General features: G+C 39.6%; 3 protein-coding genes and 2 long non-coding RNA genes across 8 annotated transcripts; 2 read left to right on the top strand and 3 right to left on the bottom strand.

Annotated features, from left to right (window-relative positions):
• Positions 1-33,038: 33,038 nt before the first annotated feature.
• LOC118495942 lies at positions 33,039-52,866 on the bottom strand. Its single transcript, XR_004898399.1, has 4 exons — positions 52,856-52,866; positions 50,605-50,608; positions 46,728-46,739; positions 33,039-33,109 (listed from the first exon to the last, which is right to left on the bottom strand). It is a non-coding gene; the product is annotated as an uncharacterized LOC118495942 (long non-coding RNA).
• Positions 44,630-60,578, top strand: LOC116045973. Its single transcript, XR_004104034.1, has 4 exons — positions 44,630-44,640; positions 49,177-49,183; positions 51,435-51,438; positions 60,445-60,578. It is a non-coding gene; the product is annotated as an uncharacterized LOC116045973 (long non-coding RNA).
• A 182-nt stretch (positions 60,579-60,760) lies between these two features.
• snap47 (synaptosome associated protein 47) lies at positions 60,761-66,255 on the bottom strand. Of its 4 annotated transcripts, none has more exons than XM_036005257.1 (5): positions 65,690-65,814; positions 64,834-65,355; positions 64,126-64,634; positions 63,695-63,823; positions 60,761-61,230 (listed from the first exon to the last, which is right to left on the bottom strand). In XM_036005257.1, exons 2-4 carry the CDS (start codon positions 65,328-65,330, stop codon positions 63,714-63,716), a joined length of 1,116 nt encoding a protein of 371 aa, XP_035861150.1. In that variant the 5' UTR covers positions 65,331-65,355; positions 65,690-65,814; the 3' UTR covers positions 60,761-61,230; positions 63,695-63,713. The 4 variants fall into 4 exon arrangements, with proteins under 4 accessions (XP_035861150.1, XP_031149890.2, XP_035861149.1 ...); XM_031294030.2 differs by lacking the exon at positions 65,690-65,814 and adding an exon at positions 66,142-66,255 and having other exon boundaries at positions 60,762-61,230; positions 63,695-63,819; XM_036005256.1 differs by lacking the exon at positions 65,690-65,814 and adding an exon at positions 65,444-65,661 and having other exon boundaries at positions 60,762-61,230; positions 63,695-63,819.
• jmjd4 (jumonji domain containing 4) lies at positions 66,191-68,198 on the top strand. The gene is made up of 6 exons (XM_031294029.2): positions 66,191-66,484; positions 66,595-66,760; positions 66,859-66,984; positions 67,139-67,406; positions 67,541-67,687; positions 67,793-68,198. Exons 1-6 carry the CDS (start codon positions 66,232-66,234, stop codon positions 68,120-68,122), a joined length of 1,290 nt encoding a protein of 429 aa, XP_031149889.2. The 5' UTR covers positions 66,191-66,231; the 3' UTR covers positions 68,123-68,198.
• Positions 68,199-68,336: 138 nt separating this feature from the next.
• Positions 68,337-71,260, bottom strand: iba57 (iron-sulfur cluster assembly factor IBA57). The gene is made up of 3 exons (XM_031294031.2): positions 70,781-71,260; positions 69,112-69,461; positions 68,337-69,031 (listed from the first exon to the last, which is right to left on the bottom strand). Exons 1-3 carry the CDS (start codon positions 71,119-71,121, stop codon positions 68,640-68,642), a joined length of 1,083 nt encoding a protein of 360 aa, XP_031149891.1. The 5' UTR covers positions 71,122-71,260; the 3' UTR covers positions 68,337-68,639.
• Positions 71,261-72,089: the final 829 nt, after the last annotated feature.

Here is a 72,089-nt window from a genome sequence, read left to right as displayed (position 1 = left end):
GTCCACTTAATCATAAAAACCTGGTGGGTTTGGCTTCCTGTGTTGACATAAAACAGTCTGAGCCAAGAAATGCAATCAAATGTTCTTGAAAAAGTCAGTCGTGGTGGGCAACACAGACAGGATAATATCACCTGATATTCAGTGATATTGGGAAAATGGTGTGAAGTTACTGTCTCATACTAATGGTGGCTGTAGTGTTGTTGTAGCCTGGATAGGGTGGGAATAATTTCTTCTAATTTACTAAGGGTTGATTACTAAAAAAACAACAATTTGCAATGACAAATTATATATCTCTTTGATTTTGTCCCACTGCTATTGATTCACATATTTGCTGCTTTTTATAGACCTAAACAACAATTTATTTATTTTTTTATTGTATCCAAAAGTTAATTATATGATGTGTATACTTAGTGTACAGTAAGAGGTATTTATGAATAACTGCAAGAAAAACACATTACTGAAATCTGTTTTACAAAAAAGGAAAATTAAATGTGCAATTTGCATGCATTGCAACTGGTCAGTAGATCAATAAGTGAGCAATATCTGGCCTGATCTGTTAGATTTCACTGTTGCTGTAACTGTGATGCCTGTTTTATTCCCTGACCTGTATGGCTGCTCCTGGCTTGAGGCCCTCGCTGGCTATCAGTCTCCAGGGCTAAGAGGATAATGTGTTAGCTGATATCTTAGCTCAGTGTGGTGCTGAAATGGGAAAAGGGGGAGTTTGGAGGCGGTAATGATGGACCACTTTGGTTTCTCCTGAAAAATAGGAATTCAGGCCCAACTTCAGTGGGTCCTGACTAGATTAAGACCTGCATGTACACAGAAGCAAACGCAATGGTTTCCAGCACACTGACATTGTGTATATTACATCTCTGCGAGTTTGCTGCTCAGACGCAACGGAACATTTATATTTTATTTGTGCCATCATATCAAGAGATACAAAATGCGGTAACATTATGTTCTTTGAAATCAGATGCATTGTGTTGTTTTAGGCTTCATGTAAAAAATATGAGAAGGAAGAGATGGTCGTGTTTTTATGGCTGAGATAAGACTTCAGCACACTGCCTGTTTTGTTTTTAATTTTATAATTAGTATTAGTATTTTTATTTTACCTTTATTTTACCAGGAATATTCCCATTGAGATTCAGAATCTCTTTTACAAGGGAGTCCTGGCCAAGACAGCAGCATAAAAAGTTTCAACATAAAAGAACAAACAACAGACTTGAAACAAACCGCAAATTATATCAAAAAATCAATGATCCGAGTTCAGTAACAGGACATGTGCATTCAGTGGCCAGAAAGTCCTAAATCCTGTTTTTAAAATCTTCCATGCTAATAAAATGATCTATTTTAAAGTGACTCTGTAGCTCACACCAAGATGAGGGAGCAAAAACTTTAAAAGCACTTTCACCAAACACAGTACGGGTTTGAGGAATAACGTTCATCATTTGTCTGATTGCAGCTACCAATAGTTTTAGGCGTCAGTAGAGAACATAAATAAGGAGGCAGTTTGTGCAATATGGCCTTATAAAGAAAAACATACCAGTGCTCCATTCTACAGTTCTATAAAAAAGACAAACCAACTTTCTCAGACAAATTGCAATGATATGTGCAGAAACCCGAATCAAGTGGAGTGAAATAAGTGTGGATGCGGTGCCAGGCGAGGGTCCTCTTTCTCTCCTCACACTGAGCCTCTCCAGTCATGGATCACAGAGCTGGAGAAGCAGCTAATAGCTCTTTCTAGCTGGGCCTGTGCTAAATACTCCCTCTACTAAAATTATTCCTCGGGGAATCAATGGGCCCATTCTTTTGTAAGCTGTAGTTTGCTTGATGGACCCAACCTCAATGTGAAACATTAGACAGCAATGGGGAAAACATAAAACATAATACTTGTGTGACCAGCTTGTCATTGGCTCTTCGGTGGCTGTGTTAAGAATTTTGCCCAAGATAGTAGATTCAGTGAGGGAGAGGCTAGTGAGGGCAAAAGGCTCTCCACAGATCGAATTGCAGCGCTGATGCACAGAAAAGGAGGGGCTTTCGATGAAAATCACTGTAAATATTTTGGGTGCCTTTTTAGCAGAAATATAAACACGCAATATTTATTCCAAAGTAATGTTTTAGAGGCGTGGCTCTAGGCATGGCAATGTTGGTCGGCCCACCACTTTGGTTCAGACTGAAATATCTCAACAGCAATTGGATGAATTGACATGGAATTTGGTACGCACATTCATGGCCCTCTGAGGATGAATCCTGATGACTTTGGTGATGACTCTGACTTTTCTTCTAGCACCACCAGCAGGTTTAAAGTTTGCATTTTATCCTGTGAAATATCCCAACATTTACTTGATGGAATAGTTTTCCTCCTGCGCCATCATGAAGTAGACATTTTTGGTTTTGAGTCAAACCAATTGGATGGATTGCCATGCAATTTGGTACACCCATTCTTTCCCCCATTAGGATGAACTGTAACAACTTTTGTGATCCTGTTTCTTTGTATGTAGTGCCATCATCACCATACTTTGGTTTATGACCAAATAACATGCAAAACAAATACATTCCCATCAGCCTTACCTGTACTTTGTGTTTAGTGCTAATTACCAAATGCTAAACTAAGATGGTGAATATGGCAAACATTAAACTTGCTTAACACAAAATGTTTACATTGTTGTGAGCATGTTATCATGCTGACATTAGCATTTAGCTCCAAGCACTGCTGTACCTAAGTACACCCTCAATGTGCCACTAACATGGAATCTTCGTCTTGTTGAAATATTTCAATTAGGTTATTTTCTCATAGATTATCCAGTGCTTGCTATAAAACACATCCATTGAGGTTAATTTGTATAACAGAATCATATTCCCTTTTTTGCAGTGTGGTCAGAGCCAGCACCTTGAGACCAGGGATCAAAGATTAACCACAGTCTTTTTGTCTGTGTCCTGTTTTCTGATTGAGCTCCACAAAAATGTCTAACATCTAAATGGAGTGAAAAATTTGGAGGAAAAACAAATATCTCCATTTCAGCACTTTATAATGCCCATTGTATTTCGTCTAGAAGTCCTTTTTAATCTTCCAGTAATTGTTTCTTTCAGTCAAACCGCAGGGATCACTATCCTTCACCCAGAGAGTTTAGCCTAGCCCTTGACCACAACATCTCTGCTGTCTTGCCACAATGACCTGGTATTGGTTACTTACTCACCCATAACTCTCAGCTGCCAGGATTTCTGGGGTCTTTGGCTTCCCAAATCAATTATCACAGATCTGCTCAGACTTTCCCAGCTAATGAGGAGAGCCGTCTTTGTAGTCAGAGCCTCCAAAAAACCCAGATCAAATCTTAAGAAACTGTCAGCAGCGAGCTTCATAGCATTTTAAAAAAATCACATAATAAATATAACGAAATGCATAGTGACGTAAAGGCAAAATCAGGTATTTATATGATCTCAAAAGAATGCAAAACTCGCGCGGAGTGGCACAGTACAAATTAAGCAGATTTAGACTCAAGTGTTCACAGCAGACCAGCAGAGTAAAGTACCCAAATCAGCTTAATGTGGCTAAGCCTAAATATTTATAAAATCAGTTGTAATGGGCTACTCCCCTGGCAGTACCATCCTGTCCAGTCTCACTGTGGATATAAGCTGGACAATTGTGATTTTTGATGTTAAATGTGAACTTGTATTGATCAGATTTTATCCATAAGATAAGACAAAAAGTTTATTTTTTAATGAAAATGATCAAACTGCTGCTGCTAATAGATTACTTGTCCACAAATACTGACCATGAACACCCATTTATTACTGTTATGTATTGGCTTTGGTCATAATAAGTGTCTAAATGTAGTCTGGATCTGCCTCATGTTCATAATGTTCCCCTGACTCTGCCAGTCCTCTGCTCAGCTTGTCTATTTGGTTACTATTACTGAGCCTTTGTTTGTACTTCAATGGAAGCTGATATGAGTTGTAAGAGGAACCTGTTGCTACAAGAGTCTCTGCAAAGGTCAAACATGGTGGTTTGTTTTTTTCTAGGATTCCTTTGGGATGCAGAGTGAATAACTTTAAGGCTTTTTACCTGTAGGCAATAAGGAGAAACAGCACCCCTGCCAGTTGGTCAATTAGAGACAAACACGTCTTTATGGACCTGCCAGATTGGGAAGTGTAAACATTTCATAACAATAGCTAAAATGGAGGAGGAGGAGAGAAAGGAGATTAAGTAGAAATGGCTGGATCTTTCTCACATACTTTTCACAGTCATGTTCCAACAACAAACAGGTAATGGTACTGTTTTGCTCTAAAGTTAAACTGAAACTAATTATTTGCTAAGCAATTAGTAGCCTATAATATATTGTTAGTGTTTGTTTTGACTTTTGATGTTATCAGGTCAAAATTTTTACACAATTTCTTGTTGCTGTGTCATTTATTCATTCAAATAGCTCCTTTTCAAGACCATTTGGGCAACATGATTCTTTTTATTAGATTTTATAAGAGGTATTGATAGTAAAATTGGACCAAATGAACAAAGATGTATGTTGAACATTTGCCTCAGAACAAGGAGGGGATTCCTCATACCATAGAACTGAACCGGTGTCAATTGATCCATTCTATTCTGAAGGTGTGGCTGTATGTGTGCTGCCCAAGTCAAGCGTACACTCACCCCACCAAGTCGGCCTCATACGTCGAGCAACATCATCAAATGGAGACCTTATCTCAGCGGTTTACTGTAGGATGGCAACAAGCCAAGAATGCATGCCTTTTCCTTACTTTCCTCTGTGTTTAAATAAGTGTGTGTTGCATGGGACATAACTTATTTGTAAGACGTGTCAGGCCTGAAAGTGACGAGAAGTACATGTGGAATGTTAAGTGCAGTGTATCAGAAAACATCAAAGAAGGCAGCGAGCCCTGGGGAGCCTGTAAAATTAATGATCCAGATTGACTTCAGCACAAAACAAAGAGAGGATAGAATAGACTGCTGTATGAAGAAGGTCACAGTTTAAGTTCCTGTGTGTTTTACAATCTGCTAAACCATAATGTTTACCTATTTTAAAATGGGCAGGTTTTACATCTTGTATGCCATCAGCTTAGGAAAGATCTGGGCACCTGCCAAGAAAATCAAATCTGACAGATGTTAATTTAAAACTCTTGCTCTACTTTATGTCACAGTATTGTTGAACTGATTCTACCAATCTGTTTAACAGAACCAGTTTAGAAAATTACCTGATCGATAAGCTTGTTTTAGACTCATTTATGATCCCACTGACTTGTTTTCAGTGACATTAAGGATCAATGAAGTCAGTCTCTGTTGTTTTATACTGCAGTGTATTCCACATTCCAGTGTAGTTCCTTCTCATGGCAATGTAAGTGTATACCTGGTGAACACACGTCCATTTCTCTGAGACAGAGAAATTGTTTTTGTTACTGAATAACTTTGTTGAGTTGCTGAGGAACAGTGTTGGGGAGTAACGGAATACATGTATGCATTACTTATTCAGAATACAAATTATGAGTAACTGTATTCCATTACAGCTACAATTTAAATAGTTGGTATTTAGAATACAGTTGCATTGTTGAAATCAATGGATTACATGACGATACTTCTCTGTTTCACGAGTTAATTCACTCTCTGAATAATTTAAGGCAACTCCACGCATTTTCCAGAAGCCCCAATATGAAAACGAAAACATTTGCTATTTGCGTGATCAGTCATAATGGAGTCGGAACCGGCACAACAGAGCCAGGGCAGGAATGTTTTTCTATCTTGGAAATTCAAACAGCATTTCACCTTAAAAAAAGAACAGGGAGAACAAAATATAACTGTGCAGTGCAACCTCTGCTTGCCAGCAACCAACCTCCTTTCAGCGTCCAAATTATTCCACCTCCAACCTGAAGAAGCATCTTAAAGTAAGTTGTTTGTTTTAATTAGCCAAGGGTAGTCGTCTGCTGTAGTTTCACTGGTCACCTTGCTATTTTATAGTTGACGTGTGACTTCTCCAGAGCCGTTGAAAGACTGACTAGCCCCGTTTGACATGCTAGCTAACATTAGCTAAAATTAGCTCGTGGTAGCTTAGACTGCGGTTAGATTTTTGTAGTATGCAGTTCGGGACTACAAATACAACAATATATCTGCTTGTTTAGGTACACATTCAGCCAGTTGGAATAGAAGAACACACCAGAATAGGCCTGTTTAGTAAGCATATAGTATATATATATATATATATATATATATATATATATAGTAACGGAATATGTTACAAATTACATTTGTGGGCATGTATTCTGTATTCTGTAAAGGAATAAGTTTTGAACGTATCCTTCCCAACACCGCTGAGGAACGAATGTTGAGACTATGTGTACAAGAATCTGGAAAACATCCAAATCCAACCAACTGGCCAGATGCTTCTGTGGTGCCTGAGCGCCGCTCACGTCCATGGTGACAATCTCTGCCCACCAAGCAAGAGAGAAAAGCCAGAAAAGCTACTTCCTGGGGGAGCTGTAGTGCCACTGGCGCCTGCATGAGTGTGATATAAATCCTGGCTGCTTTGAAAATAATTAGTGCGGGGATCAGGGCTAGCAGGGCAGTCTCCCCGGCCTGGCGCTGAAGAGGAGACAGGTGCCACCAGTGGCCTAAGCCACTGGAGCTGCACCCATGTAGTACAGAGCAGGCCCAGGCTGGGAGAAAGAATGCCGAGAAAGAATGCCAACCTCAATTATTAAACAAAAGAAAGAGCCCCACTGGTCAGGCAGCTCTTGTTCCTTTTTTGTGTTCCTGCAGCACGTATTTTAGGACTGTGGGAGGCTGCTGGGTGTGGGATTTGTATGGCTCTTGGAAGAGAAAGCGGCAGGAGAATTAGGTTTGAGGGGTGGGATGTTTGTGTCCACCCCTGTGACCTGACCATTGAACTGACCCCCTAGTATGATGAAAGCTATGTTTTTATTAGGCCAATATCTACAGACAGCAGTGGAGTCCAATGCAAATAGATGATAGATGAGATTGGAGGAATGGAAGACTTTCCAAATAACAAATCAAAATCCTGAGTACAGGGCTCAAATGGAGATTAATCAGATAGGTCACAGGAAAACACAAAGAACACATCCACCAAAGGCCTCAGTGCGCTGAAAACAGTGTGAAGGGCTGCCTACTTTCCGAAACAGACAATCGGACAATCTCACCGACTTCCTCCAGCAAAAGGCCAGGTGTGAATATAAGTTTCATTCTTCACATAACTCCTTCTATCGCTTTTTGTGCATAAAACCAAGTGCAACACCATAAATGCCTTTGAGGAAAGACTGTCCCATTTGTACGATTTGTCCCATCAAGATTACAAAGACACCCAAAAGAGGGGTTTTGGAGGGAGCTCAGGAGGGCAGTAGGATGCAGGAGGAGGCTATGGTGCCATGCTTTTTAACCTGGTTTAAGTGTGGCCATTCAGAACAGGTATAAACACCTTTTCCTTTAGCCGTGGTCGAACAAAATTATAAATTTAATTTGTTAATTTCAAGCAGACTAAACCCTTAATATATTTGATATTGATTCATTTAAAATTAATGGAAAATTGTGATAAATGTTATGAATATTTTAATGAAAGGCAAGGGGATTAGTTAAAGGGATACTTTGCCAATTTGAATCCAGCTCTGTGTCATCTTTGTGTGGGCAGTGTGTTTAGATGAACAGTGTTTGGCTCCCCTCTGTGGCGCCTGTGCCTCTGCTAAGCTCAGCTGGGACCTTTGTTCGCTGAGGCCACAGAGGGAAGCCACCCATCATTCATCTGCACACACTGCCCACACAAAGATGACACAGAGCTGGATTTAAATCAGCAAAATAGCTCTTCAAGTACTGTCTTGAAAGGCACATTTTAAACACATGGGTAGGACTGGGTTAAATCCAGAATCCCAGTTATGAATCTTATGAATCCCCATTATGTTATTCACAAAGAACATAACTTTGATATGTCATTAGTAATTTAGTGATTGATTTAAGACATCAATTAAAATGTTCCTATGACTGCAATGGTGTGAAGGAGTCAGCACCTTGAAAGTGTGCTAAAGCGACCACATCTCCCCAGTTTGGTTCTGACTTGTAATGGAGCTTCCCATGTCAGCTTAACCTCATAGAAATTCATTTTCCCTCACTGCTTTGCAGTATGTGGAGAGACTGTCAGTCATTGTCCAGACAAATGACACTGGACCATGATTTTCCACTTTCAAGAAGCGTGGGGATCCCTGGTCATGTTCACCCGGAGGACAGGAAGGAAAAACAGGATGAGGGTTGCAGTTCTCTCAACAAAGCGAAGGCTCCCAGGTTGGAGCTGGGGATCCCCTCGCTGGTGTGACTCGTGGTGTTCAGTGTTGGAGAACCAGAGAGTTGAGACGTTCCCATGTCATATTCTCTATTGTCTTTTGCACTTGGGTCAGGGATTCTCTTTCTGTCCCATGTTGGTGGAGATACCGCTACTGCGGTTAGGAGAGAGACAGCTGTCCTTTAACTGGAGAATCCAGGTTCAAGCCCGGTGTTGGCAAACATCCACCCTGCTGCAGAGTCCTTGAGGATGACACTTAATACTCTGTTGTTGACTCTGCACATTGACCTCCCTGTGAAGAGGGGCAAGAAAAAAAAGGAAAAAACTTGATTTGTCGATTTCTTGGGACTCACACCTGGTGACTGAAAGGCTTGATAACATTCACAGTGATAGAAAGTTACAGTACAGTACATTGTGCTTCTATTTTAGGCTAGCAGTACTCCACTACATTTCAAAGTAAAATATTGTACGTTTTACTCCACTACATTTAACTGATATGTGTAGTTGCTTGTTACATTGTAGATTCAATATATATATATGATCCGTTTATAAAATATGATCAATTGTTATAGATTGAACTACCAACAGTATATAAAGTAGGTCAAATTTGCTCCACCTTGACTACAAAATTAGCTACAATATCAACATGCTTCTTTTATGTGAATGTTTCAATAATAATCCAATATAACACTCTGAATGTGGTCATTTTACATTATAAGTTTTACTTTTGATAAATACATTCGGTTGCAAATATTTCTTAAGTATAATCCTGAATGCAGGACTTTAACTTGTACTAATGGAGTATTTAACAGTGTGGTATTGCTACTTTTACTTAAGTAAAAAGTTCCTCACCATTCAGTACACACAGCTAAGTAATAACAAGTCAGTCTGTTGCAATTATTTTATTGAAACTGTCTAATAGTCTGCCTCACTTTTGTAAGTGGTAGAAAGTTTAATCGGTCAGATAACTTGCATGTGTAACAAGACCCAGGATGGCTTTATTTAGCCTGTGGAGGTGACATCAGTCACAGGGATGTGAAAGGTATTTCAGTCCTTCATGCCAACAGCCTCATACTTTTGATGTCGTCAGGGTTGACTTTTAGCTGGCTGCAGGTAGCTTGACATATCTGAGTTATGGTGTACAGAGATGAGCAGGAACAATTGGACTGATGACGTTAACTTCAAGCTCGACATTTCTTTATCTCATGCTCCAATATGTAGTCAATGACTACATACTTATGACCACAAGGTCAGTTCCTATTATAACCCAGAAAAAAAACATCTCACGCTCAGTTGCTAAGTGTCAAGCAAAATTATGACTGCCTTGGTTTACGCCAATAAACCGTCTTTGCCAGACCGTCTCAATAACAGAATAGCAGCACCTGGCATATCATTGTTACATGCATGGACCAAACACACTTTTCTCTCATTAAATGTTGAGGGATCGTAGTACATTTTGTTTATTGAAATAGTGAGTTGGGATTTATTATTTCCTCTTACAGAGGAAATGTGCACACTTATTAAACACCTCATACTCAGGACATTGGTAGAACATAGAAAAGAAGCCGGAAAAAGCAATAACGAGAGGAACCTAGAGAAGAATGGGGAAAGTGTGCCAGTTTTTAAGGACATTTAATCTGGAGACAACACCCTGCATTTGTCAAAGGCTTTACCAGAGGTCATGATGCAGACTTGATGAGGTGACAAAGTTCGCAGGTACTTCTCATGCTCAGTTGAAGCAGTGAGGCTCTCTTTCTTCCATGAGGGTGAGCCATAGCAAACTTTCTGCAACCGGACAGAGCCAAGACACAGATGACTGAGGAAGACAGACGTGCTTGTTAAAAATATGTTTTTATTGATTTATTTTAAATGAATGCCAATGTCCACATTCAATTCAGTGTCTGCTGCACTAGACTAGAGAGCAGTCATGGGAAAATCTGAGCTTTGTACAAATAATTAGCATTGAGGATAAAATCGGATACATTTTGAGCAGACATCCATATCCAGTTTAAAAAAAAATACTTCAGTGATTGTTTGCCAAATTGGTCTGTGACCACAATTTGTCGGGACAAATCTTATGACTGAGATACTTCCTTTCAAAATAGTGTTTAAGGAACCACTGAAATACGAAAATCAGCCCTTATTTTCAAATTAAAGGGCATGCACGTTTACAGTCCACATTACAGAGATTCTTGATCAATTTGAAGCTTTCAAGTTATTTTATATCATTGCAACCACAAATGTTTAATTTTTCGGTTGTTTAAAGTGCTCTAGGCTTAGCATAATGATTGAACATTGTATGTACTGGAAGAGTTCCACATTTTTATATTGTGGGATATCTGCAGTAGCAGCCTTTCACTGGTTTCCCTCAGTGGATTTAAGAGTAGGAAAGATCATGGCTGTTAACTTTGTGTATGTACTGACATCAGCCACTGACCAAGGCTGTCAAATAGACATCAAAACATGCACTTAGGCAAACTGCACACTCCCTTTTCCCACATCCCATCCCAGAGCCCTTTATGTTGTCCACACAATGGAAATCCAAACACACAAGAAAGATTTTTCCATGCAAATGTGAAATCCATACAGGAAAAAGAAAAATATGCAGTTCGAGATTCACCATGCGCCCAAAGAAAACAACACTCTGTAAAGTGCTTGTGCCGCCAGCCCGACAACCTCCTGCCTTTCAATTATGCTGCCAGCAGTATATCAACTTGACAAATACTTAAGGATGTGACCTCTTGATCTGAGCTGAACCCAACCTTACCTCAAAATCGTGGTCAGTCTGGGTTGACGGACAAAACTGTAATCTCTTAAAAAAAGGTTCGGTCATCGCAGCCACATTCAGTAGCTCCAATCAAATGGATAAATGATAAACAAGTTCTCTTTTTTTAATTTTACTTAGTGAAAATCTGACGTAAACTTTGCTTTAGTGATTGAGATGTCGGGAAGGCCATCTGTAATTATATTCAATCACAGGGTGGGTCAGTGTTTGGATTAGCTCCACTTGTATCAGTTTGTAGATAATATGCACTTGTGTGGCATCTAATTTTCTTCTATAAATCTGCAAAACCCAAAAAATCACCTGGTATTTTAAAGATGACAGCTTAAATGTAATGCAGTCACATATTTTTTTTTCATGTGGTCAACATAATTTCAATTTTTTCTTGATGTATGCTTTTAACATTTTATGTAAACACTTAGCAGTAGATAGCATCGGCAGTCCCAGTGGGCAGGGGACAGGCTGTGGGAAAGTATATAAAAGTGGCACTGAAATGATGATCACTTTTCAGATGGGACTCTAATTGTTGCTGTCTGAACACCTCCTCCCAGTCTTAGAGAGACTGTCGTCTGAAACGACTGATGTTAACAATCGTCTGCTGATGTAGGCTGCAGTCCCTCAGCTCCAGAAGTTAGATAGAAAGCTCCTTGGCTTTAGGACAAACCTGATGTGACAGAGTCACAGCGTCAGTAAAGCACATTTCTTAGCCCACAAGCAGATAAAGACAGATAAAAAAACTTTGCTAGCGAGCAACTCAGCAAGTTTTGACTTGATTTAAAAAAAATATTAAACGTTAATATATTTTGCTGAACTTGTAGACATACGCATCTGTGTACATTCGCTCATGGACATTTTGATTTTTCAGCATAAAGATGCACCAATACATTTTGCCATACAAAGTTCCTCATTAAATGGACTGGCCAATGAACAGCACTGATTCAAGTGTTTTATGAATAAGAAAATGTTGCTTTTGCCAGATGTTTGTTAAGTAGTCTAAAAAAGAACACTTACATGAATGTTGGTTTCCTTTACAAAATATGTTCTAACACAATACAGTAACATACCGCACTCAGTCTGTGATGCACAAGAAGATATACCACTATAAGTTAAAACAACGAAAAGTAAAGCAGCCTGTGTGGTTGTGGTTCACTGGTGAAAGAGAATCACAAAGGAGAACATACAATAATAAGAATATACATAATGTAATTCAGAACAAAATATAGGGTATCAGTTAATGATTATTGCCACAAAATCTTCACATCAACCAAACCTGCTTTGTTTAGTTTGGTTGAGTCAGATTCTGGTTAATTTCCCCCCTGTAGTAGGTATGATTTTTTTGGGTAGATCTGAATACAGTGATCATAGTGGAGTGGAACAAAGCAAATGCACAGAAACCCTTTAGAGGAAGTGGTCTCTAGTCCAGTCGTAAACAAATTCTGCAGCGATTTGTTTGTGGTGGGAACGACAATCCTCGATCTGATCCAACTTCAAGGCGTACTCTGAAAGTTTGAGCTAAACGACTTCCATAGCCAGGTGCCCTTTGTATACTAGGAAGCGAATGAGGGAACGGAAAAGCAAGAAAGTGTGTTGCCTTCTTGATATTTGGGACCTTCTTCTCATCTAACCAGTAAGAGAGTGAACGTTCTCACGTTAGCAAACAAACAAGAGTCTACAGCCATGCTAGCAACTGTACTTAGTAGAGCTTTTAACCTGCCTCTATAAAACCATTTGAATTTCATTCCTTATAATTTTTAATATTCAACTTATATTCAAATATGTAATGCTCAAATTCAGCCTATGATTTACATTTTCTACACTACTCAGGCTTAGGCATTGCCAATGCCACTATCAGCATATGGTTTTTGAACACGTTCTGCCCACTAGAGGAGTTCCAACATTAGTCTAGAAGGGGCAACTATGTCACTGTGCATTGCATTTCTGGCACACTGCTTTGTTTACATTATTTTTCAACCATGAGCACACAGCAGCAAACACAAATCAACAGAGCACCCTGTAATGAAATAGTATGTGTAGTGAAGTGGCTCTGTTGTAAAGGATAACGGTAGGCTACTTGGTCAGCACACTGACAGCATGTTTGAAAGCACGAAATGATAAGTCATAAACGAAGTAACATTAGTGTTAGCCACCAACAGCATTGATAACTTTGCCAAATGGAGCTGTTACTACTTTTATTAACAGTTTCTAAGCAACCTGGTTCTTGTAGATTGTCATGTTAATGAGAATACAGCTATTAGAAGTTAGTCACTCCCCCTCTACTACTTGGTCTCTAGCTCCGTGCCCTAAGATCTCACAATGCCTTGTGTTGCTCACTCCCGCTAACTTATTGTTCATCAGACGAGACGTGACAAAAGCATTTTGTTTTTACATGCGGGCAGGCCAAGCGAGAAGGGATAGATTCGCTAATGTTAGCCAACACATTTATACAAAAATAAACATTTGAATAGTGATTTCAGCATTGGATTATTGATTTTGTTACTATTCAAATTATATTCAACTTTCCGAATTCGTTCCAACAGTCCTAATACTTGCAACATAGTAATCAGAGATGGGAAGTAACGAAGTGCAAATACTTCGTTACTGTACTCAAGTAGATTTTTTCAGATATTTTTACTTTACTATTTATTTTTGTGCCGACTTTTTACTTTTACTCCTTACATTTTTAACACGAATATTGGTACTTTCTACTCCTTACATTTTACAAAATTGGCTCGTTACTTTAGTTTCAAATAATTTCAGTGGAGTAACCGTTATTATTTTTCACGTCATCAATACAGAATTCAATCTACTGTAATTGGATGGGAATATACGTTGCATTTGACGCATCACTACAAGACGACTTGACAGATTCAGTGGCATTCATTCGCGGCATCTAGTGGTTGTTATTTGTAACTCTAAAAGTATGGGGAACTTCTTAATTAGTGTCTGTTTAGTATATCCTTTATTTTCTTTCCAGAGCCATATTTGAGCACACACATACATGTAGATTCCATTAAATGTTAAGGGGAAGATTAAAAAAGAGAAACTGGATCTGTGAATTCTCACAGAATCACAATTTAATTCATATCTTGCTGCTCAGTCAGAATCTTATTAACCTGGAGTCCCAGTCTCTGTCACAATAATCATATATGTGATGTTTTAGGCCTATTGGCAGACATCCATTTAAAATGTAGGCAATGGCATATAAAGAGCCTTTTTTCCATGTCCACTGAAGTTTCTCAGCTTGCACTAGTAACATTTGTGTGGTCCAGGTAGCTTCACAAGGCTACTTTTACTTTTATACTTTAAGTAAATTTCCAAGCCTGTACTTAGTTACTTTTACTTGAGTAAAGAAGTTATATCAGTACTTATGCTTTAACCAGAGTATTTTTTAACACAAGTATCTGTACTTCTACTTGAGTACGGGAAGTGAGTACTTTTACCATCTCTGATAGTAATGCTTTGAGAAAGATGCTCACCTCACCAGCATGCTCAAAATGATAATGTTAACATAGTAATGTTTAGAATGTATTTCATACTACGGTCACTATCTTTGCTGGTTTGCAGAAAACACAAAGTACGGATGGACATATGTTTTGCAGGTATTTGGTCATCATAAAGTTAAGTATTGGAAAAATTTGACCTGATGGTGGAGCTAGTTAGATAGTTGTTGAAATATTTCAGTCAGAACAAAATTGGTGGGCCGACCGTCAGACCAACATTGTCATGTTTGCTGATGGGAAATAGCCTACAAGTAGCCTCAGCAGCTGTATAATAATAATATATAATATATATATTATAATACAGCTACAGATAGTATTTGTGCACCTCCACTTTTAAATCCATTGCTTTATATGCACTTAGTGTTTAATAGTTTGAAGATGCTGTTTATCACTGCAAAAAAAAAGAAAAGAAAAAAAAACATTAACATGCAATCTTAATAATTAAATTAAATTAAATTAAATTAATTAGATATTAGTTTTGGCATGTTGCCCCACTTCCTCCCTTGAGAGCACAGAGTGAAGCAAAGAGTACAATCCTCTATGGAAAGATATACATGTCCTCACATTTTTAAGACCCTGCATTTTTAAGGCCTGACCCTTTTAAGTTTGCAAAAGTGTTCAGAGGTCCCTCCTGTAAATTTGATTGGCACTGCCATAAAATTAAAAAGGACCTATTGGCAGGGGCACCTTTGACAAATTGTAAACCAGCTAAGTTTGCCTCTTCAAACCTAACATGTAACACTTGTGAATGAGTCACAAAACGCTATGGATCTGCCAAACACATTTACGTGCTCAGCCAGTGTGCCAAATACAACACATGGATCCACAAGAGTGTAAGTGAGGCCTGCACATCCGTATGAAAACTCTGAAGATTTTTTTTTTAATTTTATCTTAGAAAACAACTATTACTACAATGGAGGGAAGGATGCACTATTAATGCAGGCCTTTGCTATAAAAGAGAGTGAGAAACAGTGAGAATAGAGCAGATTAAACAGGATTAAGTCACTCTTGTATTGAATGAGAATGAGATGTGCATTTTTAGACACTTCTAACCATCAGCCAACCACTTACTCAGCAATTATATTTGTTATAACTGAAGTGCAGGGTAATACATGTGATGACGGATCCTGTTTCATTCAGTTAAAGCTGCTCTACTATTTATTACGTCTCTTTCACTCATAGGTTTTGGTCTCAAGTACGGAAAGCCCTCAAAGCCAAGGTGAAATAAAATGGCAATGTTGGCCAAAAAAAGTTTATCTCCTACGTACAAGAGGAGGCTTAATTAGGCTGTTTCGAGAGTGAGAAAGCCGTGCAGAATGAAGCGCTAAGTGCAATATACAAAGGGAATTGAAAGCTCAGCCAAATGCGGCATGAAAATGAGGTTCTACCTAGGTAACTATAAATGTCCACTTCCACTACATCCATTTTAATGTATATAAAGTTGGCTATTCATGATTAGTGTGATCTCTCTTATTTTCTTTCTCTTTATCTATATGTTTCTAATAAATCAGAAGGCTTATTTCCAAGTAGGTTTTTGACATGTAAGGAATTTACTTCAGTGTTTGGTGCATAATAAACATTTTAGGAGGAAATAAAAATAAAAGCAAAGTAAAACACTTATTTCTGACACCTTATCCATATGTTTTTTTCAATAATATTTTACAATATAATCCTGGCTGTGGATAAAGCAGGATTGATTTTACAAAAAACATAGTAAACTAATGTCACTAGTATAACTACAAACAGGTAACTGACATGTTTGTTGTTTATACCCTCCCATAAGTGGGAATGGCATATTTTACATATCTCTGTTAATGCAAGCTTTTCGTTCAGTCCAAAATGGCGGCAACTCAGCTCTGCAGCCTCACACAGATGTTGTATTGACGACCCAACGGAGGGTCACCTTGTATTATTATAACCTCTTTGTTTCAGTTCATCAATTATAGACATAACCAATTAGCTGATTGTCATAAAAATAGAATATAAATGAATGCAAAAGGATATTTCAAAAAGAGAAGAATCCAAACTCTGGCAGAAATCAAATCTTCTGGGTAAGATTCTAATCCTTTATGCCATACAGGGTAAGTACTGTATTTATATAACATATATGTCCCAGGACATTATACAGTATACAGTACATACAGTATATGTGAAATGGACCTGAATCATCCAGCGGAGAAAACATACCACTTTCTCTACCAAAGAACTGGAGAGATTTAAGAATGTGGCCTCAGACTTGGCACAAATATGCAGGACAGTCACGAAGCTGAATGTGGGCAATAAACAACAAGTCACGCAAATGTACACTTCACATGCAACACAGTTGGTGATTCACTTAACCGTCTGGCTGAAATTTTATTCCGTTTGGCCTCAGTTACATATGGCATCATCTCTTATTACAGCAGAGTAAAGACAAACACACGAGTGAAGCTGAATGCAGGTTATCAATATAATACTCACAAATTACACCATGCAGGGAGAATCCAAGTAAACCACTCTCACTGCCAACTTCATTTGAGACAATGGAAATCTTTCGTTCTCCCCTCCCTTTTGAGCAGTCAGAACACTGCTCCCTCCTTACGTCAGCACCGCTCCCCTATTAAAACAATATACAAAAGACTTTGTGCAAAGGCCATTAATGACTAGAGGAATTAATATTGAGCCACGGCCATCTCTCAAAGGGTTAGGTTGACTTCCCACACTATGAGAATCTGCTATACAGCAGGCCTCCATGACCACCAGCATTGCCAGGACACAATCGTTAACATCAGGACCTACATGTTTCCTCTTAATTGGATGCCTTTCATCAAACAATTACAAGCTTGCTGCTGCCAACCAGCTGGGAAGGGAAGGGCTCGACAGAGATAACACAATTACATACAGAGGACGAAAGCAAGTAATATCAGAGATGCTGGAGGCCAACTAAGTCTCATAATTACCCTTTTTCCTAAACACATTAGGGTTTCCTGTAGGTGCTTCAGTATTTTATAAATATAAAAATAACATTGTCCATTATAAAAGTTTTCTTCTTTACGAATCATTATAAACTGCATCCTTTGGGCTTTTGTCTGCATTCATATATATTTTCTTAAGTTCTTTATAGTAGAAACAATTAGTCGATTAGTTGAAAATAAACTCTGTATATCTTAGAAAATGTTTCATAATCTCTTTTTTGTAAATGGCAAAACAGCATTCTTTTGTAAAATCATAAATATATATGGATCTATCTAAAGACCCTACACCCTCACGGTCCTACAGCACAGGTTTTTTCACCTTTGGCTGATTGGACAACTTCTCAGGACTTTGTGGGTGTGTACATATTGTTTGAATGACATCTCCCTGACTCTCCTGTTAGTTGCACCTGTTCGGGTAGAAATCCAATTACAAGCATACAGAAGCTACGCCCAACTTCCACCTAAGCAAATCTAATCAGCCAGAATAATTGAAAACACCTGTGTGAAGAACAAGATGGATTGTGTAATTTGGGATTTTGTCATCCACCTTTTTACCCCGAATCAAATCTCAACTACCTACGTCAAGAGAAGAGCACACTGGCCAAAACCAGAAGAAGCGAACTGTACCAACCAAATGGCTAATGTCAGCACCAGACTTGCAAAAGGACTTTGCAGAATTCAGTCTCCCAAAGCTGTTCCCCCTACACAAGGGCAACAGAACACACTCATAAAAGACAGGCGGGAACATCTTCATGTCAATCTTACAACATGAAGTGTCAGGCACTTAGGTCGCGGCCACGTTTGAACATTTCCCACAGTAGCATTTACTTACCATAAATTGAGTCAGCAGTTGCGTATTCTCGCATTGCCAGACCTATCTTCACAGCTGTGTGGAGTAAGGTCTGGCTACACCACACATACATTCATGGATAGGAGAAAAAAACACTCTGGGTTGTTTGCATTTCTTTAAACCAATCACAATCGTCTTGGGAGGCGCTAAGCTCTGGACGCAGCGGCGGTAGCTCTGCAAAATGGTCTCTGGAAGGAACTATTTATTTTTTTCACACAATATAGTAATGTGAGGTATTTAAATTTGCTAGATAGTTAAATGTAATTTGCTCGTGTATGCTCGCCATGTGTACTTAGTCCATAACAATCTAGGGTGACCAGACGTCCCGGTTTGACCAGGAAAGTCCAGATTTGACCGGGACAGTCCCGATTCTGAGTTGCATGTCCCGAGTCCCGACAAAAGTCTGTCGGGGCGCTAAAATGTCCCGGTTTACACCGACCACTATGAAATTGTCCCCGTTGTCAGCGATTACATAGCCGACGTGGTCTTATTACAGCCCGACCATTAAAGCAGACATATTATGCTCATTTTCAGGTTCATAATTGTATTTTAAGGTTGTACCAGAATAGGTTTACATGGTTTAATTTTCAAAAAACACCATATTTTTGTTGTACTGCCCCGCTCTCTCTCACTGCTGCAGATCCTCTTTTCACCTGGTCTCTGTTTTAGCTACAGAGTGAGACCTCTTTTCTTCTTCTTCTGAACTATCTTTGATTGCACTCGCACATGCCCAGTAGCTCAGATGTAGATCATGTCAGCTAGCTAGCTCCATAGACAGTAAAAGAAAGGCTGTTTCTACAACTTTGGTCAGTTACAAGGCAGGATTAGCTGGGAGACTTCTAAATGAGGGCGCACATGGAAGTAGTTCTTTTGTAGATTATGGTGAACTTTTGTGTGTTGTAGCAGTGCTTTGCTATTGAGAACGAGGTAGCATGCTAGTGTTAGCATTAGCATGCTAACGCTAACGCTACGAGCTAATGGTTGCGGTTAGCCAGTTCGTTTCAAGTCACAAGCCGTGCCGATTTTGAACAGCTCACCCAGAGACTGAAGGCAGGACACATTCAGAAACTGTATCTCACTCAGAACACAATGGATGGATTTTTTTAAAAGTTTGTATGAGTGTGGAAGCACCAGAGACACAAAATAACACCCCAAATCCCAGAAAAAGTGTTTTTTTCATAATATGGGCACTTAACCCATGTAGAAAGACTAATAAAACATCCAGCGTATGATTTTAACAATGTGTGTGTGTGTGTGTGTGTGTGTGTGTGTGTGTGTGTGTGTGTGTGTGTGTGTGTGTCAGTCAATCGTAGCGTTCTGCGTCTGCATAATCTGTGCAGCCAGTGTTACATTTGTAAACATTGTCGCAATGCCTCTTCTTATCTGTCTCGTTTTCTAGGTCCGCTGTAAAGTCAGCTGGGTGGAAATGTTTGCGCATTTCAAAAGCAGGGAGATTCCGTTCAAAAATGTAGGTCTCCTTTGTCAGTTCGCCATGTGTCTACTGGGCACAAATGCTCCCGTTGAGTGGATCTTCGCTCATGAACAACACATGGACTGACGAGAGGAACCGTATGACCATTCCCACCTTAAAGATGCTACTCGTCACACGGGCCAATTTTGCTGACACCTGTGCGCAATTTCACAGTAGGCTTTCAGCCAACAAAGTGATTCTTGAGCAAATTCACTCTTCTAACAAATATATTAGAATGAATGTTTCCAATAGGGAAGCTATCTGCTCTATCAAATGAGATTACATTTGTGTGTGTGTTGTTGGTTAGAATAACACTGGTAACACTTTACGGTAAGGGTAGGCCTACATGAATTCAAATTCTAATTTGAACACAACTTGTTCATAATGATGTAACCACCTTTCCTAATGCTTTAGTTGATGCGTTGTTCATGCATGAGGTCATGAATGAGAGGCTATGAACTCATGTCAATTCCTGATGATTCATAAGATTTAAAGTAATGATGTAATGCACAAATCATGAATTAATTCATGCATGAATTCATAATTCATGTACCCTTACTGTAAAGTGTTAGCATAACTTTAGGTCAAGTCTGTGGCAGCAGTTCCAAATAATTCGTTTAGTGCCATGCAATGAAAAATGCCTTTTCACAAAGTTTTTCACAAGTTCAGTGGGTGCATTTTCCAAAAGAATGCTTTAATTCTGAAAAATAAAGTTGGTGCCACACGAAACTCACTCAATGTCTTTTAATATTATTTCTTAGATATGTAGGTTACATACCAAGAAAATTCATGAATATTAACTAAGATACCCCATTATGTTGTGAGCAGTAGGCCTATGTGTGCTGTTGGCAAAATTGTGTCTAATCTGTCTGTGTCTATGTCTGACCTGGGCTAGCACATGTTCACATTAAATAGCGTGTGCGTGCACGAGCACTACGGTCACGCGCAAAATGTCCCGGTTTTAGTTCCGGGAAATCTGGTCACCTTATAACAATCCCCACCAATCTGTCCCAAAACGTCCCAGTTAGAGAGTAAATGCAGTAAACATATTCTTTGTAAATCTTTACAATTATTCACTGAAAGAACCAAGTAGGCCTGCCTTGTTGCACGATCCAAACTTTTTTCAAGACTTGCCATTTTCAGCGTGTAGCTTGCTAGCTTGAAGTTTGTTGTTGCTTTCCGAAGCGAAATGAGTTTGAGAACAGCAACACACAGAGAGCAAAAGGTGAGGGACACACGCAGGATGTCAGGCAATTATCCTGGAAATGTACTTGCGTTGATCTAGACTAGCAGTTGCGTAATCAATCACAGTGAACATCAAGAAAAAATAAACAAAAAACTAATGGCTGCCTAATAGCTGCCTGAAAAGTGGGACAAAGCCATTTAAAAAACTAAAATAGGGAGGCAGCAGAGTTTGTAAAATGGTTGGTTGTGACATTAAGTAAATGTTATTTGCAGTAAATGAGCTAATGCACATCTATCTTTTATATATTTATTTCTATGTTTTAATTTTATTGTTAAATCCATCAACATTCTTTGGTTCACAGGTGGTTTGATTTACAGCGCAGTGGGTAGTAACATCTTCTAACATTACAAATCTGAATGTATTAGCTATTGAAATATTCTGACCACATTCCAGAATGGCTTGAAAGATTAATGTCGTGTTTATGATGGAATTAGATGGCTTCTGGCTCCTGGGTTCAAAGAACCATCCTGAAACAAAGGAAGATGGAGAATGACCTGACCCGGTTCTGCAGTGTGAAATCACTCCCAGGTCACATGTGTTTTTGTTCATCCTCTTTACCTTGAGGTTTTAGAAGATGGAGCTGATAGCACGCAATGGTGCAACAGACCTGCTAAAGGCCACCTCGCCGGTCCATATGCAGTCTTTCATCTTTTTTTAGAAACACAGTTGTGGTAACAATGATGTCTACACTGACAGAAAGCCTGTGTATGATCACAGCATGCTGTTGCTCGGGGACACAACAGGCATGCAGTGTATTATTCTGAATCTGGAGAATATTTCATGGAAATATTCTCTACTAGTCATGGGGTGAAAACCTTTCACGCTATTATTGACAACTTCTCCACAGCGAGCCAAGTGACTCCCCCAGCTTGACTCTGTCTGTCGTTTTCACAGTTAAGCCCATGTGTGCATACTGTAAAATAATAAATGTCCAATTTATCACATTGGTGGAATGGTGAAATACTCTGGATATATAAAACTGATAGGGTCAGTAGTTGACAGTAGATAGTCCACCACCTCATCAAGATCAAATGAGTGCCATTATGCACTGACTCTTCTCAAGTTTTTCGTGATAAGAGAAGCACAGTGAGGCTCTCCAGACCAGCTCTGCTATCCCTGCACAGATAAATGGCTTCCTTTTTGAAAGGTCCCACTCCTCATTTGGATAAGCAGCATAATCAGCAAAACACTTTTTAAAGGATTCCCTCATTAATGTTTGAAACAGGGCATTATTGTTTGCACCCCGAGTCAATTTGGACATAGTCCATGCTCTGTTGAACCTTTGAAGTGTTGAAGCTTCATTGGTCACCAACAAATGGATTTGAAAGATGTCACTCCAATTATTTTTGGCTTTGACATAAATAACAGAACACAGTAATTCTGTATGTGAAAATTAAAATAAAAAACAACTCTGGCTTAGTATCTACCCAAGTGTTTTATGTCAGAATTACAAAGGAACATTACAGCTGCAGATTCACATTTTTTAAATAAGACAATCCTTTTGATCTTTCATTACATAACGTTCAAGTCTCACAACAGACAGACCAGAACAGCAAGACATAATTTAGAGTGAAAACAGAACTTCAATCAAATCAAAAGCAGATGGCAGAAGAATGTCTTAAAATGCTGAGAAAATGTCCAAATATAGAGACCTCTCTTCTCGTTGATGTGAAATTTACATGTAAAATATTAATAAATCATACATAATCCTTCCTGTGATTCAAGACATTTTATATACCTGAAAGGTCTCTCATTGCTTGTAAAAAAAAAAGCATTTTACAGTATTGTGTCTTATGTTTGGATGTCGTCATTCAACAAGACAAATGTGCTGAAGCTTTGTTTATTAACTTCCGAAATACATTTACACCGTCCCATTCGTTCCAAGAACTGTTTTAACATCAAAATCATATGAAATATTTAATTTAGAGAAGATTAAGTTTTTCCTTTGTTAGCAACCATCAGCTTATGTCAAATTAAAAGCACCCAACACGAGGTCCCCTGCTGTTTTCAATTACACTCCACAGTTATCCAGACAAAGTAAAATACAATGCAACACATGGCTATACTTAAATATGTGCTGTACTCATCTGAGTTCTATTTCTTCCAGTTGTAACTACTTTTTTATGTTGAGACAATGTAGTTATATTTTTCGTATGTAAACAATAGGAAAGAATTGTAAATATTACAGAAACTAAATTGTGAAATGTGAATAACATTGCTTCTACAGTACATGACTGCAAATAGCCAATACAAAGTATGTATTTTTCCTATTAACTGTAATGCTGATTTCAGTTTGGAAAGGAACATGCAATGGACTGCAGACAACAAGGGAAAATAAGCACAAAAAGGGGGTAATTCCAAATGGTTGTTTTGAATGTGCATTTCCATTGGTACAGTAAACTCTTTTTGGAGGAGTTTAGCACACATTTATCATACTGTGTTGTACCAAGACACATAAACTCTTAAGATAAATATAAGATTTAGGTAAATTAGCTCAGTACTACAGTTTTGAGAATAATTAGTGCACCTCACAGCCTGTAGGTGAAAGCAAGAAAACAGGTTGTTCTTAAACTTGTGAATGATGTCAGTGGTATATTGTGTATTATGTGACCTTATTTTGAATTTGTTTTGTTTGCTCATGATTGAGAGGGACTATATGGTCACTTTCATCTCTAATAAAAAGTTATGTTAGAATTATGAAGTGTTTCAAAGAGATATAGCAACACAATGAATGCCATCTATTGCTTATTACAAATATTCTTATCAACAAGTCCTCCAAACCATACAACGATCTAGGTCATTTATTCCTACCCTCTAATATGACCCACGGGAGTGTTTCATAAATTAGCATCCCCTAGCTGTGGCAGGATTGGTGTCTGTTGTGACTTGCTACACTGTTATCTCAAATTAGTTGACTTTACTAGAAATGTGTGCAGAAACCCGTTGCCTTTTTACACAAGGTGAAACTTAACAGGTCAAGTTGTATTAACACAGAGCGGTAAGTTGATGCAGTAGACAAATCAAGTTTACGTTAGTAGTAGTCATTACTAAAAATCATTAGTAAACATAAATTATATTTTTTCTGGAGTCATGTCTAAAATAAACGGACCACCGGACGGTCCACCTACAAGTTGTCTCATTGGAACTACAGCTCGCACGACTGTAGTTCCAATGAGACAACCTGTAGGGGGACCGAAGAGGGAAAAGTTACATAGTATACCTTTAAGTTAAAGCTTTAGTGCGTAACTTTTTTTATATTAATGAACATCCGTTACATTTAAGCCATTACCAAATTAGTTGATACAAAGCTAATTAAGACTATCAGCTCCACACAACTCTCAGTATGACTGTGTTCAGAAACTAGTGTTAGCCGGCGACTTTCGCAAGCAGAAAATCGAGTAAAGATAATTACGGAAGGCTCGTATCATGTGGATGCACAGACAGTTTTGTTGTCATTACTTTGAATTTATCATGGGGGAGACACAAACTACTAGCCTGACAAGCCAGACCCAAACTCTGGGAACTCTGGGTCTGGGAACTCACCATTGACAGGGCTCAATCTGAGGGGCAGGATAAACGGTTGTCTTTCAAATTCCCTCTGCACGCAATAGGATAGCGTTACAACCAACCAGAGCAACGAAGAAGGTAGCGAAGCTAGTTGATAGATTAAACTTTTTCCGTATCCGGTCTGCAAAACTCCGAACACATCTTCCTTTTTTAAGAATGATTTCATTGCTGTTCTTTGCTCTTTTCTCAAAGAAAAGCTTAATTCCAAGTCTTGCAGAAGACCGCTGTTCCCAGCAGCAGCAGCAGCAGCCATAAACCCGCCTACCGATTCTATACACGATGTGATTAGCCTGACCAGAGTTTGGTTTTTCCAGCTCGCGAGCTAACAGAGAGTGCCTAGACCCCCCTGGCTGCAAAATAAATTTGCAGCCTATACTTTAACCACGCCCACTTACTCAGGCCCCTTTCATAACATTTGAACCGTTTAAGGTAGAGTCTTGTGTGAGGTGTCATTGAACTCAGCAGAGAGTTCCTTCTTCATTGGTGATGGTTTGGCCCGCCCCCTATGCTTAAGCCAGGCCCCTTTTCATAACATTTGAACCGTTTAAGGTAGACCCTTGTGTGAGGTGTCATTGAACTCAACAGAGACTTCCTTCTTCATTGGTGATGGTTTGGCCCGCCCCCTATGTTTAAGCCACGCCCCTTTCACAAATGCTGACCCATCTAAGGTAGAGTCTTGTGTGAGGTATCATTGAACTCAGAAGAGAGTTCCTTTTTAATTGGTGATGGTTTGACCCGCCCCCTATACTTTGACCACGCCCCCTTTCACAGCTAATGAACTGTATGACGTAGAGTCTTGTGTGAGGTATTGTTGAACTCGGCAGGGAGTTCCCTTTTCATTGGTGACGATTTGCAGTGTCTGAGTGCCGCGCAAATGCACGGTCGCAAGGAGCGGCGTCCGCCAGTAACCCCGACACGCGCAGAGGCGCGAGGGCCCGTCCATCGCTGCTTGCAGCTTTAATTAATTACTGAATTCACTTCTGAGACTTTTTTATGCGAGAAGTCAACTATGTAGAGGTCAAATATGGGCCGTTTTACGAAAATTGATGGCTAATTGCAAATTTTGTCCGGGAGTTCAGCGGCCGGTGCTGCCTGTGTTGCTGCCTCGCCGCCCGGCCCGCCTTCCTTCACAGACCCCGGCCTGCTGGGAGGTAGATGGAGCTCCGTCACGGCTGGCAGCCCACGGTACTCCATACCCGCGCAAAGTCACCGTTTTTTGGGTTAATGGACTACCAAATGCCACTGCCCTGACAGAGCTCCAGGGCCTGCAGCTCCCCTCTTCCTGCTAAATGGCCGCTGTGTGTGAGTGAGAGCGCGGTCAGCGAGCTTGTTACGCCAGCAATCTCTTACCACAGGTTCCAGTTAATCTTATAAAGTGTGTAATTATAATATGTTGAGTTGTTTAAACAAACGATCGCGGAAATAAACGCCTCTCTTCCGCGAGTCTCATTGATAAAGCCTGCGGCTGGATGGAGCTCTATCAATGAGAGCTAGCTAGCCTCCTCTTAGACCTCTGAAACGAAACCCCTAATGTTCACAAAAATGCATTAAATTGAAATCGGACACCATAGTTAGCTTTATAAGACCTTGGGGTAGATGTTCTATAAGTGGCGTGACGAAATCCAAACTGTAAATATACGAAAGTTATGCCGAAAGTGTAGAAACGATCTTTTCCAATAGGATTAAATGGGACACATAGCCTAGCTAGCAGCTCCTCCTAAGGAGACCCCTCATGTTCACAAAAATGCATTAAATTGAAATTGGACACCATAGTTAGCTTTATAAGACCTTGGGGTAGCTGTTTTATAAGTGACGTGACGAAATTCAAACTGTAAATATACGAAAGTTATGCCGGCAGCTGGCAGCCAGCCAGCTCCAGAGCTCCGCGGAGCCCCGAGCCCCGGTAGTCCAGTAACCGAGAAACGGTGACTTTCACTGGGTATGGAGTTTGCCGCTTTCTCGTCAGACTGTGTGGAACTCCTAAAGTCCGACATGTCTTACCAAAGTTGCAATTAGCCATCAATTTTCGTAAAACGGCCCATATTTGAGTTTTATATAGTTGATTTCTCGCATAAAAAGTCTCAGAAGTGAATTTAATAACGAAATAGCCTGACAAACAATGTATAACTTTGCAGTGTCTGAAATATGAGACCTGCTGTCTCGTCTTCAATGTGTTTCTATGGGGTTCGCTCAAACCAATCAGCGCACAGCTCATCTAAATATTCACGAGCATACCATATTTGGAAGAAAAGCTCTTGTTCCAAATAGAGCCATATTCACAGGGTAATTAAGGATCCATAAAATAGCATTTGAGCAATATTCAGCCAAACCAATGTTACATACCCTATTAGGAGACCTTAAGGAACAGTGTGAAATACACCATAAAATCATTCTATCACCCCTTTAAATTCCATGTATCCAATACACAAGTTCCAAAAAACAGGAAAAATACTACTTTAGACAGAACATCATGACTTGCAAACAGGCAACACTGCACAGCAAATTTCACTCAGGAGATAGGTATATTAGTCTCCAATCTGCATAAGTATCTCTTCAAATGTTTTCACTGCCCAGAAGCCATTAGTCACCACCCGGGTCTCGTTCATGGTGCAACAATAAATCACGTAAACAATACTAAATCAACCATACAAAACTAAAACCCAGATAACAGAAATGCACACCCAAAACATTAACAGAACAATATTAAAACACACCAGCACAGAAACCACTCAGAACATATATTTTTTCCCCATGAGCCTTTGCATTGCTTCAGTGCAGAACAGTTCAAATGACAACTGAAATGAAACTTAACATCCTTAGTTATCTCTGCTTAATATGATCTGTGCACTGCATACTTAAGCTTATTATTACAAACAACTAATGTGTAATAGTAATGAATATTGTTTTTAAAAAAACATGAAAGATTAAGTAGTGACCACTAAAAAGTTTAATTACAACTAAATCTTGGTTTACAGTGTAGGCTGCAGAAATGGTGACACAAAATTAAACATGTTCTAACATATGATTAGTACATCATAATTATAACTTCCTATTAGCAAGAAATACATCCCTTGTATGCGCACAAGTTTTCTCCTAGTGTTCCAGTGTTCTCATCATACTGAAATGCATATCAGATGGACTGTAGACTTTTTTTCCATCGACCTTCAGTCTGTATCACCTGACAGAAATGAGTGGGTAACAAAACACTTGTATTATTATTCTGCTTTTTGTAGTGAGGCTGTGAGACCAACAGGTGCTGCCACACATGATTGCAAATGAGTTGATTTATTTTCATTCATTATCTACACTGCACTGCAGTTAGTTTACTTCACATTAAACCAATCACATTAGTTCACATCAAAATGAACATTACAGTGCACACTAATCATATTGAATGAATTAATTGTGGAGTTGAGATGGTTATATTTCCATATAACATATATTTGAAAAAGAACTTAAGGCATGACTGTACTGTTACAGTGTGTTGTGACGGGCTCCTCGAGTATAGCACAACTTTTTGTAAAAGAGAAAAGGCCTACCCCTCTTCCTCATTTTGCTTTTTATCTGCATTGACGCTTTTGCACAGCATATAAGCCAGTCATAACACAGTTTTGGAAAAGGGCGTACACTTTTACAGTAACAAATTAAATTTATGGACACAATGGTCTAAAACTGAGCCCACCGCTGACTGTCAAAACTAAATGAAACTTGAGTGCAGAGAAAAGTTCACAGAGTATTTGTGTGTCAGGAATGAACTTTTGCCAGGTCATCCAGTTTGTGTGCACATGAAGACATGAACTTTTATTTCATGCGTGTAACATCACTCATAATGGAGGAAGACCTGCCATCGTACTTTACCTGTGTGTGTGTGTGTGTGTGTGTGTGTGTGTGTGTGTGTGTGTGTGTGTGTGTGTGTGTGTGTGTGTGTCTGTGTGTGTGTGGGTGTGTTGATACGGAAATGTGCCGCCATAAATCAGCTTGATTGCTTGTAGACACATCAAAGCATTGGGAACACTCCTGTGATGTGAACTCTAAAGTGTCCAGAAAAAACAAGCATCTCGTTGATTTTCCTGATATTATTTCATAATACATTCTGCTGTCGACGAATTGTGCAATAATCGGTTTTAGAGAAAATCATTAAAGAATCCACCACAGGGTTTTTTTTTTTGGTAGAAACACTGCAATAGCTGGTGACTGCCCCATGCATGGCAAGAACAAGAATGTGACTGAAAAGATGAAACAGAGTGAGATTATGGAATTTAGGATATGAGAAAATGTGAGAAATCATAGTTCTTCTAATTGAAAATGTCTAGTACCTAGATAGTCTAGCAAAAATTTCACAGCCCATCAATCATGGTGATACAGTTGTAGTAACATGTCATTAGACTTAATGAACATTGACTATATCTTCTCATTACATGTGCTGATAGTGGTCATTTAGATATTGTCTTCATTAAGTAGCCCTCTTCTGGATCCATTGTTTTGTTTCTTGAGTCTGTCGGACCAAGGATCTGTCACGCAGCTCCTGCTTGTTTTCTCATCTGGCCAGCCGAGTGTCCACCTTCACTGTCATATCCTCAGCCTGTGGTCTCTGCATCGTTAGACAGGAAGATGAATGTGAGTACTATGGGCAGCATCATTATTAATGAAAAGTGACATCATCGCGTGGTCTGCTTAGAAGCAATCAGGCCTTTCTCTCTGCAACACTCAATGCAATCCAGATGTCCGTTTGATTAAAGGCTTAAGCGAGATTGGAGAGGGTGAGACGGGGGGCTGGGAGGAACAGCACAGGTTGACCCCTAGATTCTAAAACAGAGAGTTTTATAAATTTCTTTTAAAATAAAAAACACATGGATGTAAACCCCACCCCTGCAACCCTTCTCCTACCCGTTCCTGATGGTTGTCACCTGGTTTCAAGCAGCAGGACTTGATAATCTGCACGAAAATTCCTGTCTAATTGGACCTACTACTTATTGTGAGACATTACATATTTCCCACACCTAATAGTTGTGGGAAACTCACACGCTAATGTTTTCACACTGCTGGAAGCTAATTGGACAGTCAAAGCTTACTTATAGGATATAATATTTGTTGTAATCAATGTTTTTAACCTGCTATCAGCATGGCTCTGCATGGCAATGTTGGTCAGTGTCCACAACTTTGGTACAGACTGAAGTATCTTAACAATTATTGGATTGCCAACCTATTTTGTACAAATATTCATATTCCACAGAGGATAAAGCCTACATAATTTGGTGATCCCGCGACTTTTCCTCTAGCGCCATCAGGAGGTCAAAGTTTTCACTTATCCAGTGAAATATCTCAACATCTACTTGATGGATTAGCATACAACCTTGTGATCCCCTGACCTTTGCTTTAGCGCCATTATGAGGTTGACATTTGTGGTTTAGACTGGAAAGTCTCAAGTATTGGATGATCATCTGTAATGGCTAAAATTCTTATAATTTGTATGTATGATTTGTATAATGTTTCCTTCACCCTAGTTTATCTAGTTTTACAATAGAAACTTGAAAACAAAACTGAAAAAAACTGTCAAACATGCACAGTCATTTCCAAAAAAATTGCAATGGAGGTGTGGAACCAATTGTATATACTGTCTCTAGTTGCACTTGTTTGAGAGAAGAAATGGGACATGATTTTGATCTACATCATTTTCTCTCAAAATAACATTTCAGCATGTTGTCCAAATCATAATGTTAGGAGGCCTTGCAAGCCTCAGCATGCAGCTGCATCTGTCACTGTGAGGCTTTCAAGGCAGTGCCACCAGGGACTCGCCTCCTGTCCAGCAAAGAAGGATTTAGGTAAACTCAAAAACATAAAAACACACCTCACCTGTCATAGGCCAGGATAAATTCAGTCTACCTCGTTTTTTCCCTTTTCTCCCCAACCAGCATTTGACCTGTGCTGGCCACAAGAAGACTCAGGCGGTTTGGACTGACTGCAACCCGAACTGCCACATAAAATGACTCACCTGACGCTGACTGGGCGTGACCGTCCTCAGCTCACATTTTCCCCCACCAATTTTTATGAGAGCAAAGCCAATGTTGAAACTGAACATAATCCCACCCAGTGCTTTTTGGCCCACTTGTTTTCTTTAGCGTAAATGTTGCTGATGCAGGATGGATAGAGGGATGAAAAATGAGAATCAGTGACTCACTTTATTTGCTTTATTCCATTAATGGCAGGCATGATATTTATCATGTTACTATGGTGGCTCTGAGGGTATCCCAAGTTCTGTGACATGCTGTTTTCCACCACTTTTCCATGTATGGGGGTCATAGGAAAGCCTAAATATCACTAAGAGATGTATGTCTATTTTGTTTTGACTTCACAGGTACCAAACAAACATGCACTGCCTTGGAGAAAACACTGGGAAACTCCCTTTCCTGTGTGTCAAGCTCTCCCATTCTTTGTGGGCCAAATGTTATACAGGGGAAACCATCACTCACTGTCTGTGCCTCTCAGGTTTGCAATGATGCTGACTGGTGTAAAGTTGAGGGATGCCACACATGTAGGCTGCGGCCCCTGTGAGGGGCGAGGGCCACGAGACACCTTGAGCCAGTTATACAGGGAAAGGTGGTGCAGCAGAAGGTAAAAGATGACCTAAAGTGAAAACACTGAACAGCCTGTCCATCAAAATGTTTGTGTGTTTGTTTTACCAATTATTGTTTGTTTAGTTCTCTGCATGCCATCTGACTTATACAAGGGAAACATTTTCAAATGTTACCCTAATTTTGAAGGGAAGACTTCTTACAATGAAATACATATAATGCTCTAGTCTGGGATAGTCTAGAGTCTATTTTTGGTTGTACCAGAATAGGTTTATGTGGTTTAATTTTCAAAAAACACTATATTTTTGTTGTACTGCACATTGCTGCAGCTCCTCTTCTCACCCTGTGTGTTGAGGTCTCAGTTTTAGTTACAGAGTGATGCATCTCACTTCTATTCCATTTTGGTTGGGAGTCGCACATGCGCAGTACCTAGGTAAGCACTGCCAGCTAGTCAGTTGCAGAGTATGAGGGTGTGCCACGCTAGCAGCTAGGTCAGCATTATAACGTGTGTTACAAAGTGATGCACGTTCGTCACGGAAGTAAAGGCTGGACTACAGTAGAGCTGTTTGGAGCAGTTTGTGAACAGTGTTTTCTCTGGAAGATGGTAAGTCCCTTTGGGGTGGACTTTGGGCTTTTTCACTTTGCAAATCTATAACATGCACTTTAAGACCTCAACACTAATAATTTAATAATTCAGAGTTACAACTTGCAGCTGGCACTTACAGTTACTATCCAAATATTTTACCTGTGATTGTCAATGAAGATGCTGAGGCAGTGCGATCTAATTTGAAGTATATATCTGTGATTGTATTCATAATTAAAGGGATAGCATGGATTAATTTCACCCTAGGGTCCTTTACACCATGACCTTGAGCCAAACCCCCCCCCCCTTCTACTCTCTGAGCACAACATCTATTGCCGGAAGAGACTACCATTAAAGTAGTGAAGAAGGAGCAAGAAGTGAGAGAACAGCAGAAGAGAACAAGAAAATGGCAGAGTTTGAGGTTAGCATCGAACGCGAGAATGAGTGTATCAATTTTGATGGTCGGCTATACCTATTCGAGCCTGAATACACGGACGAGGAGCTACAACTAATGGAGGAGAATCGGAGAGCTAGCTAGCTAGCAGCGGTAGCAGCAGAGAGTAGCCATCAGGCAAGTGTGATTTAAATAAACTCCTGGTGTATTTACAAACTTTCCAATGCCTCGTTTTATGAGTACAGAACCTATTTGTACTACTGTAGAAGTTTGGTACCATACCATTATTAGTGGGGTAATTTACAAGATACACTTTTGGTTCCATTAGCGCCTGCACTAAACCATTCGGCTGATAGCGCTAACTCGCCCAATGTTCAACCAAGGGAAAAAGCTTATGGGGGGTTGTTTGGCTTGAGGTCATGGTGCAAAGGACCCCAGGGTGAAATTACTCCAAACCATCCCTTTAATGCTGAACTCTTCATGCCCTCTCATTAAAAAAAATCATATTAACATCTTTTGCATTTTTTGTTGTTGTAAAAGGGTAGTTTTGGCAAATATGTTTAGGCTAGCTGCTAGGATAGCAGATTCGGTAAAGCAAAAAGGAGGGAGCATCAGGTCTAATGAAGACCATGAGGTTGAGACAATTTCATGTTATAGCCTTAAAATAAGTTTAGGATTCCTACATTGTCAACTACATAGATAGAACATGCATATTGTACATTCAAACAGTGTAAAGGTATACTGATGAAACAGCGAGAAGCTGTTCCTTGCAACCCTGCAATAAATTCTGTCTTCATAAATGTTCACTTTTTGTTTGAGAGAATTGTTGATTCAACTTTATGGTCGTTTGGAAGCTGTAGTTTGTGGTGCTGTTGAATTGTATTGGGTTATATTGACAGGTTTTTCTATTGTTTCGTCCACCTCATATCAATGAGGGTAGGCTTAATAACGCAATACAGTTCAACAGCACCACAGGATTTATTAATGGCAGGACTGTCGGCATTTTGTACAATATTAGACTGCACTAGTGTTAGCTAGGTGTACTTGATAAACTGGCAACTGAGTTTATTAAGTTAACAATATATGGCAACTTTCTGGCAACCACATAAATGTTATCAGCAACAACGTTATGCCACACTATACCAAATCAAATATAATATTTTTTTATTAAATAAAAAAAAAAAAAAACATGTTTTATGTGAAAACTATCTTAATAAACCCTCTAAATGAGGGGTAACACAAATATTTAAAACTAAAAAAGATTGTAAATTTAGCATGATAAATATTTGAACTGCTACAGCGATTTTGAAAAGAGTGTACTTTATCTATGTGTAGACATCTTAAACATATCTTATCAAGGGAGACTTCTGCTTTCTAAACAATGCCAAATCTCTCTTTCCTCTCTGGTCCGAAGAGACACGCAAAGCATTCTGGTCTTAGGATGTCTGTCCTCTATTTGAAGTTTATCTAACTACCATATGTATTTGTTTTCCCCAGCAGAGTAAATGATGATTCTCTCTGTCCACTTATCATCCGCCACCCCCATGTTATTTATTATGAAATGACACCTCACTGTCCGGAGAGCCTATTGCTGTGGGCATGATTCATGGAGGCAGACTACGGGACACAGGAAGACCATTAAAAACCCTATCAACATCATGTCACAGTTTGTGGACCACAAGGAGGAAACTGGATAGCCAGCGAGAAGTTTTATGTTCAAGCCTGTTTTACTAATGGGGAGTCCAGATCAAGACACTATAATCCAACTGTAGTCCCAAATGTGACATGATTGCATTTCATGTGAATAAGCCGAACTTTAAAGAAATAGTTCGACATCTTGGGAAAAATGCTTATTTCAGATTTTTACTGAAAGTTAAATGAGAGAAGATTGATAACAATCTTCTCACTTAACTGTTGACAACAAAGTGAGTAAGCATATTATCTGAAATGACTAAAACCTATTCCTTTAACAATTTGAATAGTGCACAGCCACATATTTTTTTATAAGAATCTTGTCTGAGCGTGCATGTGTAAAGACAGAAATGATCAATATGGCAATAGTAAAACCTATTAGAGAAACTTACGAATGGCCATGGCAAATACACAGAAAATATCCTGACAGTTGCAGATGCCTGAGCTCAAATGGCATCAGTCTGAGCTGAAAAACATTCAGCATGCAATGTTTATGAAACTAAGTCTTTAAGAGCCCAGAAATTTCAGCTCAGTGATAAATTTCCTTTTTGGATTGTTTCAATCTTCGAATGCACTTAGATACACATTCTGGCCGCTTTGAAGACTGAAGGTGGACATATGGCTTTCCCTTTCCTCCCTTCAATTTACTGATACATACCAGGTGTTATACTGTTCATGTCGTCTTCTCAAGATAAAGGTTTCTTTCGTGAAAGAAAAGAAAGAAATAAAAGACACAAAAAGACACATATTGGTGTGCTACAGTGAAAGAAGTGGACTTTTACAAAATATATATTGTGCTATCCTGTGGCAGAAATTCATTTTTAATTTCTTTGTCTAAGAGCGGCCAAAAACGGCCACAAGAAAGAATTTGGTGCAAAGATAATGAACAGATAAGGAAGGAATGAGAGGCTTTGTTCATTGCCTGTCAGGTTGTGCTGATGGGTGTCTCCTTTAAAAGTCAAGGGGTGGTCAATATCACATACTTCACACAAAAATGCATGGAAAATGTGGCTTGAAATTCTGGTGTTGTGAATTTATCACAGTGATACCCTTATAGCTGTGGGTTTAGGCAGAGGGGAAAAGCTCAGCTAATTTTAAGCCCCTGTAGATGGTAGACAAGGAGATGCATGACTTCTTCAAGTGAGGTAATGGTCATGTTTAACAGTAGATAAAGTTGCCAGGACAGGCCCTTGTCACATTAATTAGTATAGGTAACACCAAACACAAACCCAGTATGATTCATCCCCAAAATTCAGCAATAACAATGGCCTGTCCTCATCAGACACAGATGAATCATATAGGTGGACTCCCTCGCCTCAAAGCACAAGTGCTGTTACATTTTGCTATGTTTTACTGAACCCAAATGATCCAGTACCAGATGTGCAAATACATACCAGCAGCTCGCTAACTTTCTGTCAGCCCATATTGGAGTGTAAATCCTCTAAAAAATGTCTCTTAAAGCTGCAGCGAGGTGAATTATAGTAAAATTAATAGTCCTGCCCTATCAGGAGGGACTGTGAGAACAAACCCAGTGGATGTCAATACTCTTGTGAAGTCTGTGTTACTCTTTTTCATAATCACATTTCAAGTTTTAATGAGATTAAGCATGTACAATACAAGCTTACTAAATGTGTGGTCTCCTGCCCTAAATCCCCACCCAAATCCTATTATTACCCATTTTAATTACAGGATAATACCTGTGGGATATTGTATCATTATTGTTGCTAATATTATTAATATACAACTGATTGACACTTGCATCACATGCTTTGCTTTTGAGATGCCATTTCACCCCCGAGCAGACAAATATGCAGACAGCCTGCTACTGTTAATACAGTAGATGTGTTTTGGGAAATAGGTGCTGCCATTCAGTCCTACACATTCCACACAAGCTTTGGCAGTCAAATGTCGGCAGACGGAGTGGATAAGCTTATATTGGAAGATAACGTGATGAAGTCTATTCTGTCTGTTGCTAAATGTAGTGTTATTTCAAATTCATTACGATGATCTGTAAAACAAGCTGCTGTAAATTTTTCCCTGTTAAGTCTTAATAGGCTTGACTCCTGTTATTTTATCTACCGTGTTCAGAGTGCTAAATCAAACTGTTTCTTTTCTGAGGGAAGTGAGTGCAGGGTGAGTCAGGGAGGTCTGAGGAAACCCAGCCACCAAAGGTGTGAAAGATGAGGACAGATGTTGTGTTGTCTCTGATGGTGAGGTCACTTTGATGGCTTTGACCTCATAAGCGCGAGTCAGCAGGACTCTCGCAGCCAACAGGTCATAAATATATGCTTGGGATAGGGAGGCAGACATTACCAACATAGCGCTGTATGACCTAATGATCTGGCAAGCTATAGACGGCGTAGTGTGTTGTTTTGGTGTGCCTGTACTACCATTCATTCACACAGCAAAATAGATTGACTGTTCTGGTGTAGTATATGTAAAGGCGATACTTATCAAAGAGGGTGTTCTTCTAATTCAATTTTATAGACAGACATATATTGAATATATTTGAATTGAATTAAATATTTACATTCTCCACTTTACAGCAGGAAAGTGTTTTTATACATTGTGCTTATTACAGGTGTCATGCCAATAAGATGTCCTTGACCTAACACTTGCATGATAGCAATTGAATTGTAAATTGGCTAATTGAGCACTTAAGACTCATTATAAAAATTAGTGTTGATCTGACCGTGACCCCTTAGTCTGTGTTTGATAAATTACCAAGAGTCATGACAGAAGAAACAGTGATACACTGCCCACCGTTGGCAGGAATGCATATTTACAATATGGTCACCATTACACCACACATCCATCACCTAGCCCTGTAGGATTCTGGGGGTCTGCTTAATGTGAGCTTTGTTCTCTTCAGAATACAAACATGTTTGGGGACCACAAGTCTGATGACGTTCACAACTGCTCTCAAGCTCTTCCCTTTTGTTTAGCAAAAAATGACTGTATCAGTGATCACGTCCCCAAACAGGTCAGGCAATTCCAGTTGTGAAGCCGCATGGAGGATTTATTAGAACCAGATGGGCTGTGCTCCCTCACAAGCTCGACCGAGTCGAAAAACACTGGGCTGGCTTCTCCCAGGCCTGCTCTGGGGGAACGGAGAGCGACTGGTCCACCCATTTCCTTTCCTTGCCCTTCCCAGGCATGTCAGAGAGGAGCCAAGCCAAAAAAAATCAGACCTGCAGTGGCTTTTGGACAGGCTAGGACTCGAACAGTGTGGTAATTACGAATGGCAAGAGGGAAGGTGTGCGGTAGAGAGGAGGGGGGCTGCCAGGCGGAATCATCCCGTGCCAAAGGCTTTAAAAGAGCCACAAAGGAACTAAAAGAAAAATAAACAGATTGCTAAAAAGCTCTGGCACTTTTTTTCTCTGACATTCCCTTGACACTGACAGTCAAAAGCAGAGGTAGCTCACGTTGTGGTTCTTGATGCTCTTTGATGATGAACAGTGACATAACATAAGACCCATTTGGTCAGTAGGCTGTGAGCAGAGAGAATGATGAAGAAGCCAAACAGTCAGCGTCAATGTATTTACGAGGCCAATAGTCCTATCTTGTCTCTCTGGACGTCTCCCCCCAGCCTTAAACTCCTTCAATTACTGCCAACAGCAATATACACTTGTCCTTACAACTCATTTACTTCTGTCCAGCCACCTGTTTTTCATTGGTCAGACATACTTCTGGTATCCCTCTACATCTCCTTAGCTGAGGCAGCCGCTCTGCTCGAATGGCTTAAACATGGCTGGCAGAAGTGCAGCTCCCAGTGGTTTTTAAAAGGCCTTCTCTTGTACTGTGCAGGAATCAAAATAAATGATACCTATCTGCATTCAGAACATGTTCTCCGATCTGTTATACCAATCACATTATGACTCAATGCAAGCGTGTGTTAATATAAGGTGTTATCGAAACTGTAGACTTGAGCTCAAGTCAGACTTGACTTGGACTTGACTGTTAAGTCAGTTAAGTTTTCCTCCCTAAATTTATGACTGAATAAATTACATTAGTTTTTCATGTCCAAAATGGTGATGTTGTGTTTTGGATTCTATGTGTGCTTGAATCTGTGTCAAAAGTTTGTTTTAGTTTTAGTCAATACAGAGCACATTCACTCTCTGTTGTGTTCCAGCCGTAAGCAGTGTAGTTTTTGTGTCTACAAATATTAAATGTTCAGTTAGATTTAAGTTACCAGATTTAATGAAGCTAGACTTGGTTGTTTAGTTCAGTTTAATGGAGCTGGACTCAACTATGGGACATCAAGGCTCAGTTCTCCCATTCTCCTACATGTTCCTTTTGACATGTCTACATGAATCAACAATATTAGGTGTTGTAGAAGATGATTCTGCAGAATGATTCATTCTCTCCAATTTTGGTTGCAAAGCTTTGCCAAACTTTATTTGCTCATTAAGGGCCTTGCTTATGATCCTTCACAGGGACCAGAAACCATTCAAAGATATTTCCAAACAGGTGGAGAAACTTATGAGCATGGGTGGATTTCCTGAGAAGAAGCATAAAATAGAGCAGAAAACTGGAAAAGCAGCACAGCCCTTTTAGAAGGATCTGGCATTTTCTCCTGTTTGTAGTAAAGCAGTGGAATAATATAACATTACACAATTTTGTTTTGGGTGGCCTTGCATATCCCCCCAAGAAAATGAAAAAAGCCACTGTTCAGGAAATGCCCAAACATAATTCACTTCTTGAGGAGAGGTTTTTCCTTGCAGCTGCCATATTTTGCCATGACAAGTACATGTCTTAGAAGGATCATGTTAGAGAAACATTGGCTCGAAGAACAGTTGATTTACTTCATGCGTTGCTCAAAAATGAGAGGGGCTTTGGTTGCTAGACACAGATTGAGGAAACAGGTAAGTATCAAGGCCAAACTCAGAAAAACAACTTATTTTTGAGCTACTGTTTCTTGACAGAGGCATGTCTACAGTGCAGTAGTTTGTGATGGACAGTTTGAGAAAGTAAGGACACCATGGGTAATAAAATGACTGGAGACCTTGGAAGAAGAAAATTGATCGTTATTAATTTGAGGATTTTTTTTAGCACAAGTTTGCCAAGATTCATATTTCCAGTAAGGCCTAGTCGAGTCTATAGGGCTCAGATGAGATCAGATGTGTAGGATTTACATGCTATTTAAATGCACTCTGGTGTGCTTCATGCAATGCCCAGGAACAGCCAGCAGCTTAATAGGCAGTAAAACTAAGCCATTAGGAGGGTATTTGCCTGTGATGTGCCACTCAGTGGGAAGAACATCAATCAATAGTAGAGGAGTCAAGTCAATAAATTATTTGAAAAGTGTCAGGGCATTCATAGGTTACACAAATAACAAATGTTCAGTTTGTGGTTTAATTTAAAATAAAGTGTCTCATTAATAATAAGCTTGAAGCTTAAAAAGGAATAATCCAACATTTTAGGAACTACGCTTCTTGCTGCGAGTTAGATCAGAAGATCGATACCACTTTCATGTGTGAGATTGGTATCAATGTTCTTATCTAACTCATGGAAAGAAAGGAAACAAGCATATGTCCCAAAATGTCAAACTATTCCTTTAACCTCGAGTTAAAATCATCACATTTCACTTCATAAACTCTAATGTCTCTTTTTTCAATAAAGGCAATTTTAAAATTAGCTGTTTGCAGGTTTTGCTGCTTCCATCATTCACTGATATTGGGGGTCAGTTCTTGGTTCCTGGTTTGTTAATGTACACTGTTAAGAAGTGAAACCCAATTTCCACTATGTTCACCTGTGACCCTATTTTTTTTGTCTATTGAAGTCAGTTTGTCGATTCTGTAGGTATTACATATAGAGCACAAACAGCATAAATGAAACACCATTAGGCAAATGATGACCAAAATGCTGGTTGATTGGAGTAAATACTGACAAAATGGGCACAGGTTTATTGGCATTCCTTTATACATCTGGTGTGGATATGGTATATGTAAATCATGCATGGCTCAAAATAAGTGAAGCCATTTTTATGTGGATGTGCTGTGCTGCCACTGCCAACATTTGCAAATGACACAAATAACTTGCAACCCCCTGATGAATGCGAGAGCTTCTCCCTCTGTCCTGAAGGCTGGCGTGAGCACTCCTGTCAAAGCAGTGGCGAGTCTCTTGATGTGGTCTGTCATTTCCTCTGAGCTGGCCTTGCTACAGCATGGGGGTTCAAGGAGTGTGGGAAAAAAACAGTGTGAAAGGGAAGGGAGGAAGTGTGTATTTATCTCTGTTGGTGGGGCATGATTCCCACTTTGATCTGTCTCCAGGCCAGCTCCTGGACCGCCTTGTGGACAGCAAAAGCCATAAGGTCACTGTGTCAGCCACAAAGGGTCCAGCATGATGCTTGGACTGCACCTGTCTAGATAAAAAGGCAAAAACGCTCCACCATCCAGTGGAATAACAGCAGGTGCAGTCAAATTCATACAGTGTCAAGACTTGTTGACTTTTGTTACACTATAAATGATTGACAGGTTATCCCAAAACATATATGATATTATGTTGTTCAGTGTCACGACAACTTCCCTACTTTATCCAAATCAAGTATTATTTATTATTGATCACTCAACAGCAATCAAAGGATTTAAACATGCTTAATGACAAGACAGACTCTGTTCAGAACTAATGAATCGTGAAGTAAGCTTAATGGAGGAGGTTTACAGTAAAGGATATGATATCATGGGGTTTGGTCTCCTTCAGAGCTATCCATCTTCAATCCATCTCCAAATCTTAGTCACTGAGCAAACAATCCTTTATTTGCTCCTCTCAGTCAGCCAGGAGGGGCTGATTAAATGATCCATTTTCCATTGTGTGGAAGATGGTATATTTAACTAAAGCTCAAGATGCATGTCAACACCTTCCCCAGTGTACAGAATTAGATAATACAGTTGTGTTCACATGCCATTGTGTCGTCAATCTGTAGGCGACCCACACTTAAGTCTGCATTCAAAATCTGATGTTTGGTAATTGTCTCATCCTGCATCTACAGTATATCTATACTCAGGATTTCCAGCTGCGGGTACACCCAGACCCTCTCCACCTCCGTCTGTGTGCAGATGGAGGAAGTCGGTCAGTGAGAGTGCAAGTGGCACATGGTAGTGAATGGTGGCCTGGGAGCAGATTAGCTGCTCCTGTGTCTATCTGGTGCTGACAGTTCACACAGGCCTTTTTTTCCACTGCCCCTAGGCGTATCAACACACTGCTTCCCTTCTCAGAGGGCTCTATCTCTTGGCCTCAGGGCTAAAAATGTGAAGGCATACTGTATACAAGGCTCGAAAGATAGACATGGCTTAAAAGTAAATGCTTATAAAAGGTGGATTGGCAGATGAAATGGGGTGACACGAGTTATCACATTATGATTCCTTTCATGTAAATTTACATTTCTATCGTTGCATTGTGGAATCCCAAAAAATAAATACAAATTCAGTTAGAAACACTTACATTAAGGAATTGATCACACTCTTTGAAATAACTCTCTGTTGGTACGAGTGTATCAGTACAGTAATGTTGTGAAGTGTCTGGTGGCCGTGATATTCCTGAATGAATATAATTGGACTTACCTTGTCAGCTGATAACCACATAGCTGTTAACGAGACAGTGATTGCGAAGCATTAATGAAATAGCTGATGCCAATCAGCTAATGCAAGCATGCTGCAAACGCTACACGTTAGGATCCTTTAGATTTGTTGTTTCAGTTTCTCCCAATTCATCCAACCTGACTTCTGGAGTAGGGCCTTGATCCAAAGTACATACAGTATATGGAATTCAACTTAAGCGACAACTTAGATAGAGGTGCCCCGTGGAGTTTTCTTGTAAACATACTGTACAAAGTTTCTGTTTACATCCAGTATTACTCCCCAAAACATGCTGTGTGTATCCTTGAGGTTAAACAAATGTGTTGAGTGCATTTCCTTCCTTGTAAAACATCTGCAAAGCTGATTTTGGAAACCTGCTTTGTTTACATCCATGTTTACTTGTTAAGCGGCTTCTTCTTTCCTGCCTTTGCTGGCACATTGCTGCATTTCTTGGCACCACCTGTCAATAACTAGAATAGTGGCAAGAATGTGAATCGCATGTGTGTATGCATGCATGTCCTTGTGCAAACAAAAGGGAACCCACGTGTAAAAAAAATGGCTCCATAGCTCTACTAGTGGTAAAAAAAACTCCACAGTGAAACGTTAAGAAAGATTCAGGCATTGATGGATTATGACTTGATGGGCCCCTGGCCCCACACGGACCCCTCTCCTTTCTCTGATTCTAAAAGTTAGGATGTACATTTTCAGAAGGACTTTTGATGAAATGCTTTGACTCTCCAGCAATAAATGTTAAAGTCATGTCATACATATGTTCTGTCTTTGGGCCCCCTGACCTCTTGGGCTCCTTACCCTGTGTCCAGTGAGCCAGTTCAGTCATTTGATTGGATACTTTTCTCATTTCAAACAAAGCCTCCCCCACAGAGAGAGAAAACAGTTACGTTTGGCCATCAAGACAATTCCATTAATATTCATTGACTCATCTTTGGTGAAGCTGGCTGACATGTGTTTACTGCGGTTATTCAAGGTCAAAAACTTGCAGTTGTAACTAAGCATCCGGTTTCGATATCCAAGTGTCTCTCAACAAGCACACCCCATGCCTTCACCCCTGACTGACTTCTCAGCTTTTACTCCAGCCACCCATTAGAGCACCCATCTGCTTCATTATCTTTATTAATGATGTTCCATCCCTCTCTGTCACATCAGAGGTTTTCACTTTTGGTTCTGGTGATACTGCCGGTCATTAGGACAACTTAAAGTGTGGGATCCCATCTGGAGTGTCTCACACAAAACACTGTCAGGCCACAGGGGCAGCTGAGGCTCCAGCAAACTTTCAACAGTTGTCTCAACCAGGTCCCCTATGTTGTGGAATATAGGCTCTTAGAGAGACAGAAAGTCTGTGGGTTGTAATTCTCCATATGGATGGCTCACTGAGTGCACAGGAAAAAGTGGTCATATTATTTGGAAAAGCCTTGAAGGGAAAAATTTATGAATATTCAGAGTGGATGTAGGGGACAGAGGCAGGCGTAGATAATTCATTACAATGGAATGAGCTTCTCATCTCAGCAGAGAAATAATTCCCAAAGCATAATAAAATCGTATGTGTCCTTCCAGCTTTGACTCATTCAGACATATCATATTGCAAATTGTTTAAAAAAAAAAGAAAAAGAAAAAATCCAGTTGTTACTGATTAGCATAAATAAATGAGAAGTAAATGTTAGCATTAGGAGCCTTGACATTGATGGAGGGCTGCAAAAGTTCCATATGCAGTCCCGCACAATAATGTCATCGCTTAAAGGGAATTTCTACCCACCTTTAGATTAACAATCCCAGAAAGCTTTGCAGAGCAAGTTCAAGCACCTGACGTCACATGCTCGGGTGGGAGTAGGGTCTTTAATATAAAGTGGCAAGGGTGTGGTGCTCTGAGCTCGGAGACCATTAAACTGTCACCACTCTATTTCTGTGGTGGGACTACAGAGGGATTTCTCTCGTCCCCTGTAGCACCGGTAATGATGAGATTTGAGGTTAGTCAGCCACTTTGCTCTGTGTGTAATCAAAACTCAAGATTGCATTTGCAGCTACTGTTGAGCTGCAGCAAGTATGCACATGTGGAGGTGTTGCGGGCACATGTTCATATGTATTCTTGTGTGCTGGATGAGGTCAAAGAGTGTAAAAGCATGGCGCATACAGTAATGTAACAGACCTGCAAAAGTTAACCAGACCAACTTAACTACAACTCTTTAATAAAGCAGAATTATAGTCATTCACCAAGAACAATTAAAACAGTTTAAACATAATTGCCAGGTATGTCTGCCCCATAACACAGGCATCTCTGTTACACAGTGTGCTGATCGGTTACTATAGCAGCACATGTTTTTGTGTTAATCACAGTCAACTTACAGTTTACAGCTTACTTAAATCAAGGGTTTTCACTGCAAAGTGCAGTTACGCTCTTATTACCATCTTGTTTTAAAAGTAGGGTGTTGTTGACTAACCTTTCATTTTGTCTCATGGAAGGAAATATCAGTTTAATTATGAAAATGAAACATTTTCCATGCTGTGCTTTTATAAGAAAAACCTTCGAGGTGGGTGGGGATCAAAGATAATTGAGTCAACTATTAAAAAAATAATGTAGCTGTAACTATTGGGAATGCATCACCCCTCAGGCAATGTAGTCTGAGTACAGGATGACTTGATCATTCCCCATTTACGGGAAGTCAGTTTGGATGCTGAGATTATAACCCAGTCCTGACCTTTAAACATGTGGCCTTTACCCCGCTCGCCTGTTTGGCTGTGGTGCAATTGTGCTACTGCATAGCAATAGAACAGGAAGATAAGTAGCACCACCTTGTGTTGTGGCACAGTCAAAGGTTAAAAGGTCTCCAAAAATACACCCTTTTAAAGATCTTTATCAAACTTAACATTTACAGTAACAGGGAAAAAGAATTGGGGTCATTAAAGACCAACATTATAACATTAAAAATTTAAAAAGACAGAATAAAAACTAGAAATGCATCACATAATCTTATGATTGATCACTTGAATATATTTCAGGATAAGGCAACTTTTGCTCTTGAGAATTCAACACACAGCCGATGACGAAGCTGGGCGGTATGAGGGCATCCCCTTGGCTTTTATGTCTTACGCACAGAGAAGAGTAGAATGGCTTGTGTTGGCTATTCCTCTCGCCAAACGCAGCCAGACACTGAGTTGTTCTGGCATAATTAGAACCTGATGCAGATGTCTGAAGTATTACCTCACTGAAAGAACACGGCTTCCCCAGCTAACAGCCCCAGCTGGCTGGATCTGGATTCTGTTCCATTACTGATCAATGGGGAGCTCCCTGCACTTATTATATATGTATATATTGACCGAATTGAATAGGAGGAGGGACGCTGGGGGCAAGATTTGGCCTTCAATCAGGCTCTTGGCTGAGAGGAAGCCAGTTTTCCATGTATAAAATCTGGCTGTTGCATCTATAAGCGCCTCACACTGATGGTTATCCAGAAGAGCTCCTCCTTTTTTGATGGACGTTACTCTACTATCCTAGTGTTGAAAGTGGGCTCATACAAACACCATGGGAGCCAGTAAAGTGAGTGTATGCTCCATAGTATGAGAAATGAAAACTGTATTTTTCCACTGTCATTCAGTAAGTACTCATAATTCATTAATAAAGAAATTATTACAGCACTTATATCATATAAGGCCTTGTGCTGTCATTGCACAAGCACTATAATGTCTATGCGCACTTCCCCAGAGGCAAAGTATAAGCAGAATCTCAAAGTATAAGCATATGAGGGACAGCTTGGGGATCAAGGCCGTCTCCAAGGTCTCCTAACTGCCTGAATCTAAACTTAAGGTCATTCCTCTGCTGCACAACCAATTACCCATGCACGCAGTTCTGCGGAGTCTCAGACAGACGCTTCGGCTGAATTGTCCTGCGGGTTTACATTGGAAATATGGGCTGCCATCGACTGACATTTTTTCATAAACTAACCAACACACAGAAGACACAGGATATTGATTTTGTACATGCCAGTTGCAGTAAGAGTCTGGTAAATATAGATTTGCATTGGGTTGATCATTATTTATTTGTTTCTGTCCTTTCTAATCACTTAAGATGCATCCAGTGAACAGTGTTGGGGAGTAACGGAATACATGTACCGGCGTTACGTATTCAGAATACAAATTACGAGTAACTGTATTCCGTTACAGTTACAATTTAAATAGTTGGTATTTAGAATACAGTTACATTGTTGAAATCAATGGATTACATGACGATACTTCTCTGTTTCACGAGTTTATTCACTCTGAATAAATTAAGGCAACTCCATGCATTTCCCAGAAGCCCCAATATGAAAACGAAAACATATTTGCGTGATCAGTCACAGTGGAGTCGGAACCGGCACAACAGAGCCTCTATCTTGGAAATTCAAACAGCATTTCACATTAAAGATCGAACAGGGAGAATGAACCATAACTGTGCAGTGCAGCCTCTGCTTGCCAGCAACCAACCTCCTTTCAGCGTCCAAATTATTCCACCTCCAACCTGAAGAAGCATCTTAAAGTAAGTTGTTTTTTTTAATTAGCCAAGGGTAGTTGTCTGCTGTAGTTTCACTGGTCACCTTGCTATTTTATAGTTGACGTGCGACTTCTCCAGAGCCGTTGAAAGACTGACTAGCCCCGTTTGACATGCTAGCTAACATTAGCTAAAATTAGCTTGTGGTAGCTTAGATTGCGGTTAGATTTTTGTAGTATGCAATTTGGGACTACAAATATAACAATCTATCTGCTTGTTTAGGTACACATTCAGCCAGTTGGAATAGAAGAACACACCAGAATAGGCCTGTTTAGTAAGCTGTATATGATGGTCACATTCCTACACTTATAAAATGCAATTCAATGTGGAAGTAATCCAAGTATTAGGAATACATTACTCAGATTGAGTAACCTAACGGAATATGTTACAAATTACATTTGTGGACATGTATTCTGTATTCTGTAACGGAATACGTTTTGAAAGTATCCTTCCCAACACTGCCAGTGACGCATCACGTCTAAAACACATTTTAATAATTTTTGCATCTCAAAGGAAATGTATAATTATTCCCTGATATTTTCTCAAGGATGTGAATGCTTTTAGTATCTGAGACAGTCAGGGTTGGGGAGTAACGGAATACATGTACCGGCGTTATGTATTCAGAATACAAATTATGAGTAACTGTATTCCGTTACAGTTACAATTTAAATAGTTGGTATTTAGAATACAGTTACATTGTTGAAATCAATAGATTACATGACGATACTTCTCTGTTTCACGAGTTTATTCACTCTCTGAAGAAATGAAGGCAACTCCATGCATTTCTCAGAAGCCCCAATATGAAAACAAAAAAATGAGCTATTTGCGTGATCACTGATAGAGGTAGAGATGGAGCCGGAACCGGCACAACAGAGCCAGGGCAGGAAGGCGTTTCTATCTTGGAAATTCAAACAGCATTTCACATTAAAGAAAGAACAGGGAGAACGAAATATAACTGTGCAGTGCAACCTCTGCTTGCCAACAACCAACCTCCTTTCAGCGTCCAAATTACTCCACCTCCAACCTGAAGAAGCATCTTGGAAGTAAGTTATTTTTTTAATTAGCCAAGGGTAGTTGTCTGCTGTAGTTTTAGTGGTCACCTTGCTATTTAATAGGTGATGTGCGACTTTACATTCTCCTACGTGCTGATTTACTAGCCCCAGAGCCGTTGAAAGACTGACTAGCCCCATTTGACATGCTAGCTATCGTTAGCTAAAATTAGCTTGTGGTTAGATTTTTGTAGTATGCAGTTCGGGACTACAAATACAACAATCTATCTGCTTGTTCAGGTACACATTCAGCCAGTTGGAACAGAAGAACACACCAGAATAGGCCTTTAGTTTAGTAAGCTGTATGTGATGGCCGCATTCCTACACTTATAAAATGCAATTCAATGTGGAAGTAATCCAAGTATTCAGAATATGTTACTCAGATTGAGTAACGTAACGGAATACGTTACAAATTACATTTTTGGGAATGTATTCTGTATTTTGTAACGGAATATGTTTTGAAAGTATCCTTCCCAACACTGGAGACAGTGTCATTGACATCAGGCACATATTTGTAGACACTGTTTGGTAGGGTGAGGCATGTCACGACTCGTCTGTATGTGTGTTCCATAACCTCTGGTCCCTGCAGAGAATCTCATTTCAAGGAAAATTGTGGTGATTGTTTTTTTGCGATGGGAGGAGGAATCTAGATATGTCAAAGCACAGACGAACACCACGTCGAAAAGTTTGAGGAGTGAAAGTAATATTAATGACCAGACATAACCAAAAAGACTGCCGTGTTAGTGGTAACGTCAATCCAGCTCAGCAATCAAAAGGTGTGTCTGATGCATGGTCAAACTTAAACTAGCTATAACTATAACTTAAATTAGGAAAGTCAGCAGTGCAGGAGACATCTGTACTTATAAAGTGGTGAAGAACATCATTTATCACAAGAGATCTGAAATCAATATGTATGAAGCTCACACATGCATTTGTTCTTGAAAGAATGTTGAAAACATTGCAAAGCTACGATTATCAAGATCAATCAACTATGTGTAATGTGAAAGGGATTGCTCAGAGTGACAAACCCACACAGATTACTCAACTCTGCAGAGCTCTATGAAGCGTATTAGCATCTTTTAACTTATTGTTTTGGTTTCACTCTCCGTGCTGTCATCTGTATTTTTCAGAGAAAAGGCTCTAAAAAACCTTTTGTACACTACCTTCCCAGCACCAAATGACAGGCAGACAAAGTTAGCGACTAGCAAACAAGCAAAAGATCTAGACATTTCCCTCAGGAGAAGGTGGAGACCAAAACAGAGCTAAAGGGAGAGTGAATAAGGTAAGGAAAAGGAAAATATGTCATTGTTGTGTATACAGCTTGTTGCGCAGCCCGCAAGTGGCCAAAATAAATCAATTAGTGCAGGTTTAAACAGCACTTATTTTGTTCAAGATTATGGATCGGGGTCTTTTTCGAGAGTATTTCAAGGGATCTCTTGTTGTTTTGTTTGGTGTATTTAATCTTTTAATGAAATATTCAACAAACATTTTGTATAAATCTAAGTAAAGTATGCATACATTATGTAATGTATGTGTATGTGTAAGGCCAAAGTTAGTGCAGCACAAAAAGTAGTTAATTTGAGACTCTTTTCATTTTAAAAATGAACATGCTAGGTTCCTATTGAAAGCCCCCAGACAGAGCGTGTCCGTTATGATTTATGGAGAGGAAATAGATGCGTTCTCCTTGCGGGTGGGCCTGTAAAACCCATGTCCCCCCTAACTCTGGTGTGGTGGCCTTGTGTAAGCTGCAGCGTAAGCCCAAATCACAAGAGGTCATCATCTCCAATAGTCAGTTGCAAGTCTTAAATTACGACTTGGTCACTGTAGAAAAATATTCCCAGATGTAGCTTGAGTTTGAAAGAAGATACTTGATCACCCCAAACACTCTACAAGGAAGGGCTGTTCCTTCAGCTCCTTAAGAGCACAGAATGGAGTGAATCCCTCGATCATTGAGAATGAAAGAGAAGCTGGCTCTGAGTCAAGCAGAAAAATCTAATTCAAAGAGTAAATCTGATGCATAGCAGTTACTTTAAATGATGTGCAAGACAATGAGTGCAGAGTACTTGTTATGAGGGAGTAATGTGTGAACTAACATAGGAGGGTCATAATAAAACCAGACATGGTGTCATAGTTGAACACTCATTTACTGCTTCTCTGGTTCTCAGTACTTTTTCTATGGACTGCAAAAATGCAGGATGTGTCATATGAATTTACATTATCGATGGTGGTTATTACATCCCCAAAGACCTCAAGGAGAATGCATCAAGAGCAGGTGTGCACATATAAAACCCATAACAAACTCACAGCATATGACTTTGCAAAATGAAGAGATTAAATAACTTTATTCGACACTCCGGAATAAAATAGTAATAATACTGCGCAGTGGGCATATGAAACTAAAACAATCATTCAAGAGGGTTAATAGGGGTCTATAGCCATGAAGAGAAATATTATTGTAAAGCGGTCCAAAGCAGTTCAGATATCATGCAAGCCTACAACAAAGTAAGTCATTTTCTTGAGGATGGTCAGGTCCAATTTACTGCTTACGCAAAGCTGTGACATCCATGTTGGCCCACTTGTTGGGAAGACATGATGTAATTGCGATTAGGTGGTTGGTTTTGGTATCGCCTTGGCGTGATGTTCTAATGTCGTCATTAAGTGATGTTTCTGTGCTCCGAGGATTGAAGACCCCGATGACCCTAGCTGATTCATAAATCTGCAACTGATCTTACAAACGCAAAATTTACTTTTCGTCCTCTCTCAGAGCTCCTTCATATCCCTCCGGAAAACAAATTGTGAGCACCAAAGTAAAGGAACTTGACAACAATGGGTGTGAGCAAGTTAGTGACATACCACAACTCTGGTCTTTCACTCAAGAATGAATTAAAGCTCTAGTGCATGAGATACTGTATAGTATATCTTGTGCAATGCAATGCGAACAAAGTGGACTTTTAAACAGATTGTATCTTTTCTTTGATGTTAATTTGATAATCCTACATTTCTGATCTGCTACTTTTAAAAATCCAGTAAAGCGTAATTAAATGATGAATGAAATAATTAAATTGCTTTACTTACTTACATCTACAAGCAATGGTCCATTACTGTAGCATGCTAAAATACTTAATCTCTTTAATAGAGCTGTGCAACTACATTTTAATATTCCAACATACTTATTTTAAAGACATGAGATATAGCACATTACACATATTCTGCATCTAAAAATCAGTTTTTATTTTTTTATTTTGTGTGTGTCAAAATTGAGTTTACAAGTTTGATTACCATTTTATTATAATAATCCCCTGGATGGATTATGTAACAGGTCATACATAGCCCCGTGTGTTGAATGGTTAAACTTAATGTGGTTATACAATTGGCTTACTGTACTTTGAAACCAAGGTACCCTACTGCATAATGAATGTCCTTGACAATGTAAGTTCACACCCTGATGAACAAAAACAGATGTGTATAATCAAATAGTTAAATAAATGCCTTTTTTGATATAGACAATCATGATGCAGTAAATCCCTGGCATTTTGTTTTCTGACTGTTCTATACAATAATGCAGTCACATTACAAAAGTAATATGCTCATATCAGAATGGTCATAAGTCACTTAGCAGTCAGTGTACCACATGGACTACATGTCAGCCAGCTGTTTTATTAAAGAGGAAACTCTCATCATACATGTTTCTGTTTGCAGATGTAAGCAATATTTAATGATTTACCCCTCTAATTTGGAGATAAAAGCTCACCACTAATGACAGAACACCGCAGTAACTTATAGATCTCCCTCGAGTCTTGAAAACCACAGAGGAGGAGAGGAGGGCGGGGAGTGACGCACTTGGTCATATATATAGACATGGTGATTCCACCTCTCTCTCACCAGAATGGAAGGAATGTCTTGATATATCCACCCCACACATACACACACACGTATACAGAAACATAGTGGCAACATAAAAGCCTGAAATTAATGTGCAGCCATTCTTGTAAATATAATGCTTATTAAACATGTCACAATACAGTTATTAAGTTAAACTGTGTGTACGGAGTTGATATTTGCTCTCTAGGCTCTGACCTTGTCACTTCCTGCAAGCATAAAGCAACTTCAGAATAGCAGAGATTGGTGAGTGACAATGATACAAACTCTACCCCTACCATATTACCAAGAACAAACATTTAAAAAGAGCCAAGACATCGACTCAATAAGCATATCTGAACAAGCAGAAAATACTGCAGTGATTCTCATCAATTTAGCAGAGAGTCAGACAGGATTGTCACGTTCCAAAGCTGTGACAGCACAAATGAGAAACTCTGGCTTCAAGCTTAAAGTGGACTGACAGCTATTATGAAGAATGGAAGATGAGTCTCCAAAGGCTGGTAGCAGCAGCAGCAGCAGCAGCAGCAGCAGCGGAACGTAGTGCAAAAATTATGATTTCCTTCACAAAGCCATCCTGAAGCGACACGTTTGGACTGTTAGCTGGGGCAGCAAATAGTTCACCTTATGTGAAGGGTGTGTAAGTTGAGTATATCTTGTGAGTGTAGCAGAGCAAATCACACAGACTTCACTCGATTAGCACTATGACATAATACAGGATGTGTCAAAAGGGTTGACATGTGCTCCAAAAACAATGATGTAATATATATTAACACTCAATTCTGACAGGGGATGGTCTTGTGTGCATGGCACCACTATTAACTATTATTACCACCAGTTTAATATCACCAATATGATCGTTTAGATTTACTAAGATATGAACTGGAATCAAAGTCTGGTATTTTGTTAAGCTTGTTTTTCAATGCCAGTATGGTAAGTGAATGGTTAACTGGTTTGTAAATGGTCATGATGAGTGACAAATTATACTGCACTATGAAGTGCAAAGCACGAAAATATCACAACCACAGTGTGACTGTATTGTTCCAGACAATCATACACATCAGATCCAGTCTGGAATTGTTTTTGGGATAAAGCCAGGCTCCTTCTCACAAGAAAAGAACGCAAATATTCAACGTTTCTGACTCTCAAAACATTGGTCTACCACAGGTGCAAGTTTTCCATACCAATTAGCAAGTGCTCCACCCACAAATTTTCCATCAAAATAAACTGTGAACACATAAAAAATGCACATTAAAATGGGAGTGATTGTCTTTGATATTCAATGCTTTAATTGAAACCAGGCAGTCCTGTTTTGACGGCTCCATGGTTTCCATCAGTAAAAGGGGATTCCTGAGTGATATCCTGAGGAACACTAGAGTTCCTTTTAGAGGAAAACCAAACAGGGTAACACGTCATTGTTTTGCATTGGCTTCTTGGTCAATCGGCATTACAGTTTTTTTCTGTACCTGTAATGGACACTGGGTCAAAGGTTCACACTCCTTCTGTCTGCCACTCACACATTTTGCACATAAGTTCAGTAACCACCTCACATATGGCAGGTCTGGGTAAACATCTGGCAATCTTTGTTTCAGCTTCTCAATAGCTCACCAGGCTATGGTCTCTCTGTGTGTACTCAATCTTCTCCAATTACATAGTTGCTGGCTGCTCCCCTGAGGTTACGTGGACAAACCATTTGGGATTGCGGAAGGAGTTTCCACAAAATAGGTGTTGTCCAAAAATTCCTTGCAGTTGTGGAAATAAACCCACAAAAAGAAAAAAAGCAATATAGAGACTGAGAAAAGTAAAGAGCGTGATCATCTGGGCATGCCTTTGGATTAATTTTTTTCTTTTGTTTTTAACTTTTCATCTCCAAAATCTGCAATGAAGTGAAATAATTTAAGTGGCAAAATCTGTCAACACATTCAAATAAAAACAGACAAGCATTTTGAAGACTTGTTTTTTGTTGCGCTAAAGATGAGTGCATGAATTGCTGGACTGAGAGCATTACAAAAGTTTTGTTTTATTTCTAAATTAAACCCATTTTTAGACCAAAGATGGTAACAATTATTCGTTTCCGTTGGTGGTTGTATTGACTTCAAAAGTCACAGCCGGCTGGCAGCTTCCTTTTGGGAAGTTTTTCAAAGAGCACATCACACAATTCCAACCTGAATTTGATGTTCCACACCTTTTATTACAGGCCCAAACTATTGTCCTGGTATGGCTTTACCTACTTTATCAAACATGCTCTTTGCCTAGTGTTGAAGCAAAGACATGACCAATGCTGTCCATTCATTCATTTGCATTTATAAACGGGTGCATCTGACAATGATTTCACAGGTCACACTGTAAAGGCTGTTCTTACCATGCTGGAAGTGAGCCAGACGAGGCTGCTGGCCCAGGCTCTTTTTCCCAAGTTCCACCCAGACGCTGCGTGCGCCGTCATCCTGCTGAAATGTAAACCCCAGATTCAGCTGTGTTTGTTATGGTTGCACCGGCCCTCAGTGAACGCACAACGCTGTCACAACGTAGCTATAACAGCGGGGCAATATTTCAACAACAATCTATTTGGTCAGCTGCAATTACATCACTAGGTGGTAAAACACATTAGTTTGCTGGAATGATAATTAGGATTATTTCACCGGCAGTCTTAGCAAGGGTCCTAGACGCTGCTCTTATTTCCTAACACACCTCGACATTTAATACAGAAGTTTAAGTCAAGTGCTTTTAAGTATGTTTTCACAATGTCTGAACTTGACCCCACTGGACTGTGTTCACAGGAGCACCATCATTACTGTTTTTGCTGGAGATGCTCTATTTAACAGAAGGCCATGCTATCCTTGTTGTGTCTTTTAATTATCCTGCTTCAGTATAAACAATAGTTTCGAATGAATACTAGTGTTGCCCTTGAGATCACTGGCTTGCTGCACTAATGGCTATTTACTTTCAAGAGAAAATAAGTAACCAAGAAAGTCTATTTTTATCCTGAAATGACCCCAGTGTCAACCCCACCGAGGTGAGGGGGGGGGGGGGACACATCCTTAACTTTAATCAAACCGCCAGCCCTGCAGGCTACACGCTAGTGCAACAACCTTTGCATGATTAATTATTTTTCCTGTTCTCTTGTTAGCTCATGTGACTCAAAGTCACTATAACATAGTAGAGTCCAAGAGGATTTAATGTTAAAATATAAATCCATAGTCTGTATGCGACTGGCTGGGGGTCTATGCAGTGTGGCATCAGTCAGGTGGGTAATTTATTGTGGGAGCTAAGTGTTTCCATTTGCAGTAAGAGCCACTAAAAACAGACTCGCTGAAGGTTTCTGGGGGGCCCGCTTGTAAAAGTACTGATGCATTGTGAGCTGGCTCATGGCCTGACAACCTGTTTGGGGAGCTGTGTAGATGGGGTTTTAATGAATACATAATCCAGTAATTACAAAAAGGACTCCTTACACTTGCCAAAGTTGCAACTCTGGAAGGTTGTGCTCTTATTCACCTTATGCAGGAAGTTGGGATGCATTTTTAAAAGAGGTTTCTACAAAGAAAATTAACAAGACCTGCAAAGAAAAGTCTGTTGTTGGTTACTGTCACTGTGCTTGTGCATTTACATGCATACTGCATACCCAGTAGACAGTGCAGTACAGAACCTGACCCCACACAATGTAAATACAATAATACTGTCCTCAAACAAAGTGCAAAGGTCACAAGGCACTAATTTGTTTTGTAGTTAATGAATTGAAACTCACCATGAGCAACTTACTGCTGCCCTCTACTGAATTAAATCAGCATACTAACAATTACTTTTATAAAATGAAAAAAAAGTTAATGGAATATTTTATCACCCCATGGCTAGGAGGATGATTAAGTTCAACCAAGTGAGTGAGTGGGAGTGATTGGGTATCATTAAGTCATTAGAAACGCCCTATACAGGACATTGTACGTTTTTCTGCTGAACCGTTTCTTAGACTAAAAAAAAGATGTGTGTATATACTAGAAAGACAAGCACTTCAGCAGAGTTCAGGTAGGTTGTAATGTGGGATTTCACCTGGAGTTGATTTGAGACTGATACTACTGTATAAAACCACAGCTACGTTTGGTTTGGCTGCCTAGCTGTTAACTCTGTCGCACAGAAATGAGAAAAGTTTGTGAAACAAAAGCCAGAAAACCAAAGTGCGCCTCATAGACCAAGGAAAACATAACAATAAGTGCAAGAGCACATGATATCATCATGCAGCTCAGCATCTGGGAAAGTACCATATTTTAACAGCCATGCAGAGTATGGTTTATGGTTTGACTAAACCAAAAGATCTGAATCCAAAACAATGTATGTGAAAAGAATGTATATTCACAAGAAATAAAGTCAAATGTAAATCCACAGGGTAATATCTGCCGTTGATTAAAACAATAAGAAAATGTTACCACGGTGATAGCCAGAGACAAGAAGACGATGTTGAGTGTCATATCGCTTTCTGTTGTAGACTACATATACACCCCCTGGTTGGACTCAAGCACCTTCCTTCCAGAAACGTTTTCTCCCAGTTCTAACATTAACCAACAGGCCTTATTTCCTGAAACCAGAAACTCCCTCAGCAAAAGGAAACCCAGCAACACCTGCACTAGTGAGAGGCCGGCCAGGACGTGAGTCAAAAATCAGGCCATTAGACAGACATAGTCTAACAGTGCACTGGAAGGGAAATTTCTCTAATATTTTTTTTATATATTGTAGGTCTGCTCAACATCAACGATTACTCATATATTAAAAGGAAGTGTAATTCATGACAAATACTATGCATTGCTAAAACATATTTTCTAATTGAAAGCATATGACTCGAAATAATTGCTGCATTATGCCAAATAAAACAAGAAATAGTAGTGAGATGCTTTAAATTTTACTAATATCTTACAAAGAGACACTGAACAACATATCCCTGTGGATGTAAATTCCAGTCTATTTGTATTGCAGTCACATGGCTCCATATTTTGAAACACAGTGCAACCCACATGTGCCCTCGTAGCCCACAAACTCAGGCTGCTTTTTCCCAGCAAGAGTTGATTGATTGGCCATCAATGGAGACATGCTCCTAGAATGAGAGCGCTCGCCGCAGAACTATCGAGTAAACAGACTTGGAAGTCAAGGCCAGCAAAATCCCTTGTGTCTCCATACCATCCGTTAGGAAGGCAAAGCCGGATCTCATGTATCTGTGGTCAGACAAGACCGCCACCACTTCCTTGTATTGCAAGGCTGCTTCAAAACCACGCCAGTGTGTGCTCTATTTCCCTAACCTTTTTTTAAGGGTTGGAATTCACATAACCATGTGGTGTGCTTCTGGAGTTTGGGACTTCCAGAATCTCACTGTTTATCACTCAAATCAACCGTCCACAGTGAAAGAAATTTCAACCATGCTGGAAGAACTTTTTCATAATGTCATAACTAGGCATCCCTTTATTGTTAAGTGTTTTCAGTCCAACATCTTCCATGGTGGGCTTTGTTTAATAGAAGTTCATGCTAACTGGGAGCAGACTGTTGAGTGAGGCTGTCAGTCTTCTTTCAAACTCCTCTGTGTGAGGCATCTTCCTGATTCATAATTGAGTGCTCAGCCACTTGCCAAATCGAATCCGGTCCACTGTTGACATGAAGTAGTCCCTGCCTTTGGTGAAAGCAGTCCAACAGGAGTCAGATGATGCCAACAGTCTTGGTGCCAACAGGATGTTATAATAGTGGAGTGTATAAAGTGTGCTCAAACAGTAATTAACATCCGTTTCTAGTTTGCACGTTTTGATATTCACTGTTGCAATTTATCACATGGGAGCCTACTATAAGGGCCGTTGCCTGTTGCCTTTTAGACTTTTTTGCAACTTTGTTAAAAAGAAATCACATCACATTGACACAGGTATCCAGGCCCTTAAAGCAATACTGTAACTTTTCCCACTTCGGTCCTCCTACAGGTTGTCTCATTGGAACTACAGCTGCAGCTAAAAGTTACATAGTGTTGCTTTAACTCAGTGCTTAGTTGAAGTGCCTTTGCTTTTTTTGGTTATGATGAAACAAGCTTTGCACACGTGTTTGGGAATTTTCTGCCTTTCTCTACAGATCCTCTCAAGCTTTGTCAGGTTGGATGGGGACCACCGGTGGACAGCCATTTTGAGGTCTCTCCAGTGATCTTCAATTGAGTTTAAATATGGGCACTGGCTGGGCTACTCGAGGACATTCACAGAGTTGTCCCTAAGCCACTACTGCTTTATAGGGTTTGTTCTGTTGGAAGGTGAATCTTCAGCCCAGTCTGAGGTCCTGAGCGCTCTGGACCAGTTGTTCATTAAGGATATCTCTGTATATTGCTCCGTTTAGCTTCAGCAGTCCCAAGGGTGCTTCGAGGGCTTTTTTGCAAATTCCTAAATGGCTTTCATGTGAAGAGGCTTTTATTTAAACTCTTAAGGCCCTTTATCCCCTATTGCTCAGTTTGGCTGGTCAACCAGCTCTAGGAAGTCCTGGTTGTTTCAAACTTCTTACATTTAAGAATCATGGAGGCCACTACGCTCTTGGGAACCATCAATACAGCAGAAATGTTTTCGCAGCCTTCCCTAGATCTGTGCCTCAACACAATTCTATCTCTGAGCTCTGCAGGAAGTTCTTTCTACCTCATGGCTTAGTTTTGGTCTGATAAGAACTGTCAGCTGTGAGACCTTAAATAGACAGGTGTGTGCCTTTCCAAATGATGTCCAATCAATTGAATTTAACATAGGTGGACTCATCTCAGATGATCAAGAGAAATGGGCAGCACCTGAGCCAAATTTCAAGTGTCATTGCAAAGGGTCTTAATACTTGTGTCAACAAGTTTTTCTTTTTAATACATTTGCAAAAATGTCTAAAATCCTGTTTTCACCTTGTCATTATGGCATATCGAGGGTAGATAAATTAGGGAAAACGACTTTAGCATTAGGCGGCATCATTATATAATGAACGGGGGCAAAAATGTGAAGGAGTCCGAATATTTTCTGAATGCACTGTTTACAGTGTTGGGTTTATAAATAGCTGCCTGATGACAACTGATCGTACCGTTCGTAATTATGGAAACACTTTTTAAGCTGGCTGCCAACGCTTAATTTATATTTTTGATGCAGATTTGCAGATGATTTACTGCTTAGTGGTTAGGTTCAGGGGATAAATATTTTCTTTACGATAGAAAAATGTTTTCAAAAATGCTGTTGCTAATCTGTTAATTTTAAGAACTCAGTTCATTTGGAGTTCTCTCCACCAACTCCTGTGAGAAATATCTGGCTCTTCAGGTACTAAATGCTGTACTCTATTCACCAGCTAGTCGCTAACTTTGCCTGTATGTTGTTTGGTGCTGGGCAGGTAGCCTAGAGTGGATTTATCAGTGTTTTTAGCTGTACTGTAGCTAAAAATGCTGATAAGCGCTGAGTGAACCAAAACAATAAGCTCAAAGGCGCTAAACCGTTGCACAGACCTGAGGAGGAACTGTAGAGTCCGGTGTTAAATGTGGTTTTCTCACGTCGTCTGACACCTTTGTCATACACATTCATAATTTGATTTATTTTCAATATAAAACAAATGATTATAGCAGTTTTAAACCAACAAAAGTACTGAATAAACAAACTACTGATTTTAGCATTTGAGTTGCCGGTGTGTCAAAATGGTTCCCCTGTCGAATAATGTTTCCCTCCTGTTAAAATGGGTAGCGCCCCCATCCATAATCATGGTTAGAGGTAAGGTTTGGTTCAGGTTTAGGTAGGGGGAAACACATATTGACGGGGGAAGTCTTCAACGGCGCAAGTGGAGCCTATTTGTTATTGTATAGCGAAAGACACTTCTTTACGCATGCACTTGTTCACTTTGTTTAGTTTTGTGCTACCCCTACAAACATTTGAGATGCTTTCTTGGCAAGAGTTTTTTTTTTTTTTTTTACATTTAATATGTTGCTTTTAAGTAGTTTTAGGTTGTTGCAAAATCAAAAGAAATGTAGCCTAAACGTACTACTCACTTAGTTTGCACTTTAGTATTTAGCAGACAAAAAAGGAAAACGTAATTGTAAGATGACTCTGTACGAGGAAAAGAGGGCTACTCCTAATTTCTTTTTCCAGAAGAGGGCACTACTGCTCTGTTGACCAGTGGGGCATTTCATAATGTGAATGTGTAATGTGAGTCCTCAACAAAAACATTGTGCTGAATATTGTTTATTTTATATGTTAATAAACTATATTCTAAAGTGTAATTAAACCTCTGGTATCGATCTGGTTAAACCTCTGGTATCAAAATGGGAAAATATATTGTGATCACGTTTTGACATATTGCCCGGCCCTACTTTCAATGATGACTTTTTAGCTGAATTCATAAAAATGAATTAATTCCAATACTTACAATGCCAGTTGTGTTGCTTTATTTATCAATGTGTTTATAAGGAAGATGAAGGTGTACCTATACCCTTATATTTAGAGCTAATCGATTAGTTGTATCCAGTGTCAGAATAAATGTGGTATCATCAGCAAAAAGAAGCCTCTATACAGCAATGAAATCATTCTTTTTTAAACATGGTAGAGACATTTCAAGTTCAACTTCTAGCTTATTACAATGAGTGATAACAGACCACAATAAAATCACTGAATTACAATACATGTGTCATGTCATGTACAGATAATGCAGATTTACAGTACCAGTCAAAAGTTTGGACACACTTTCCCATTCAAATTGAATTAGAAAGCGTGTCCAAACTTTTGACTGGTACTGTACAATAGTATCAACCTTTAGCAAGACATATACAGTAGATGTGGACCTAGTATTTTGTATATAATATTTAAAAACAAACATTGGAAGTTTTTTTTTTTCTGTTTTCAAGAGTCCCAGAACTTAGATGCACATTTATTATATTTATATTTTTTAGTAATGATGGGGCATTTTCAATTGATGCAATACAAAGCAGCAATATTGAAACATGCAACATTAAGCCATAGGGAAACTGTGTCAAGAGAGGATACATGACACCAAGGGCCTGAGAAAGACAGGTCATGAGGACAGAAATAGTTATAAAAAAGGAAGAATGACAGTACATCAGAAACACAGACTGTGACGCTATCAAATCCCTGTTATCCTTCACTCTACACAAATTCTGTTTTTTTCACTACATCCATCTTGCAATGGGAACAACATGCAGATTGTTAAAAAATGATTTGTGCAGAGAAAATAAATAGACGACTCATTTTCTTTTTTAGCTTTTCAAACGTCCATTTTGCCCTTCACTGTCGTTGTGCCATTGCTATCTCCCACTGGGCCTGGAAGGTGTAAAACTGCTGTGTATCACCTGTGATACACATGGAGTCATCACCTTATTTTTTCACCTGCCAGATTTACTGGGAGGGCATGCAATGCATTGATTCAAGCTTTTCCCCAAAAATCCCACTCAGGTACCACAACCAATCAGTAGGAGTAACTAGTACACTGTTGAGGATGTGATCCCTCACCGGCTTCCCACCACAAATCCTGACAATGGGGTTCAATAGGGTGGGAAATCAGGTGCCCATTTTGGTTATATGCCTATTGGTCAGTTTTTAGAGCGCACTTTCTTTTCCACAGAATCTTTACGTGGTGATCAAGTAAATTATTTCTAAACTTAGCACAAAAAGTAAGGAAATTTGTGTTTGGTAGATTATTTCTCTGTGGTAACAATGCTTTTTGGCAATCAATCTTATACCGTTGGAAAGCCTGTTTAGTTCCCTTTCAAATGGTGTCCCATTTGTATGGAACATGCATTTGTGGAATGAGCAGCAGTGCTGAGTATGTGGGTTGCGCCCATGAAAAATTTGCCAAATCTTCTCTGCCAATGCCAGACAGCTTATTCTGCCATTGACTCGTATGGGGTCGTTTTTCAGGGGAGGACAGTTTCCAAATTTCATAGATTTTGGGAACATCTTTAGTATTACGCGAACATTGCTGCACTTCCCAGAAATCACACACACTTGAACCCATGTGTTTATGTGATTATATACAAAAAAGAAATCATATTTTAAGTAAATGCAAGTCCCTACTGCTGTATTCCGCTGTTCTCACATTGTACCAATGCTGTTAGGGCAATGGGGAAGGTTACAATGCATTTCTCAGGAAGGACGTGGTGACTGCATGCATCTGCTGGACTGTCAGAGCTACAGCAGTCTTTTCATGCGGCAGGTGTGCTTCTCTATGTGCATGGTGGCTCGGTCAGTGGAGCTGGTTAGCTCATCCAGAACATCATCCTGTCGTTCCAACTCTGTCTCTGCCTCCAGGGCAAGGTTCTTCAGCTGCATCAGCATCTGCATGCACACGCACACACACTTTGTTTAAGTAATTACACACCAGCCCTCAGTGAACATGGACAGCTGAGGAGCAAGACACAAATAAAAGATTAAATACTGAAACCCACAGAAAATTGGTGAGCAGTTGTATTGTGGAACATGTGGAACATATGTTAAAGATGGGGTCAGTGAGTTTGAAAGCGAGTGTGTTAGTGAAACAGAGAACGGGAATAGATAAGAGTGACAGAGGTTGTTTTTTTTCTTCTAACCTTGGCTACAAAGACAATAGCCTGCTGCTTAATGTCTGCAAATGACAGCGGAACTTTACACCAACCATGAATGCAATAAGAACTACTCACGTGGCAGATATGATAATATTTTATTTTATGAGGGACTGTTGTTGTTGATTGTTGTAGTCATTTCTTATTGTATGTGTTTTATCTTGTATTGTCTGTCTTTTGCTATGTTTTTTATTGTACTATGGACCGTTTTTTTGTGTCCTGAATAAAGTAAGTAAGTAAGTAAGTATGTATATGAAGCTGCTTGAGAAGATATTCAGAGAGAAGTTTTGGCTTATCTCCTGGGATCATTGATATCATACAATACTGTTTTCTGCTCTCGGTGATTTTAAGGAATACTGCGACCACATCTCCATCGTCCAACAACTGTGTATGTTATGGTTGATGGAACAACTTAAATATAAGGTGATGTGCCAGGCAAAACCTAATAAACACTACTTCAAACCCCACTACCATGGTTTCTAAACTAATATTATGTTATACTACACATGCTCTCACACACCCACCGACGTTATGTCAGTTTTCAAAGGCCGGTACATGCGGACATTGCGACTGAGTACAGAAACAGTTCCAGACATCAGTTTGAAAAACATATAGTATGTCAATACACACCATGGCACGACTGTATTCGTTCACTCAGGTCTATGACTTTACTATTTCAACTGGGAGAACATGACTGAATCGCACCTTGCAGTTAACATTCACTGGAGTTTTGGTGTGTCATAGAAAAACACAGAAAATGAATATTTTTAGCTGTTGCTTATACAATGGTTAGAGGACTTAAGTCATGTAGAAAGCCCTAAAATTAAACATTTAGGCTAGAACTGATAGAAAAACACATGAGCTAAATGCTAGTCTTGTGCATGAGTGGGGTAATTTCAAGACTGTAAATTAATAGAAAAAATGAACCAGTTTGTGGTGTTAGCAAGGTAGAAATTTCCAACCTCAAACAATAATAATGGTATGAAAATGCTCAGACAAAAGGGAATGGTTGCTAAAGCACTCACTGCAGGCCATTAAATTGCGTGGCCCTCTGTACAAGTTGTCCCACTGTAGATTCTAATCTTGACATGAATTAAGAGTAGGGTGTGTACAGAAGTATAGCATTAAGTCCAAACTGGCAGCCTTTGAAGTTTGAGCCATTATCAGCTGTAGACAATACACCATTTATGAACACAATAGACGAGCCAACCTGTATGACTGGCCCAATGCTGTCACTGCTATGATAAGTTTGTTTGAAAAATGATTATATAGACAAAGACAACTGTAATACACTGTACAATGTTATTGTGCACAATAATTAACAAAATATTAGGTATAAAGTGCCTTGTTCAAGATAAAAATCATGCAGTGGTTCAACAAAATAATGTATCATGAAATAGGACTAAGTTTAAGTAACTAAACTACGATGGAAAACACTGCAACAAAGGTGGAACATATCAGGACACAAGCAAATGCCTATTACTTGCCAGCCCCAATATTCTGTATATGTCAATCATGTTCTTACTTGTGATTGCTTTTCCTCTTTGTAAGGGAATTTGTAAATATATTCTTTATTTTTTCCGACTGCTCTACTTGACAAATTAAATTAAATTAAATTAAAATGTAATCTTGGCACTAGGTAGTAGGACCTTGGTGTCATCCCATGAAGTCTACATTCATTTATTCATTCATCTAAATGACCCTATGCAATGTGAATATAAGCATGATGTAACAAACAAAAGTAGTTTACTGAAAATGTTTTACTTTAAATAGCTTATAGTATGTAATACACACACACACACACACACACACACACACACACACACACAAATTGTCCGAATCATACATCTGAATTTGCGTCACTGTGTAGGTCTTGCCACCACAGGCCATGTCTGTAACATTTCTCAGTGTTGCGAGGTTCTGAATGGAAAGACGTTGTAAAGTCTGACCAAATGACAGAACAAGTCTCTTTCCTTCTCTTAAAACCAGGATGGACTTTGGTTTGTGGTCTCACTAAATAACATTTTAATCATACAGGATGAAAAATACAAATCATTATGGTGAATTGTCGGTTGGATTGGAACTATCAAAATACATGTCACTTAAACCATAGGGTTGTTTACTAAAATACACAAAAGTATACAAATATGAAAAATCTAAATGTCACAATGGTGCAAGTCATATATTCACACAGGTCTCACCTGTTTGAGTTCCTGGGCCTCAGCCTGACTGACAGATGGCTGGAGGACGTGCACCTGCAACTGGGACAGCTCTCCTGCTGGGACCTCCAGCGGGAGCTCTGTGTCTTGGCACCTCTGCAGCAAACCTGACTCCATGGGTGGAGATGGTGAAAAAGTGGAGAGTGCATATGTTGTTTATGAGAAAACCAGACAGTAAACTCAAAGTAACTGGGGCAATCAGGATGAAGTGACTCATCAAAACACATTTCTGTCAAGGAGAGACACCAATAACTGTGTCCAAAAGTCATGTGGATTAAATGTTTTTACATGTGGCTACACACCTATAAATAAACAGATGTGGAAACATAGACCTTTACTGCCACTTAGTGGTCAATTTCATACTAGACATGGAAACAGTGAAAGAGCCTTTATTTATATTATCCATGCCTTACCTTCATTCCAGTTTGACCCCTCTGTATCACACGGAGATGAAACTGGAGTTGTTTTGAAAGCAGTGTATTCATTCATGAACTCCACTTTCTTTTTGTACTGCATCTCTAACACTGACATTGCCTCTGGCATCTTGGCAGACAGGAACCTGTAGCATATATCTGGCTTCCCAATAAACCGCTGTCTAACGGTGATCTCATACGGACTGTGCACCCTGATTTCGTCGATGTCATTTCGTTCGAAGCGGTGAAGGAGTTGACAGTTTGTGTCTCGCACCTCCACTGAGGACACCAGCACCAACAAGCATCCGGGTTTTAAGTCTGAGTCCCCGCCTTTGGTCACTACAGCTGGGATGCTTGCGATCACCTTATTTCTACTGGACCCTTTGCCAGCTGCAGAAGCAGCGGCAGCTCCAGCTCTTGCAGCGTCCTGAGCCTTGGCTTCCTGCTGAGTCTTCCAAGGAAGTTTACCAAAAGGCCACCAGGAGGGAGACTCCAGCTCTAACAAAAGTCTGCAACAGAGTACAAAGGGAAAGGAAGAATTTTATGAGAGTGTATGACTTGTTTCACTATTATTTTATGCCAGTTTTTGTTTTGTAACTACTAATTGAGTTATGGCAGTCAACAGCATAAGAATAAAACTTGAACAAGACTTCCAAATAAAAAAGTGCATAATATCATCATCGAGTCAGAAACTATTTAGATAATTACTTATCAGCCACGCCCAGATCTGAGTCAATCTTCTCCAGTCCCTGCATCATATTGTCAAACTGCTCTCCTTGATGGCTGAGGACACTGCCTGTGTCCTCCAGTCTTCTCTGGGCCCCTGCCACCAGGCTGATCAGCTCTCTGCCTTTAGAGGGTTTACATTCGGCTCCCCGGGCCTCTGAGCTGGGGGACAAAAGACGTTCTCTCCAGAAATGCTCTAAGACATTATAAACCACCACCCTGTTGGGCTTAAGCGAGCCAAACCAGTGTTTCACATTGCCCTCTTCAAGCACTGTGAGAGTGCTGAAGATAAAACTAGACGACTCCATCTTGAGCTCCATGATCCTGGAGAGGCGGAAGCTGGCAAGACTCTCCTTACTCTGGTTAGAGACGAAGCGCACCATGGTCCTGGTGAGGGACAGGGTGCCATTTTCCCACCGCTTCTCACTGTTGATGTAATAGGAACCGGGCCAGCTGTGGATAGGGACGTCCCGGCTCATTATGGAAGGAGATACACTGATTCACCTAGAAGGACAAATGAGCTTCAATATTACAGTTATGTACCATACACATGCACATTGTTGCTGTTAAGAATATCATAAGGACACTGTACTGAGTGATCTCTCTGTCCTGATAGTAGACATAGTTTGTTCAGTGTAATAAGGGATCCAGCAGCAGATGAGCTTAGCTGAGGCATTCACACTGGTAGCTTCAGCTGTGGAGGAGCCTTTTCTTTCCAACTGACCGCATAACGAGTGCGTCATTATAATGTTATAAACCCTCTTAGCATGTATCACTTCCTCTTGTAACAATTGTATCCGTCCCACACCACATTAATCTTATGTATTAGTAATATTACCTTGTTGGGCTGAGCATTACGGTTACACCCGGTTACACCACACTCTCGCTTGTTTATTACGGAAGTGACGCCACGCAGTAGCACGGCTGTATTTACTGTCCGACTTCAAGGTTTTGGAAACGTATTGTTAGCTAGGACGCTTTTCTTAATACATCCATGCTAGGACGGCGGTTTCTGAAGTAGCTAAAATAGCATGCACTATTCGCATTAAATACATTGAAACGTTAATATAGCAGTGGTGACAATAAATAAACAGCAACAGTTTTGCATGTGCGGCGTTCAGAAACTATATCCTGGTAACATTATCTTCGAGGACTGCAGGCATCTGCTATCAAAATAGAAAAAAATACGTTTTAGAATAATGTTAGCTTTCTAGCCTAAGTTTGACAGCAAAAGTGAAACGACGTGCGCTATGTAATGTCAAACCAATCGACCCGCTCGCTTTTCCTTACAGTTTCTTGCTGTCCAAACGGTGACAGCTAGCTTGCTAACGTGAACTGGCTAGCCGATGTCTTGTTTACCCATACAGTCTGTTTACCATTATGGACAGGGAGGCGTACCGTAACTGCTGCAGCCTGGTCAAAATACCAAGACAGTCGTATGAACAGTTTTGGTCATCACATTTTGTTGACTACATCGACAAGGAGCTGAGCTATTCTAAGTTTTTCAAGAAATACTTGCTTCCCAATCACCCATGTATGTTTTCAAGAAGGTTTACGGAGAACTGGAAGTGTAGAAAACAGTGGGTGTCTGAGGAGGGGAAGCCTAATTTCCAGAAACTGCTGCAAGAGTTTGGTAAATAAGTATTACTAATGCGTTGAGTAACTGCCATACATCACAATGCAGCTGCTGCAATGACTGGTCATGTACTGTATACATGTTAATGTGTTCATTCTTTATCACAGATGAGATTCCTGTTCCTGTTGCAAATTGCAATGCAAAGGAGTACAATGCAAACCCTAAACAAGTTATGCCATTTAAAGAATTTATACTCTACTGGAAGGAATACATCCAGTATGGCCACTCATCACCTAAAGGATGTCTCTATCTTAAAGACTGGCACATGTCAAGGTAGCAAGTAATACGGATTGAACTACACTTTGTTTCATACAGCACAATATGCAAAATATATAACTACCCATGATGAATTTAATATTATTGTTCTACAGGGACTTCCCAGAACATAATGTTTACACCACACCAGTATTCTTTTCTTCTGACTGGCTTAATGAATACTGGGATACACTTGAGGTGGATGACTACCGATTTGTCTACATGGGACCTAAAGGCTCATGGTATGTAACATCTAACATAATGTTGGCAAAACCCAGATTATAGATTTTTTTTTTGGCAGTTAAAAAAACGTTGTCTCAACATGTTTTTATTATTATAGTTGTGAGGCAACACATGTGGGACATCTATCAATCAGATGCACTTTCTCATCACCAGGACCCCGTTCCATGCGGATGTGTTTCGCTCCTACAGTTGGTCTGCAAACATCTGTGGCAGGAAGAAATGGCTCCTGTATCCCCCTGGTCAGGAAGAGTTTCTACGAGACACTCACGGCAACCTCCCTTATGATGTAACATCAGCTGAGCTTCGAGACAGTGGCCTTTTTCCACACTCCGAAAAAGCCTGTCAACCTCTTGAAATTATTCAAGAGGCAGGTGAAATAATTTTCGTGCCCAGTGGCTGGCACCACCAAGTTTATAATCTGGTAAGAACTGTAAATGCAACAAAATAGAGTAAAGATACCTACCAAATGACATACTACTGTGTACATTATGGCGTGTTATCTAATTGTGACATACTAGGAACTCTCTCTCTCTCTCTTTAATGTTTGTATGACAGGAGGACACTATCTCTATTAATCATAACTGGCTGAATGGCTGCAATGTAGACATCATGTGGCAGTTCCTTCAGAATGAGCTTTTGTCCGTTCAAAAAGAGATAGAGGAGTGGAGAAACACAATGGAGTCGTGGCATCAGCACTGCCAGGTACTTCAGGGACAAGACTGTTCAACCTGCCTGCTTTCTAGAAACATGCTGCTGTCGTGAATGTTTGTAATATCGTATTAAAAGTCATTGTTTGTTACTTTTCAGGTCATTATGAAGGCCTGCTCTGGTATTAATTATGCAGAATTTGCCTCATTCCTGAAAATCATTGCTGACAACCGAATGGCTTTCCTGAATGCTTGTTCCTCTGGGGATTCCTCCGATTGCCCACAGCATCTCTCAGAGACCCTCACCACACTTGGACCTTACCATGCTGCCTTTGACCTACAAAGAGTGGCTCACATAATTGAATGCCTACTCTGCAATGAAGACTTTAAGCGGCTCGATCATTCAACTTTGCAGCCAGAAACCATGTTGCAGCAAATTCGGGACACAATACAATCCACAAGGGGGCAGCATCTCCTTTATCAGGAATAAGATGTTCAGTGGTGTCTCAACAATGTTATCATCACCCGGAAATGGCTTGAATGAAAAGTGCCAATTTGTACAGTGCGAAAAAAAGATGATGATGAAGGTTTTACTACACTTTTGATTTGAGATGAATTGCAATCTCAAATTTTCAATGTTTGGAATTAGTTTTTGCACTGAAAAATAAAAAATAAATAAAAAAAATAAAAAATACAAAAGTTAATTGAGTTTGTGTGCTTTATTCAACAACTAACAATAACATATCACTGTTGATATATCCTGTTGTGAAGTGCCGCAATAGATAAGTTAAATAGCATAATTCTGTGGTAAATAATATTTTACAATTTGAGAAAAGTCACTCTCAAAGTTGATTTTATTGCAAATTAAACAAATGCTCTTATATGGATTAGTGCCACACAGCTGTTAAACAATGACAGTACATACTGTACTTAAGGGTTCTGTCTACGAGACGTCTGTCAGATGTGATATATGTCACATTTGAGGGAACTACAAAACACCCTACTCTTCAGTTGATTTTCACATCTTTAGGCCACCAGTCTGGCACAGAGGCCTCAAGTGTCACTGTGGTGTCGTCAGAAGATTTGAGTGTCAACACCTCTTTGGCATGAGCCATGCGGATTAGGCTCAGACCCAGCTCTCCAACCCCTGCTCGGTGCTTCCCAGCTGGCTTGCCCGACTGCGTTTGCAGCACAGCTCCTTCCTCGAGGCCTTGGACTGGAATTGAAGAGCGTACTGGCATCAGGCGTTTCCGAACCACCCCAGTGTGATGAGTCCTAGCTGTGAGCTCCTGGCCAATGTAACAGCCCTTGCTAAAGCTGATACCCTGCATGTAGGCAAGATTGGACTCTAGTGGTAGTGCCACCCCAGGGGGAAGGTCCTTCACTCCCTCAGGAAGTCCTAGACAACAATGACAGCAGAGGAAATAAACAAAACTTGTCAAAGTGTCAAGAGCACATGGCCATACAAACTGGTCTTACCTATTGCATAGCGATGTCTGTGATATTCCTCCGTGTCACCTTTCTGACATGATGCAATGATATCCAAGGGGTCAATTTGACTTTCCAATACCAATCTCCAGCCCATTTCCTGGGTTCGAGGATCAGCCTCCCATACCAGAACTTTGTCTGGGGAAGAGAGCTCGAGTTTACTGGCTTCATGACCTGCGTTCTTTTTCTTGGAAAGCACCGCCCATACAGAGAACTCTGGACAGTGGTTTATGTTGACCTTTCTGCGGAGCTTGTACATCTTCAAATGTCTCAAGATTGAGTCCTTAATTGTGCTGTCACACTCCAGGAAAACGCCTTGTCCTGCATCAGTTTCTTTTAGACTAAAAAGGAAATACAGCAAGTTTAGTGCCTTGTAAAAAAATAAAAAATAAAAAAAGAAGCTATAAAAACTATAGAATCAAGTTTATTACAACATATGTGTATGGTGAGCAATTTGTTTTCACATCTGCCTGATCTAGCTAAATTAATGATTTAGTTTATTTACCAAAGAGACTTTTGAGTAGCACCAAAGTATGTGCATATCGGCATATAGTTTTGTAACCCTTTCAGTTTACCAGTGGCAAAATTACATATGTCTCTTATTCTACAAAGTTCAACAATTGGCTTAAGATGTATCCAAGTGATACAAATTGGATAAGTGAATTAACAAACTGAATAAAATTAGTCTGTAGCTGGATAAGAGGTCAGGCTTGCCAAGCAGAGTTCACACATTTGGCATCAGTCACATACTAGTATCTATTGAGCTGCTACTATAAACTAATATCTGCTGAAACTGTTGAGCAAACTTCACTGGCAACTAAAATGTATACATGTGTCCTTCAAATGTTCACCTAGCATTTTATGACAGGCTGGGTTACAATATGTCATGTTCTGTGTATTGCCATATCTCAGTCAAAAGGTTTCACTGAATTACATAAGTTTATTATGACTTTTTTTGTCATATTGAAGATTGTCACAAAAACATCAGTTCCCTGCACTGGAATTATCTCAACATGTGATTACTTGTCATCTAAGTTTGACTAGTTTTCCTGCAAACAAGAAAAGATACACCACCCATATAGGCTAGCTAAGTTTAATCACAAATAGGTGCTCTAGCAATGCAAAACAGCTGTTTTAAAGCCTTAATGGAATAGCATTTAGACAGCATCTTACTTCCTGTATTTGGTGAAGTAATGTATTTTTCCTGTTGAAAAGTATGTCGGGTTGAGATATAACACAGGAAGGGTAATTCAATTTTAGGGATATTAGCTGTTAGGCACATGGAACATCATTACTTAAAAATATGTGATGCTGTGTTTCTTGCAACATGGGGGTCACAATTCAGCACACTTTTCCAGAAGATTAAAAGGAATTAAGACAAAACTAGAAAAGTCTTAAATTGTGTACGTAAAACCGGTCCATATAAGTTCAGCTGGAAAAGTGAAGGTCTTTTTTCATTTCATTGACCTTAAAAGGTCACTACCCTGGCTTTCCAGCCCTGAGGTCTGCTAACGTTACTCGGCCCGTAGTACAAACGCCCGAATTTATATCTATGATCAACTCCAGCAGCTGCACTTCAAGATATCTAGCCACACCCTCGTGTTTACTGAAAACATGTGCAAGTAGTTTAAACGGTATAAGTTAATGAAGTTTACTGTACCTGTACAACATGATCTCATATAGTGTTCTTCCTTGTACATTTAGCATATGTGAGTACATGGCTGAGAGTCCAGGCACCTCCAGCAGCCCCATGTCATTGGTTATAATCCCCTGAAGAAACGGGCTCGTGTCTTGTCCCTGGATTTTAAGTAAGGTCCTGTGAGGTAGGTGATAGCACACAAACTGTCCAGGGACATGTCTCTGGACAGTCTGCTGGCTATACCTTTTGACACGGATACCTGCTGGAGCTAAAACACCGGAGAGAAACGTGACGCACAAATACCGCCCGGGGTATTTTCTGGCGGACGTGAACGCTCTCCTGGCGAAACACAACAACCCCATGTTGTACACTGTCACAGAAGAGTATTACGTGTTAACTTAAAGTGGTTTATCCTCCTATTAACAACAGTGTACGGCTACATAACACTTACGGTCGGCTCCATTTTGAAATCCCACAATGCACTGCTCGATAATAACGGAACTGTCTATGAACACGACCTTCTTATATACTGTCCAGAGTATCACTCTGATACTGTCTATATGAACACGACTGGCGCTCTTCTGCAGCTTGCTCGCATGCGTATTTATACAACCATGAAAATTTCATATACATGTCATGATGAAATTATATATATATATATATATATATATATATATATATATATATATATATATATATATATATATATATATATATATATATATATATATATATATATGGATATGAAGTGGTCAACATATCTGCTGGAATTGTTCTTTATGTAGCCTACAGTCTATGGTTAAACTTGTTCTTAGCATGCCCTTGTTATAACAAGATTATGCAAGAATTTTTCATATGTTAACTAGAAAAAGGAGTCCCATAATATTCGAGAGAAAAAATTGCAATAGGCTACTAAAACCTAACAAGATTTTTTGATACAGGGGTGACTAGATTGAGCTTTTTGTTAAATACAGCATCCCAAGATGATACAAAGATGCTTTTTGAAATGCATAGTGGTTATACAGAACCTCTTAGAGGTAGCATAATTTCTTATTTATTAACTTAAATAACTAATTAAATGAATTAGGCTATTACATTTCACTGAAATTTTATTTCATATGATCTCACGTGACAAATAAATAGATCTATTGATTGACTTACCACAAAGACACAAATCCTATTCCCAGATTCATGTACATTATCAGCAGTCATTTTTACAGAAAATTATATTCAGGAAGTTTAAGTAAGCAGCAACACAACTGACAACTGTATTGTATTGCTATATAACAAACCATGACATATTGGATAAGACATATTGGCTTATTATTAA

Source organism: Sander lucioperca, chromosome 9 (genome assembly GCF_008315115.2).
Source record: "Sander lucioperca isolate FBNREF2018 chromosome 9, SLUC_FBN_1.2, whole genome shotgun sequence".
Taxonomy (NCBI): domain Eukaryota; kingdom Metazoa; phylum Chordata; class Actinopteri; order Perciformes; family Percidae; genus Sander; species Sander lucioperca.
This window is presented reverse-complemented; position numbering and strand designations above follow the sequence as displayed.

Bases quoted from the DNA above. Each gene is read 5' to 3' on its own strand.
- snap47 (XM_031294030.2), bottom strand. From the start codon at position 65,330: ATGAGCCGGGACGTCCCTATCCACAGCTGGCCCGGTTCCTATTACATC. The intron at 64,635-64,833 runs GTAATTATCTAA...ACTCTGTTGCAG, and splicing joins GATCTGGGCGTGGCTGATAA to ACTTTTGTTAGAGCTGGAGT. The intron at 63,820-64,125 runs GTAAGGCATGGA...CCATGGAGTCAG, and splicing joins GGGGTCAAACTGGAATGAAG to GTTTGCTGCAGAGGTGCCAA.
- jmjd4 (XM_031294029.2), top strand. From the start codon at position 66,232: ATGGACAGGGAGGCGTACCGTAACTGCTGCAGCCTGGTCAAAATACCA. The intron at 67,407-67,540 runs GTAAGAACTGTA...TTTGTATGACAG, and splicing joins ACCACCAAGTTTATAATCTG to GAGGACACTATCTCTATTAA. The intron at 67,688-67,792 runs GTACTTCAGGGA...GTTACTTTTCAG, and splicing joins CGTGGCATCAGCACTGCCAG to GTCATTATGAAGGCCTGCTC.
- iba57 (XM_031294031.2), bottom strand. From the start codon at position 71,121: ATGGGGTTGTTGTGTTTCGCCAGGAGAGCGTTCACGTCCGCCAGAAAA. The intron at 69,462-70,780 runs GTACAGTAAACT...TTTCCTTTTTAG, and splicing joins TATGAGATCATGTTGTACAG to TCTAAAAGAAACTGATGCAG. The intron at 69,032-69,111 runs GTAAGACCAGTT...ATTGTTGTCTAG, and splicing joins CAGACATCGCTATGCAATAG to GACTTCCTGAGGGAGTGAAG.